A 71,617-nucleotide genomic window follows, 5' to 3' on the forward strand; every position below is an offset into this window, starting at 1 on the left:
AGTACCCCTTGTGCCCAATCTCAGCTCCAGGGAGGGAATGGCAGTGATCCTGGCAGACTGGCATCTTCAGGCAAAGCTAAGTCAGTGAGAACAGCCCTTTGGTGGGCACACTTACATTCTCCGGATACAGGAAGTGTACACCGTCCCTACTCAGCCAGAGGGCAGCTCCCGGCTCTGCTGTTGATCTGTCCACTGCCTCCTGGTGACGCCTGTCTGTGGTCTTTTGCTTTGCATTGGGACAGGGAACTGATACTCGGGTGTGAGCAGAACTTTGCATGATGAACACATTGTCCCCCTGTCCTCTTTGCCTTGGGTCAGGAGGCTCTCAGGCGCCAAACTGGGCTTAACCTCAGGAGGAATGTTATCCAATCATAAGGAACAAGACTTCCTCTCTCACGGAGTGGCCCCACAATGGGTGGCCAAGGAGGCCCCCTTTGTAGTGGCCCCACACTCCCCCTGCCTACGGGCTGTGAATACATTTGTCTCCTCCTGGGAAAGGGGGTGCGGGAAGGGGGTTGAAGCTGACTTTCCCAGCAGGCAGACAGCTCCCTATCTGGCTGAGATAGTCACTGTAGAGAGTGACAGTGACATGGTCCATGCCCACAGACGCAGGCGGCATGCCGGCTCTCTGGGTTCTGGGGCCAGGCTCTGCCCAAGGTCTACCGTGCTTAATGAAATCACATCCTGCCTGGCTTCAGATCCAAAACTCAAGGGTTCTGAGAACCCACGTTCTTGCTTATTAATTTAGATAATGGATTGGATTCATGAAAAATCTGGGTTGTCGCTTTCTTATTAACATCTTTGTAGCTTTTAGGAAGGCCATTAGATTCATATCAACACACACATACACTTGGCAATGGTCCCAATATACCAATAAAAGTCAATTTCTGATCTGTGATCTCCATGCCAAGTGGTGGAGTTGGACCTTCGCCTGAACTATGGTGTGGTAACTGGAGCCGTGAGACTCTTAGACTCTCTCTCTCTCTCTCTCTCTCTCTCTCTCTCTCTCTCTCTCTCTCTCTCTCTCTCTCTCTGACGTCTGCAATAAGGTACACTGTAGGATCTCAGTCAGGCGCCAGCATAAGTGAGGCACAGGGATGGGAGACATTGTAACAGTTCCCTTAGGACAGCACAGTACTGGTTCCCAGCGCAATAGGACAGAACACAGTGTTTCCCACGTGCTGCAAGTCTTCAGCTACGGCTTAGGGAGGGTGATGGGGATGCTGGCGTTTGAACCCAGGGCCTTGATGTGTGTGCTCAGAAAGCACTAAGTCAGTGAGCTGCCTTTTGGGCCCTCTTCCCACCGAAGTTAACATCAAAGCTCCAGGAAGGTTTCCAGCAATCCAGGGATGGAAATAGCTTCCTGAGGAAGAGTCCCCAGATTTCAAGCCACAAAGCCAGAAATGCATCATGCATCTGGAAGAGAGGGAGCAACCAAGGGCTGCTTTCCTTCTGGCTCAGCGGACCAGCAGAAGAGAGGCACGGGGAGGCCAGCGAACGCCCACAGAGAGATCTGCTCCTGGGAAACTCCTCAAAGTCAGGTGAAGTGTGGGCTCCTGAAGGAAAAGAAGGGCGGGGCGGTGGGCCACTGCGGGGAATCAAAGTCAGGGGCGGGGGAGGGGGACAGTGGCCACCGACAAAAGCTGGCTGTAGGCTCCAAAGGAGACCTGTTCTCAGCTTGCCACTTGGATGGCACCTTTCAAAGCCCCGCGGAGACACGGGGGACAAAGGGATGAGAGGCTCCTCAGTGGGGGTGCGGCTCCTCCCCGCCTTTGAGCTCCCTGCAGCCCCGGTGCTGCCCTTGACCGCTCCGCTCTCCCACACTGGTGTCCTTTGATCCATCAGCTGCTCCAGCGGCCCTTTCGAGGAAGCCAGATGAGCCCTGGTGCCCAGCTCCCCGCTAGCTGGGAGGTAGGATTTCTTTGAAAGGGAATGGCGGTCCTGTTGGTTTAGTAGGAAACTGTCTACCCCAGACAAAGTTGGGTTTTCTCTTCCACTCCCCCTCACCCCAACCCAAGAAGCAGGCCCTTTGCAGGAAAGCTCCCTCCTCCCGGGGAAGCACTCGCAGAGGGGATGGGTGGATAGACAACGTTCAGCCTCTGCTTCGGTTAGTGCGGTTATGTTAAGGGGTGAGACTGTAGCGCCTGTACCAGACGCAAGACTGATCGGCAGAGCGTGAGAAGCCAGTGCCTGCCGTGGATATGCTCCTTCCCAGTCTGTATGAGTCGTTTGCAGACCGACCCTGCTCTCCTGGCTGGTTCCACTGGATGTAACATGACATTAAAAAAGCTGCTTTCCCTCCATGTTTTCAGACTGCTTGATCACTCCCATCCTGCCCTCTTCCTGGAGAGGAGGCAGCTGCTCTGGAGTTCACGTGTTAAGAAAGCCCTTCCAGCTTAGCGCAGGCAGAGTCTTATCCTCCAAACAACAGGAAGTAAAACCCTTTGAAAGCTTCATCCAAATTCAACTCAAACAAGCATCCCAAATTTTGGAGTGCCCGCCACTCTGTTTAATACCGCAAAAGAATGATGTCTGAGATTAAGACACTGCAGACCGAGAGAGCAGCACAGTTGCATGCCAGGCTTGGCTTCGGAAGGTTGAGAAGCAGCTCTGTGGCTTTGGAACCACAGAGAAACCCTGTCTTGAAAAAACCAAAAACAAAAAAAGAGAAGCAGCTCTGGCTGGTGTGAGGTGGAAGATGATGTCACAGTGGTCCAGCAAAGCGCCTGCAAGCTTGTTTGTTGTCCTTTCTTCCAAATGTTCACCCCGCTCCCTCCCGAGAGTAGGAAATAAACTTCTCAGAGGGCGGGAAGCTCTAAGTGTTTTCTGGGTTAGGAGTTTGGTCAGTAGTGAAACCACATTCATTAGTTTGAGCTAGTGCCTGCAGCTGGGTGAGGGCTCCTCTAAGGCTGTCTGTCACCTGACTCTGAAAGGCCAGGAGCACAGTTTGCATTGCAGATATCTGAGGATCCCACAGAAGGGCTAGGTGATAAGACTGAAGATACTCCCAGTGCTGAGCTGTGACAATGGTTGGTTTGGTGACATTCCTCTGCCATCTAGTGGCACTCAGGGCCTACACTTCCCTCCCATAAACTGGAGCACCTAGATTTATCATTGTCTTATTTCTTTCCTTCAAACTGAACTTTTAAGCGGCCATATGAAGGGCCAGTGGGGATGGTCCAGCAAGGGAGGGTGCGTGCCACAGAGCCTGGCAGCCTGCGTTTGAGTCCTGGAACCGTACGGCAGGAGAGAGCATACACCCACAAATGATCTCATGATCTCCACATTTGCTCAGTGGCAACTGTGTGCACTCACAAACTAAAAGTCTCCTGGGCAGTGGTGATGCACGTTTTTAACCCCAGCACTCTGGAGGCAGAGGCAGGTGGATCTCTGTGAGGTCGAGGCCAGCCTGGTCTACAGAGAGAGTTCTAGGACATCCACCAGAGAAAGGGACACTCCAGAACCGAATTGGAGTCTGTGCTGTGATGCTCAATGACCATATGGAGTCACTTTACCGTGGACGTATGACTTGATAATCTGTGACAAGCTACAACTTGCTCCCTCTAAGTGTGTCACAACACAGAAACCATGCACACATGTAAGAACATCCTTGCTGGCTCCGTCCCTGGAGACAAGGCATTAATTCCACAGACTCGATGCTGCATCTCCTCTGTGCCTTGCCCTCTGGATTGTTTGGGGGGAAAGCACAGACTTCAGTGACATCATGCTATTTGCCTGACTGCGGCCTTCCATCCTGCCCGGAACGTTCCACACTGGTGCTCTGGACAGCTAACATTTATTCGGCACTATGTGACTGGGTCTGCGGTGCTTTATGCACTTTCTCATTCAGATGTGACAGTGATTCCTCAGAGGGTATCTCCTATAGTTATTCTCCAAGGTCAACCAGAGGATGGAGTCAGGACACGTTCAGGCAGATTCCAGAACACACATTCTTAGGAATCTGTCCACAGCTTCCTTCAAGTTCACATTGCCCCCGCCAGTGGAATTTTAATGAACTTATCTACTCTTTCAGGTGCTCAAATTGCTTAAAAGTTCAGCCTTGGTCTCACTGCTGCTCCGTGGTAGAGCATGGGTATGTTTACAGCCCCGGGTTTGATCCATAGCAATGAAAAAGGATAATGAGAAACAGGACTGGGATGCAGGTGAAGGTAGGTAAAATGCAAGTGTAAGGACGTGAGTTCGAATCCCCGGAACCACATACGTTGTGGGCACAGTACTAATGTTGGTAATCCTGAGCATTTCTACAGGGAAGTGGGAGGTGGGTATAGAATTCCTGAAGCTTGAGAGCTGGGTAGATTGGCATATGTGGTGAAAAAAACAACAGAGACCCTGTCCCAAATAAGATGGAAGGTTGTCCCCTGACCTCCATATGCTCTCTGTGGCACTTAGGTGCCAGCACTCACACGCGCACACACACACACACACACGCACACACACACACACACACGCACACACACACACACACACACACACACACACACACACACAAATTAATCCTTGCCACCACACATATTTACAAGTATGGTCTCCCACCATAAAACAAGGAATCCCTCATAAGGCTACTGCCATTTTTGTTGGCTGTGCACCATGACGGGATGGTAAGACCCAGTTCTCAAAGTGTGCTTTAGTTGCAAGATGCACTCAAAGAAACGAAGCTGGAACTGAGTTGGAAATGTCTTCCCCGCTGGCTAGCTTCCACAGAGCTAGAAGGTGCTATGTGGGCCACTAGGGCAGAAATGTCATCAATGCCTTATCTGGAGGCAGAACCTATATGCTGTCAAGTTTCTTCTCCTGCCAACCACGAACTGTGGAAAGTCTCAGTGCAGGTGTGTCCTCTGAGCCCCTCCTTCCATGACAGTGTCCGTGGGCCCAACCTTGTGTCTATCAAGGTAGTATCTTTATAACAGGTAATGGAATTTAAAAATGAGAAACTAATTCTTTTGCACTCAATGAACACTGAAGCTCAGTCTTTAAATCTTTTATATATCTTTGGAACGCTAGCTAAATTTCTAAGGGAACTTTTCATTACAAAAAACAGAATTTCTGAAAATACAAAAATATATTCATATGATTTTAAAAACTATATAAAAGAATCTTGAAGACATGTCAAAGTTCTGCATCCCTTCAGCTTGACTGTGGCCCTACCCACTGCCAGGACAGTTTTTGTCATTGCTGAGTGGTGTCCACTCCCATAGCCTGCTTGCTGAAAAACTGGCCAGCATCAGAAAGCATTCCTACCACACTGGCAAGAAATGTGTGTCACTTCTGTATTTTACAATAATGTGGGCACTGCATTTTATTTTGCAATGACCTGCAGAGTAAATTGTATATTGCATTATTCCAATTAATCTGAGCTACCCAGAAAAAATGTGGCCACACAGAGAACCACTGCGATACTGTTCCTATGCCCATATTAATTTTTTTTTGGCACTGTGTGATTTGGTCTTGGAATGACTTTGACAAGCAGTGCTTAAGAGAACATTGGATTTGGCACAGCCACTGTATGTAGAGAGAGCATGTTCTCTTCATGCCGGGTGCCACATTAGGGCTGAGCAGCCTGATGATGGATGTCACCATTTGTGACCACAAGTCTTCAAAGTCAGCTGGCCTGGTTCAAACTGACTCTTCAGCTAGTCACCTAGCTAACAATGGGGTGACCCCAAGAATTCTGCAGGACTTTATTTGGCTTGTTCATGCCTAAAATGGATGTATCTGTTTGTAAGCACCAAATAAGCAAGCCATCTAAAATAGCCAGTGTGTCCAGGCCCAGGGCATCTTCATTGGGATGGCCGTAGGTTACTGCAGCTGGAAACAGAGCCTCTGCCCTATGTTCATCTCCAAGAGAAAGATGAATGGGACTGTGGAATTGCTCCTAGACCATTGTCAGCTAGTGTTGCCACACTTTCTAATCTTTAAGGGGAAAAAATCAACCTGTTGTTGTGTGACTTCATCTCAGATAGGGTACTGAGGCTAGACCAAAGAAACAACCGCACCCAGGCTTAGCTTAGAGAGCCAATGAATTTACAGGAGTTACATCCAGGAGCAAGAGTGAGTCAAACAGCTGCTTCACCCCAAAGCCTACTTCGGTGGAATGGGAGGACTCAGGAAGCCACTTCCTTGGAGCCTTGACACACCTTGCTAGCAGCTGAGCCAACCCATGGGGTGTCTTCTCTCCCTGCAACTGTTACTGCGAACAGCCTTAGGAAAGGATCTTGCAACGCTGCATGCAGCCTTAGGAAAGGATCTTGCAACGCTGCATGCAGCCTTAGGAAAGGACCTTGCAGTCTGTGTGCAGCTTAGCAACAGACCTTGCAACGCTGTCAGCTTCAGTAGTTTATTGGGGCTTGTGAGATTTTTGTTTTGTTTTTCTTCCTGAGTCTGAGCACCCTCCCCAACCCTCCAGGAGGGGATGTTTCAATTGGGAGGAAAGAGCTACACACTTGCTGAAGGCCATGTGGTCAAAGGCGCAGAAATTCCAGTCTCACAGGCACGTGCCTCTAAGAGGAGTGCACCAGCTCTGTTGCCATGAAGTCAGGGAGCTGGTTGCACTGCTCAGACTAAAGCAGATGAGTCCCCCAAACTTCCAGACACACTCTTGTTCTGGTACTCCACTTCTGTGAGACACCCAGTGCCGTTCCTATCAACAGGTCTCCATCTAACTCACTTTATCTCTGGGATGTGCTCTTCCTCCCCCATGGTCTTTGAGAAAACGCTAGGGTTGAAGAACCCTGGCAAAAGCTCATTAGAAGTTTGGATTTGCTAGCTACACTCTCTCTCAAGTCTCTCCCCTCTAGGCCTGTCCTTGTAGACCCAAGTCATTTTGCTGTCTACACATCTGTTAACTTATTTATATTCCTTCCTCATCCCCACTGTCAGCTATATGTCACTCAAATCGTGGAAAGAACCAGACATTTCCAACCTACAATTTCTCGGTACATCTGCTAGCAACTGGAGGCAACTCCAGGAAGCCTTCCATTTGATACAGAATGACAATTAGCTTATCAACCAAATTTAGAAGAAATCAAATCTTCTATTGGGAGAAAACATATTTCAAAATAACTTCTTAAACTATTTTTTAAATGTGTTTATTTATTATGTATACAATATTCTGTCTGTGTGTATGCCTGCAAGCCAGAAGAGGTCATTAGACCTCATTACAGATGGTTGTGAGCCACCATGTGGTTGCTGGGAATTGAACTCAGGACCTCTGGAAGAGCAGTCAGTGCTCTTAACCTCTGAGCCATCTCTGAGAACTCAAGAACAATGGCAATGGGTTTCTGATCCTACTGCACGTACTGGCTTTGTGGGAGCCTAGACAGTTTGGATGTTCACCTTACTGGACCTGGATGGAGGTGGGGGTTCCTTGGACTTCCCACAGGGCAGGGAACCCTGATTGCTCTTTGGGCTGACGAGGGAGAGGGACTTGATTGGGGGAGGGGGAGGGAAATGGGAGGCGGTGGCGGGGAAGAGACAGAAATCTTTAACAAATAAATAAATTTATAAAAAAATAAAAAAACTATTTTAAAGTTGCCCTTCACCTGAAATTAAATATTAATATAATAACCGATAGATTGAGACTTTATGTGAGAGTTTGCAGTGAGGCGGTTTTTCCAGTGGGTGGTGTGATAGTCGAGGGTGTTCCCAGCCTCTAATTAGTTAATTCTTCAAGTCCCTCCCACTCATATGCGGCTCACCATTTCTCGCTGAACACGCTTGCTGCAGGAGGACCTTCCGCTCCTTCAGCCAATAGTAGCTGAAGTACGAGCCCATTGAGCTGCAGGAGCACCTTCTGCTCCTTCAGCCAATAGCTGTTGAAATACCAGCCCACTGGGGCGTGGTCTATTTATCTTTAAAAAAGAGCAGTAAGCCTCGGCCCGCTCTCTTGATTCTGGCGCTTGGTTCCTGCTCTGGCGACTAGGCTCCTTTCCTAACGGTTAGTATTTCGTGAGTTTTACCCCCCTAAATAAACATCCCCTTAAATCATAACTGGTGTGGGATTGATTTGCACATAATACGCTAAAGGTTAGCAACAGGAAGAAAAGATGCTATCAGTTCTACTGAACACCAGCCCTAACTCTCCCTACACATTCTATGTTATCATAACCTGCAATGCTGCACTGCCTGTGCAAGCTCGAGTCAGATCAAATACCAGTGTGGAGAGCGGAGGTGGAAGGAATCCCTGCCCCTAGTCAGGGAGCTCCTAGCAATCGCTAGCGGCTGGAGAGGGACAATCCATTTTAAGAATGCTGCCCCTAGTTAGCCGATCCAGACGGCCACACATCCAAGAATATACAGGCTGCACAGACTGGTCCTGATGGGTGGTGGTGGAGTTGGACACAACGGTTGGGTGGGTAGTGGAGAGGATATGGATCTGGGAGGAATGTGGAAGGGTGAACGCCATTAAAACACCACGTACAAAATTCTCAAAGAACTAATGAAAAGTATTCCAGCCACCTGGACACTTCTCTTTTTTTTTTTTTTTTTTTTTTTTGTTGTTTTTCAAGACAGGGTTTCTCTGTGGCTTTGGAGCCTGTCCTGGAACAAGCTCTTGTAGACCAGGCTGGTCTCGAACTCACAGAGATCCGCCTGCCTCTGCCTCCCGAGTGCTGGGATTAAAGGCGTGCGCCACCACCGCCCGCTGGACACTTCTCTTGCTGACACGTGGCTATGCCCAGGACTGGGATGGGAGTTTGTCCATCTTCCAGTGTGATTATTCTTGGGATCTTCCTGATTGTGGCCTCACTGATCTACCTACAGTCTAGGGAGACGCTGAAGTCAAGCAGGGTTGGAGAGTGGAATGGGACTGATTGCAGGTCTGGCAGGAGACTGCCCCCCCCCCCCCCCCCCCCCCGCAATATCTCACACTCCTTTCTAATCTTTTCTTTTGTTGTTGTCATTTTTTTTATGTTTGTTTGGTTTTTGTTCTATTATTACTATTTTTTGTTTTTGTTTGTTGTTTTGTTTTTTTGCTCTTCAAGACAGGGTTTCTCTGGGTAGCTTTGGAATCTGTCCTGGAATTCGCTCTGTAGACCAGACTGGCCTCGAACTCACAGCGATCCACCTGCCTCTACCTTGCAAGTGCTGGGATCAAAGGTGTGTGCCACCACCGCCTGGCTCCTTCCTAATCTTAGTGCCTTCCAAGGGAACAGAAGCCTGCACATGATCTTTTCAGCCAGGCAGCGCACTCTGCCCACAGCTGCCCTCTGCCATGTGCGTGGACTGTGCTGCACCATCTTAGAGAAAACTATAATGGAGAGTACAGTACCCTTTGGAACAGTCTGAAAACAGATCACTGAGTAAAATACAGGCCCCCACTCCTCAGGGGAACCACCATGGGCTTGGTAGGCCTCACCCACAACGTTTGGAGGCACTCCCACAGTGGTGTTTTGTTTTATAAAGGTGACATCATCAAAACAAGTTTTAGAGGACACATGCATATCACCCTTAAACATTTTTAATACTTAAAAATTCGTATCTTTGTTTTTGGATGTTCAGTTTTGACAGAACCCCACGACATTCCTACATATTCTATTTAGACTACAGAACTGCTCTGCCCGGTAGACTCTATCACCCCCATCTACAGAGAAAAAATTGAAACTCAAGAGATTAGGCTTGTCTAGGGGTCACAGTAGAGACAGGGCAGGGCCTTCCATGTCTAGGGTACTTCACACCTGTGTTCTCTGATGGCCCTGGCTGGAGATGGGAGCAGGAAGAGCAGCGTGTTCATCAGGATTGAAGCAAGACATCAGCGTATCCCCAGCAAAGCCAAAGTGGCGCCAGACTGCCAGGAACTCTCAGCCCCACTGGCTTCAATCCCTGCTCTCCTCCAGACCTCTGAGTTCAACCGGCTACAAAATGATTGGTTCCATCTTCCTTTTCCCCGGCTGAAGTTGTGGGGAGCAATCTGACTTACTGGAGTGTTAGACCTTTTAACTTGGGGAGATAGCAGATTCATTACAAGCACCCCTGGACTGAATTCCTGGGACAGAGGCTGAGTGTCCTTTTCATCTCACAGGGTGGTCCGAGTCGTTCAGAGCAGTTCATTAGGGTGTCCCTGTCCCTCTTGGTATGTTTGTCTTTTAAACTTAACTGTGTTCCTTATTACCACAAAGGAGAAACAAAACGTTCTGAAAATAAAAAAGCAGTACAGCCTGCTGTATTTAATCTTTGACCAGAATAGCCCTAAGTGCTATTTTGCTTTTTATGTAAACCTAGCATTGAATAAACTATAAAACACAAAATAGCAACTCTGATGACAAATCTGTGTACGTTGATAAGAAATACCCAGAATTACCCAGGGTGACTTGTGACTTCTGGGGACCCTGTTTCATACAGACAGCTGCACCTGGAACTAGTCTAGTCCTGCAGACTCACCTGCATTGAGCATGGCCTTTACTGCCCATGCACCTCCAACTAGCATAGTCTCTGCATCTCATATTCAGAAGCCAATATTAATATTCTAACCCTTTTTTCTGTTAATGAATCTCTAAAAAAATGGGGCTAACCTGGGGAATCAGACACAGTGCAACCTGGTTTCCTAAAGTGGCTTTAAAGAACTTTCCCAAAGGACAACCTTAGGTCAGGACCCCGGGGCTGCACAGTGAGTTCAACTCGTAAGTCTCAGCTCAGGATAGAGGGCCAGTGATAACACGGTTCAGCGGTGTGGCACCTCCCCCATGACAGCTAAGGCTCAAACACTAGTGCCCCTCGAGTCACCTTTAAGTTACGTAAAAGGAATCACAGCAGTCCGTCAACCATTCCACAAGTCTACTCCTTCCTACCCCATGCACCCAACACGCGACACACTGATGTAGGAAGGTCATCTGTCTAAGTGTTGATTTCATTGGTTAATAAAGAGACTGCCTTGGTCTTTTGATAGGCCAGCCCTTAGGTGGGTGGAGTAGACAGAACAGAATTCTGGGAGGAAGGCAGTGAAGCAGACCCCATAGCTCTCCTCTCAGAGATGGACACAGGTTAGAATCTTCCCGGTAAGCCACAACCTCGTGGTGCTACACACATTAATAAAAATGGGTTAATCAAGATGTGAGAGTTAGCCAGTAAGAGGCTGAAACTAATAGGCCAGGCAGTGTTTAAATGAATACAATTTGTGTGTTGTTATTTCGGGTGTAAAGCTAACCATGCGGGAGCTGGGGGTGATGAAAAGCAGGCCTTCTTGCCTCTTCACTACAACACACAGACACATCCACCTCTATGTCTTTGGAACGTATCTTCTACGATCTTTTTTTTTTTTTTATAAAAATAAACAGAAATGCTCAACTACTTTGCTGCTTATCACTACATACGATTCTCTAACTTGACTGGTAATCAGGGGATCACCAAATACCTTTCCTGAAAGTCCTATTAGTTAAGGGCTGCCAACTATGGGCGGCATCTGGTCTACATCCGGCCCACAGCATCAGGAACAAGTCACTTCCACCTAAACTGAAGTTCCATCCATGCTGCTTAGTTACTATTGCCCCAAATACCTGGAACAGTTCACAGGTTTATTTTTGCCATTTCCAAGGTAGGAGAAATGCAACAAAGATTACGGCAAGGGCAGCAGAGCTGTGGGCTAAGGGGGTGCTCACAATACAGGTCCAATAAAAGCCACTTGAAAGTGCTTGAGGCAAGAGACATTGGAGGGTGCTGAACACACAAACCCACCTCCCGCCCTTACCGTTTTCATTAGCACTAAAGACAAAAACTTCAAAAATGTGTGTATGCAGTCTCTCTTGAAACAAACGTAGTTCCTGGTCTATTTTATCTAGAAACTGCCATGTCAAAGGATGGGCAGTCCAGAAAAAAGCATGGCCCTAGGGAAATGAAAGATGACTGGAAATTCCCCATGTTCCTTCTACCCGAGGTGCTGTTTTACACAAACTGTTTCTTAGATGTTAGTCAATGACTAGCCAGTAGAAGCAGGATGTGTGAGCACATACGCACTGCTTCCTGAAAGGCAGCTACAGAGGACACTGTGGAAGCTGCCATCGCTGTCAGGTACCGCATTCTACAGATTTGAATTTCAGGGCAGGAAGCACCAGAACCCCAGAGAGATGCAAGGCAACACCAATGATGTGAAATACTCACTGCGTGTTAACACATTTTTGCACAGAAGAACTACAGTTTTGTGAAACATCAGATTGTACCACAAGGTTACCAGCCAGAAGGAAACTTTCTAGTCTGTGGAACTAACGTCTTCTATAAAATACCCAGTTTTGCTATCTATAGTTTAAATTTAAAATGAAATCTGGCATTCTACTTAACCTTACTTCAATCATATTTGATAGGATAAAGATACATATGAGAAGAATAATCAGTCTAGTTTAAAAGCCAAAATCAAGCAGTTTATAAGAGTCTTGCTGCTGGTGGAGAATGGTTTGCTTAGCCATGTGAAGTGTGTAAGTCACTACAGACGCCACGGAGACACAGCTTGGTAAACAGGCACTGCTTATTTAATAAGGTACAGAATATACAGACCCCTGAAGAGCATCGCTTTATACAGAGTATGTACAGAGTGCACAGTGTAATCCAGGGGTAGCTATACAACGTGGACGTCCATGCAGTCACGAAGGATAGCCGTGTGCAGTTCAGGAGTCCATTCGAGAAGAAACATATACATTTCAATATGCAACTAAGTTTTCATTTAGTTTGCTTTCTCAATGATTTCTCTTGTTCACCTCTGACAATCTTCCAGTCACAAGTGCCACCAACTAGATTAACAGTCATTGTGAACTCCTCGCTGGACAAAAAAAAAAAAAATCTCGAAAAGCAGATTAGTAGAGTCAACAGTCCCAAGGCGTGAATGACCTTATTTATAAAAAATATCCTTACCAGAGCAACATATATCACATTTACATTATTAATAGTTTCTGAGTTTTTTTTCTTTCAGATTTTAGCCTAAATTTTCTTGTAAAAATATTTAGAAAATAATCGACATCCTGTAGAGAGAATTTGGAAGGCTGAACGACAGACTCATCCGGGATGTCAAGCAGGTGATAAAGGTCTAACACCACGCTACAGTCTTCAGGTTTCCCCTTACCAAGTGAGATGTGCAGACGCGCCATGGAAACAGCACTGTGTTCGCAATGCTCCCCAGTGAGAGCTCCAGGTCAAACTGGGACTGTCGAGCTGTCTACCATGGAAATCGATCAACTTTCTTCTCAGCCCAGTAACGGGCTAACGGGAGCGAGGTCTGAAGACCTGTCCTGCTGCTGTCATGAGACCACTAGTTCCTAGAGACTGGAAAGTCATAACCACAGTTCCTCTAGGTGCCGGACAAGGTGTCTATTACCCAAATATATTTCTTAAATGAATAAATGACACGTGTAGTCTTGTTGAACCACTTTAAATAGTTACATACAACAAAACAAAATAACCAACAATTGTTCATTCTGTCCAAACTCACCATGTTCAACCCCTGAGACTGTTTTAACAACCAAAACAGGGTGGTTCAGGGAAAAATGAGTGATGAGCATTCACTTTCAAATGAGAACAAGGAAAATGTACACACACACAGACAGACACACACACACACAGATACACAGACAGACACAGATGTAGACACACACACAGAGATACAGACAGACAGACACAGATACACAGACACACACAGACACAAATACACATACACACAGACAGATACACACACAGATACACAGACAGACAGACACACACAATTTCTTGCCCAAGGATACCAAAGTATTATTAAATAACTAAAACAGTCCTTCACATTTGTAACTAACAATGATCAAATACAACAAGTCTCCCTGGGTTCTCAGGTTCTTTCCTCCACATACTCAATCAGTAGGAGGACCCGAGAAGTCTGGAGTGGAGCCATTTATAAATCAGTCAGAAGGTTCTCTCCTCAGCACACACGTTTTTATACATTACTTTGCTCAGTCCTGACTATGTATGGAAGGACACAGGAGATGGCAAGTGAAAAAAAAATTCCTTTTCCAGCTTTTAAGCCTCAGAGATAGGAAAAAGACAGTAGTATGATAAAAGTATGGCTTTTAGTAATATCTTTAATTATTCCATTATTAAGTTTTCCAAGTACATGTAGCATCAATATTAACACTATTTGTTCACGCTGTACTGAATGTATACATAATTTAAAGTATTCCATACACAGGTACAGAATACTGTGGACATGATCACTATTTGGTCACTGTTATGCATGTTTGTGTCTTGGAATTAGAAAATCCAATCACTTAACTTATGGATCAGTATCACCTGAGAAACCAGGGAAGCGTAGCTAAACTGACTATGCTGTGTAGACCTTCGGAGTGTTACAGCATGTCTAGGAATAAATGGGGGAAATCCAGAATTTATTGCACTTACCCTATTTTTTATTCTAATAAATTATTAATAATAAAAAGAGCAAGACATTATGACTAATACTTTTTACAACTATTTAAAAATAAAACAACTTTGAACACATTTTCACTCTGAAGCTAAGAGATACTTTTTGGATAACAAGAGATATCACAAAAAGACACTATATTGACATCTAATATTTAGTAAATTACATTTATAATCAATGTTGATTTAAGGAAATGTTAAAACACATTAAAAGGACATGATCCAAATTTTTAGAGCCCACACAATTCTATTTATAAAATGGGGCTTCACATAGCCCAGGCTGGCCTCCAATTCACTTTGTTCTTGAGGCTGCCCTTTAATTTTCCTGCACCTCCTGAGTGCTGGGGTTACAGACAAGTGTTACTATGCCCGCTAGAGCCCATACAATTCTTTAAAGGTCTACCCCCTAAGTTCAAGTTCCTTAAGAGGAAAAATGCCCAAACACAAAACAAATAGAGGCTTGCCAATATGATCCAAGGTCTCCCAGGATATAGATGGTTTGAACATAATGCAGTGTTTAGGTTCTGATAGGTGAGAAAAAAAATTCAATGACAAAAACATTGGTACTACAATTGGCAACATTTAAGTATACATCTTAAATACTGTAAATATCCAACAAGATACAACCATTTGGCTCTATGTTCCTTTGGCTATGAAGATATAACTGTGCTTTAAATAATATAGTGAAACATCACATTTGGGGAAACAGTGTTTCATTATGCTAATTAACTATCAAGAATGAAGAATGGGTGCACACATGAAAAGTTAACAGTGCTAAGTGTTGGCTTCTCTTGGGAATGTGGTCTTCATAAACCCCTTAACCCAGTGGTTGTTACTTTTACTAGTGCCGCGACCCACAGGTTGAGAACCACTGCCGTAAGTCTGTCATTTACCTCTACACAGTGTCAGTGAAACTAACGAATGTCAGTTTCAAAGTCCTCATTTATCTGTTCTAATGATTGGATTCACTACACATTTTAAAGTTTAACAAATCCACAGGACATTTTTAAGTATATACATTGTTTAAAATCATAGTATAAGTATAACTGAAGATTTAAAAAGTTCAACTAGTAACTCAAACAACCTAAATGTGAAAAAATGTAGCTATGCCAACTAAGGAAACCTGACAGACATAAATAGTGCCTGGTCACTGCTAGTTACCAACAGCCAGCTTCTCTGTCTCGTCATTAAAATCAGAATTAAGCACTCATATCCATCCTTATAGCACAACTCAGGGCTAATTGTGATGGGGTTTTGCGATGTTGCCCTGGCTGGCTTTGAACTCATGAGCTCCAGATCCTCCTTAGCCTTTGAAGTAGCTAGAACTACAGGGTGATCACTGTGTCCAGATCAAAACTGGAAAACTTCATGGTTTCTCTAGGTTTCTTTTTGTGCTGCAGAAACAATGAACTGATGGATGGAGAACACCTTTTTGCGAACACTTTCAAAGGAAGAAATCACTAAGGGAAGAAAGATGGCAAAGTTTGTTTTTTTTTTAAACCCTTGTACTAATGTTTAGTTAGCACTTTAGGGCAATAAGCGAATTAGATGTTGAAGTCGGTGACAAGGGGGCTGAACTACACTGCATAGAAATGAACTTCACTGAGCTGACAGTTATGGCACACACACCAACGCACTCATAAAAGGGCACTTCTACACAGGGAAGTAAAACGAATTTTTGATTAGTTGACACAAAGCAAGGACTGTTTCAGGACACTGGACAGTGGCACCTGCTGCTCTGTGGCTCTTGTCTGTCTACTGGGCAAGAACTTTTGTGTTAGGTTTTCTTCGTCCTCTGGTCCAGTTCATGCTGGTGTTTAATAAGGCGTTCTATTTCTGTTCCAAGTGTTTGCAGATTTTCCTTTAATAAGTGGGGAAGAGAAAACAGAAGTACTGAGTATAATACAAGTACCCTGTGAACTGCTTTTGCCTCAACTGTGAGACTGAGTGACTAGTTCTTGCTACTGATATAAACTAGACACATGTTTTAGTGAAATAGGTCTGTTCTTGTTTTTGAGACAAGGTTTCTCTTTGTAGTTCTAGCTGTCCTGGAACTCACTATGTAGACAGACCAGGCTAGTATCAAACTCACAAAACTCCTCCTGCCTCTGCCTCCCAGAAGTGCTAGGATTAAAGGCGTGCACCACCACACCTGACCCAGTTATAATCTTTCACTGCAGCTATGTCAAGTTTTAATGCATAATGCTTACTTAAGATTAAAAACTATTTTAAAAATCTATTAGTAGCTATTGAGGTCCATGCATAGCAAAGACAGAAAAGTTGAAAAAAAAAATCACAAAATACACTTAAAATACTATAATGTTAAAAAATTATAATTAATTACAGTCATATGGCAAAAGCCATCCACAGAGAAGTGAAAAATCCACCTCAGTGCCTGACACTGACTTTATCTCTGGGTACCATGGTATCCTGTAGTAGGTAAACAGCTGGTGCTAGCCAACTATGAAAAGGCATCATTGTGCCACACTTACGGAGTGGGAAATGAATAGGAAACACAAATACCTTCAAAGTAATATTTTTTAGCAATGTATCTTCCAAAACAGCCTGTAATTTCCGGTTGATTTCCAAAGAAAGCTCCAGAGTCAGCCCGCTGTCAGCGGGATGGGATGTGTATAGGGACGCCATGATGCCACCACGCCTACTCAAATGCACTTTGTTAAAATCAGACGCTTCTGAAGAAAGTGTGCCTGATTCTTCTCGTAAAATGTAACTCTGAATTATTCTGCAAAACAAAATGATACTCTGTGTGCTTGCAGAATAAAACCCTGGAAATTATAGGGATCAATGAATCATAAGCATAAAGATGATTAGCATAAAATATACATCTGTTAGACCAATAACTTAAGTTGGTGTAGAATTTTCCTTACTAAATGGTGTCCTAAACTGTCCCTTTTTCATTGTATTGGGGTATTTAAAGAAATATAAACACAGCTTTTTTGTTTTTTTTCTGTACTTGTATGTAAATATTTAGCCATTACTTTATTGGTTTGATTTCTGTTAATGGTTTCTATTAAACTCTATTTTGCCCTTTCTTTTAAAATCTACAAGCGAAATTTTCTATAGGTCTAAAATTATTTCAAAACAACTTTAAAAGGTTCAGGAGAAGACTTTCATATGAAGACAGCTCTTACTTAAGTGTGGTGTCTGTGAGAGGAATGTGATGCCACACAGTCTGTGGCTCAGCTAAGATGGGTTTGCAGTGTAGCTGGGGTCTGTCCCCTGCGGGTAAGGGCTGGTCTTATAAACTTAGTGCACTAACCTGAAGATTCAGAGAACCCACTCAGCAGAAGCATGAGTGGACCTACGGAACTGATTAACCAGTCCCAAGTTTTATACCAAAAGGAGCTCAATTATTATCCCATTAGGTTTTGACCACTAGGAAAAAAATTCTCAAAACTTCATATATATTTTAAAAGCTAAACGCATTTTTAAAAAAATGTCCCCAGTTATTTAGTATGTTAAAAAGCAAAACCACTACCCCTCCACTCCCTCTCTCATCTCTCTCTCTCTCTCTCTCTCTCTCTCTCTCTCTCTCTCTCTCTCTCTCTCTCTCTCTCTCTCTCTCATTCATTCTCTCTCCTGATGTTTTACCTTTAAGGAGAAACTTTGTTTTCTTTCTCTTTGTATCCCCTAAACCTAGAATACAACAGGTGATCAAAAAAGACGGTGTACGGAATGCCAAAGGAATCACTAAGCCAAGCACAGTCGCTTGCCTATAGTCCCAGCTACTCAAGGAGCTGATACCGAAGGATCACATGAGCCCAGGAATGCAACGCCAGCCTGGATAACATGGTGAACCCCATGGAAAAGACCAGCATTTCACCAGTTTCTGAGGGCATGCAAATGGCAGTCCTCTAACACAGGCTATCCTACCACAGTAATACATACTTGGTTTTCTTTCTTATCTCTTCTACTAGTTGTTTGATGTGGTCCTCCATAAATTCTATCTTCTCATTCTTCCGGGCATGCGCTTTCTGCAGCCTCACTATTCTCTCAATCAGCATGGCCTTGTCCACTTCTGGGAAGTTGTCCACAGCCACCGAGGAGCTGGTATTCTCTGGAGATCGGTCTTCAGCACTGCTGCGAGCATTAAGTGACCCTGAAGACAGAAAAGCAAGTTCAGTCAGTGTGTGTGACCTAGGCCTCCTCATTTCATTCACAGTAACTGCCCAGTGCTGGGCAAAGGACACATAATGGGCTTCTTGTGACCGCCATTATTTTGTGAAAGCACAGATAACAGCAGCGGTCAGCAATGCCTGTTATGTCACACAGGATCAAGACGAAAAACTGACAACAGACAAAATCTTAAAAAAAGTAAAAAAGAATAGCAAGCTTAAAGAATTCAAAGAGTAAACAATAAGAACATTAAGGTGAAAAAAGAAGGGTAGTGATGAGGGATTCCCCTCTGTATGCTATGAATATGTTATATTACCACTGGTTATTAAAGAAGCTGTTTCAGCCAGTGGCTTAATAGAGTAAAGCCAGGTGGGAAATCCGAACAGAGATACAGAGAGAAAGTAGGTGGAGTCAGGGAGACTCCATGTAGCTGCCAAAGGAGAAAGATGCTGGAACTTTACCAGGTAAGCCATAACATTGTGGCGATACACAGAATAGAAACGGGTTAATTTAAGATGTAAGAGTTAGGCAGGAATATGTCTAAGTCATTGGCCAACCAGTGTTGTAATGGATCATTTCGGGTCTGGATGGCAGGGAAACAAACAAGTAGTCTCTGTTTACAGGGTAGGAGAGGAAAAGAGACATGTGTGGGAGGGAAGGACATACCTGTCAGATATTCTGCAGGATACAGAAGAAAGTGACCGACACACTGACAATAGAGGCAAAATCACTGTTCAAATCCACTTACTAGTCACATTACTAGTGTGTTTTGTACATGTTACCTCAGTGCCTAAGCTATTTCTGCTAACAATAGTGATTTACCTCATAGGATTGCTACCCTCATTTAGATGCCAGTACAATAATGCATGTAGTATCTGTGCTCCCCATGCCTAGACTCTGTAAATGTCAGCATCCCAGCAGACCCCGGCAGATCAGTGTCTGAACCTCTTCACCTAACACGAATGGCCTCCTCAGTCTTGTCACAGACCTGAGGAAATGATACCCTAGCCCCATTACAGGACCAAGTAAGATGGGACCTAAGATACAGTGGCAATTTCGAACTAGGTACTTTCTGTTCACACATTCTGTTACTATGGTAACTACTGCTGAGGCTTTGACCCTAACACATAATTTTTATACTCTAACAGAAAGAAAACAAAGGATCAACAGAAAGGCAGAGACAGAGAAAAACAGAATAAATACAGACACACAATTGTCTCCTCCATATGTGTGAAATCCCCATCTATAGGTTAAACAAACAACAAACTGGAAATACTTTTTAAAAAGTGTCTATACTGAACATATACAAATTTTTATGACCTAAACAAACAGCTCAATAACTATACTTTAGCATTCACACTGTGTTAGACCTGAGATATTATCTATACACTCTAGATGAACTAAAGTCTGTGGGAGGATGGCACAGATACACACAGAGACCACACCATTTAAAAAAGATTTTAGTATCCACTGCATGCTCTGAAACCAATCCCCTGTTACTATCAAAGGAGAATAAGAGGCATAAAACCCGATGCTACAATAAGGATGGCCATTTCATCACTTCTTAGGTGTTAAAATTTGGAACAGAGTCCACATAATGGATATGGCTGGATATAAATCTAAATTTCAGAAATTAAAAGAGGAAAGGCTGCACAGATACAAAAGTTCAGGCAAAGAAAATGGGCCTCATATAGAGCCCAAGACAAACCTGGAAATTTGCCAAAGAGCAGAATGTAAATATTTAATAAGGTATATTTTCTACAATATAATTAATTATATGTAATGCCCATTTTAAGCCTCATAATAAAACAAAGCATATAAATACTTCTTAAATTTTTTTTTTTTTTAAAACAATTGCTACCAACTGAGCTCATTTTTACCTGATGAACTAGAACGGCTTCCCATGCTGCTGACTTCTTTATCATAGTTTCCATTCTCAGTCTGGTCTAATTTTCTCCGTGCTGAAAAAAAGAAAGAGATCACTTGTGACAGTTTTAATCAACATTTATTTGCTCATGTCATGTGATATTTATTAACTGCTAGGGTCATTTGGGAAAAATGGCATAGACCACAAGACAAAGGTTCTTGAGATGTATCTTAGAACACTGGAGGTGCCATTCATATAAACATGACGTTTGGAAATGCACAGGTTAGATAAAAACAAAGTAGCACTGTCTGCTTACACTGACTGTTAACTTTCAGATCCTTCTCAATATCAGAAATCACTCCCAAATCTGCCTTCAGTTACATGTGTGAAAAAACAGGGCAAGAGAGATAGACCTGAAATTAAGAGCTCTTCCAGAACACCCAGGTCAATTCCCAGCACCCACGTGATGGCTCACAACCATCCATAATTCCAGTCCCAGAGGATCATGATGCCCATGAACAGCAGGTGTGCAGGCCAAATACCACACACATAAAAGCAGAGAGAGCTCAAGAAAACTAAACAACAACAAAAGAACTGAATTTAGCTGGCCCTGAACTCACTATGTAGCTGAGGATGAACTTGATCCTGAAAGATTGCAGGCATGCTTTAGCATACATAAGTTTTAGGAGGGGGAAAATACATTTAAAATTTTTTTGTAGCTAGCTGGTGGTGGCGCACGCCTTTAATCCCAGCTCTCAGGAGGAAGAGGAAGGCGGATCTCTGTGAGTTTGAGGCCAGCTTGGCCTACAAGAGCTATTTCTAGGACAGACACCAAACCTACAGAGAAACCCTGTCTTAGAATGCAAAGTAAAAAGGTTTAGATTCTCCCTCCCAATTGGCCAAAGGAATTTTCCTGATTTGTATATTCTATGGCTTTGTGAATAAACAGCCTTTAGCATGAGAGCAAACTATGTTCAGAACTGCAACCCTAGCCATCTTAGCAGTTTTAATTTACTTTGTGGATTTAACAGTGGCACACTCCTTTATTCCCAACCCTGAGGAGCGTGAGGCAGAAGACTGGGTATGTGGAGTCAGGACGACAGGCACAAGGATGATGGCATGTGGGTGCACACAGAGACGGCATGCCTCCCACAGCAGTCTCTAACACAGACATATGCTGAAGTCAACATGAAGACATGAGTACCTTGCTGAAGCTGTTTGCTAAGGTCCTTGACGTTAGCAGCGTGTTTGCGTCTCTGCGTCACTAAGTCGTCTTTCAGTTCCTCCACCTGGGTGCTCAGGGATTTAACTTCCATCTGCGCAGTGGAGAGCTCGGCCTGCAGGCTCCGGACTTCCTCTTTCCGTAGCTCTTCCTCTCTGAGCAATCTGCTCTCCTGAACAGAAAGTACCATATGGTTAAAAAGCATTCCCCACCCCACCCCTTGCTCTCCTGAACAGAAAGTACCATATGGTTAAAAAGCATTCCCCACCCCACCCCCAATTATTGCTCATTTTAAAAACTTAAAAATATAAGGAAAAATAGACTCTCCTGTGACAGCTCCTGCCCATCTTCACCCAGCAGCCCAGCAAACATCAACATGGTGGGGGTGATGTTCAGTGTGGGACACATCTGCACTGTAAGTCTCTGGATTTTTTTAATTCAAAAGACTGAATCTATTTATTTGTTATTTATATAGTATTTATATATTGTTGAGACAAGGTCTTACTACATTCCTAATGACTCAATTTATTCATTCGTTTATTTATCTATTGAAACAAGATCTCACTGTATTCCTGGCTGGCCTGAGAACTGCTTATGTAAACAAGGTTGGCTTGAACTCACAGAGTTCTACCTACCTCTGCCTTCAGAGTGCTGGGATTAAAGTTGTATGCCACCACTAGCCCTACTGGCTAAAATTATTTTTATGAGTAATTAGACGACACTTTTATTACCCAGGAGTATTATACCACCCTAAACTACCAAAATAAATAAATAAATAAATAAATACCCTTAAAAAGATTGAGATTCTAGTTAAGAATGACAGAAATCATGGTTCCCTTATTTTAAAAAAATTCAATATTCTTTGTCATTTTAGAAAATTTTATTATATGAATTATATTCACTAAGCAGAAAAGCAAATCTATTTTTATAAAATTTAAAATTACCAGGTATTACTAAAAGAACCTAAACCTAATTACAGTATACTTTGATATTGTAAGAGAAATGCAACCTGTACTTCTTGCTATGTTGTTTTAAAAACTAACTCTGGGGGCTGGAGACAGATGACTCAGTAGTTAAGAGCACTGGCTGCTCTTCCAGTGGACAGAGGAACATCACTCTCTGCTGACCTCTGCACAGCACTATGTGGCGCACAGACATACACAGAGGAAAACAAAATGTGCACTATCCTCACCAAGTTAGCATTCGCTTGTGTCATTTGCTCGCACTGGCTTTGCAGCTGACTCTCACTGCAGGAGAGGCTATCCACTTGTGACTGCAGAGAGCAGGACTCAGACTGCAGCTGTGCATTCTTACTAGTGAGCTTCTCCGTGAACAGCAGGAGCTCAGACTCCCTTTTCCTGCTGCCTTCGATGTCTTTCTGTAGGTCATTAATCAAAGAATTAAGGCTTTCCATTTCTTCCTTCAAATGTTCGATTTCTTGTTTACCACTAAAAAACAAAGTTTATATATTAGAAAACTTAAGTAAGCTATTAAAAAATATTAAATTAATGGTGTGGAAATTTTCGCTTAATAGAAAGCTTTACACAGAGGCACTTGTAATCATGCATCCATTCAAACATTCATGACACACTCATATGCTGAGGAAGAGTTGTGAAGGTAAGTGAGCACGGCTAGCAGGGCCTGCTTTCAAAGAGCTTCTCTAGCAGCAGGCCAATGACAGGAGCGTGAGGACACACCGAGCAGGCTGCCTGAGCTCAGTATGTGCGACCACCATCCTGTGAACGAGCAGGCAGGTTTCTGAGCTATGCTGTTGCTGCGGCTGCTGTTTGCCTCAGATGTACTTTGTCACTGCACTGTGAAATCAGCCACAGGCAAAACTCAGTGGATCATTGTGGCTGTCTCTAAGCAGCCTTCTGTTTCCAGGGGCTGGAGAGATGGGGCAGCGCTTAAGATCACTGACTGCTCTTGCAGACATCCAGGTTTGGTTTCCAGCACCAACATGGTGGCCTATAACAATCTGTAACTCCAGTTCCAGAGACCTCACTCTCTCTTCTGGCCTCCAAAGGTAACAGGCATGCATGTAATGCCCACACATACAGGCAGGTAAACATTCAGACACATAAAAGTTCTAAAAGAATATAAATGTATAAAAAGAAAGTCACTAGATAGACAATAGATAAAGGAGTAATCATAGGACCCACAGCAGAAAGAATAATCCAACTCGGGGTAGGACCATTTCAGGTACAATGACAAGAGACAGTGGCTGTCAATGTTGGCAGCTCAAAGAACTGAGCACAAGAAAGTGAAAAAAGAGTCACCAACAGCTCCTCTGTTTCCTGTAACTGATCACAGGCTAGGAGGGAGAAAGCAGTACAACTCAGGAGAGAGGCGGCCTGAGAGGGGACAGGGCCAGCCACAGGCACACTGTAGCCTAGCTGAGGAAGGCGGCTGTGAGGGCAAGGAGCACTTCTTCATGGAGACAGGCAGCAGAGATAATACAAATTTAACCTGAACCCAGGCTCTGTTGGATGACATGGGAGTCAAGTTTAAATGCTTTTGAGATGTCAAGGAGTGATGCCAGCTCTGACCTGAAGCCACAGACATGCAAAGGTAAAGATGTGGGTACAGATCCAGGCCTCTCTTTCAGAAGAGGGACAGCTGTGAAGCTAGACAAAGTTCACCCCATCTATGAATGATTTCCGTCAGTGTCTATGAAATATAAACTTTAAACTTTAATTTGACTTTTAGAAGTTAAAGACAATGTAAAACGTCCAAAGACACAAACTGAAGAACTGTCAACTAGAATTATAAAAATTGTTCTTCTTTGATATGGTAGCTGTACTTAAAGATGCTATCTGGAGACAGCATTAACGGCTCGTCACTCAGTTCATACCTTTGAAGCTCCTCTTGTACCTGATCAGTCATTTTCAGTTTGTCTAGTAAATCCTGAATTTCAGCTTTCTGACGATTAATGATTTCCCTGTATTTTGATAATTCATCTTCAGTTCTCAAGCGTTCATCTTCTAGACATTTCGCCTGTAAAATGATCACAGTCAAGCTGCAGCACAGACCTTCACACTCAGACAGGCAGACCCACAGCACCCCGAGATAATGCTACAGTGCTGGTGAGATGATAGGAAGCTGCTCTACTGCCCCCATCTGCTGATCTGAGGAACAACCTGCCCTGCCATCCCACCTGGGAACAGCTGACAGAACGGGAAGACACTGCACAAACCCTATTTCTACATAAATGAGCCACATGTAGAGACAGCACATGAATACTGAAAGGACAGTTACTCTAACAACAAAGGCTATAAACATGGAATTCACTAACGTTAGAAACTACAATGATAGATATCTTACTGTTAAATACAGCCAGAAGTAGTCTGTCTTAAAGAATATTTTATGCACCATGAGGTCCACCCATCCTGCTTTACTGTCCTTAGCTCCACATGCAGACACCTCAAGTGTGCTCTGACAGGATTGCATGGCAAAGTACTTCCAGTGACTAACAGCACTTCAGCTCAACAACATTGCTGGGAAAATGTTATTTTTTCTCTCCTGAGTTCTTTTATTTTAAAGAACTTTAAGTGTTCCTTCCCTGACACTAAAAATCAGAGTAAATTCTAAGTGAAAGTTATTTACCCCAACTCTAAGCTAGGCCTGAAGATTTGATTACCTTTGTCCTCAGTGTCCGGAGCTCATCCATGCCTTCCTTAAATGTCCTCTTCAAATCTTCCAACTCCTTTATTTTGGCATGATGCATCTGGAAAAGACACAAACGTAATGCAACACATGAGCACTACCAGCTTTTTTTCTGGCTTCTTCTATAAAGGTCTTGGATGCAGACAGTAATGAATACTCCATTCCTTTTCTCATTATGCAATCTAACATATATTCATGATACAACACAGAAGAACTAAACTCCTCACCTCTAGTTGGTCAGATTTTTCTTGCATTTGTTTTTCAAGTTCTCCTTTTGTGACTCTGAGCTTTGCATCAAGCTCATTTGACTTAATTTCTTCTGATTCCTAATGTAAAAACAATAAAAAGTACACTTTAAAAATGAACAAAGCTTTGCAATCAAGTTTACTAATTGTGCAGTAGATTATACAGGTAAAATTGAAGAATGCATTGAACAATTTTAAATGTTAACTTTGCAGAAACAAGAACAGTGCACTTCGGAATCACAACATAATACAGAAGGGTGATTTAAGTTGTGCACTTCTTCGCTCTTATTTTCTCAAAACGACAAAAATCCAGCAGATTCCTAAGTGATTCCCAAATATATAACTTCTACATATAACATCAACGCCCATGTTCGACTGCATTCTTTATACCTGACATCTTCAATAATTTAGTGTTTCTTCCCTCAGTTACCTTACTTTGTTCTTAATTATTTTGACATTTTCTATGATTTTTTTGATGAAAAGGTCTCTAATAAGATTAGCCTGTGCTGCATATGTGGTGCAATTGTATGCCCATGTTCCCATGGGGGCCAGAGGTGACAGCAGGTCTTCCTCAATTGCTCCCCGCCACATACCTTATTTTTGAGACAGGATATCACACAACCTCAAATTGACTGATTTGGCCAATTGGCTGGCCAGCGAGCTCCACAGATCCGCCCGTCCCATCTTTCTTCACCCAGACAAAGCCAAGGTTACAGACGCATGCGGCCAAACCCAGCTTTTTATGTGGGTGCTCCAGTCCTCATGCTTGCTTGGGCAAGCATTTTCCCCACCAGGCCAACTACCTTAATTGCCTTAAGAAATCCATGTATACTTCAAATTTGGTGGATAAAGTTGTGAAAACAGAGTTCTGATAATTGGTCTGTTTCAAAAAGGAAATATACCTGATATGTTTTTATCATATCCTGACAGTTTTGCCGGATCTGTTCAGCTTCTTCCTTTGCCTGTGTTAATTTTGTAGTTGTTTCTTTGAGTTTATCTTTGGTGTCCTGTAGTGACAAAGTGATGAGACAAAATTAATCACAGTGATGTGAAGAACAGTAACAACAAAGTCCTGCTTGTGATGGTTTGCATGAGAATGGCCCCTATAGAGTTAGGGAGGGGCATTATTAGAGGTGTGGCCTTGCTGGAGGAAGTATTCCACCTGGGGTGGGCTTTGAGAGGCTGCTCACTCTTCCTTGCTGCTGCCTGAGGATCCAGATATAGATATAGAACCTCAGCCCCTCTCCAGCACCATGTCTGTCTGCAGGTCTCCACATTTCCTGCCATGATAATGGACTAACCCTCTGAAACTCTGAGCTGACCCCAATCACAGCAATAGAGCAGTGACTAAGACACTGCTGGAGCACTAGACTAGGGCTAAGCAAGGGTCTAGCAGTAAGTAGTGTGTGCATCTGACAAAGTGAAAATGGTCAGCACAGTTAACTGATGGACAATAAATAAGTTAAAACGGACAGTTTTCACCAAATTCCTCAAAATGGCTAAGGTGGTTAAGAAAAGCAGGGTGTTCAATGGTTTTTTTGCACATCCCAGAGAGTCTGACATCGATTTGAAGCTCCCTTTTGACTGAACAATGCTGGCTTTCTGCTCACCAGAAGGTGAGCTCTCCCGGCTTCCTGGCTGCAGATGTAATGTGACCAGGCCCTTCAAAGTGCTGGCCATGCCTTTCCTGCCACAGTGCAAACGTATGACCCCGAAAGACCTTCCTTAGGCTTTCTCCCATGTTCTGGCATGGTGGTGAGAAAAGAACCTACTGCATCTATGAAGAGACGCCAGGCAGCAACCTCTGCTCTAGGCAGGTCGGCATCCTGCCCCTTTACTGCTCTCCTTTTATTCTTACACTTGGAGCAACTGTGCCTTTCTCTCCTCAACATCCGCCCTGCATCTAGGCTCCACACACTACTTCATGTGTCATTTAACAACAAATACCATAATTAAGCATTTACTTATCTTCCTTGAGCTACTGGTCTTTTAAGTAAGTGGCCATATGTTAAAACCTAGCAACCTTTAAACTAGAAATAATTCAATAATCTGAAGATTAAAGAATCTTAGACTAGGCAACAATTGTGGTTCTGCATCTTCAATAGCAGAACTAAGACACAGCTGACATATAGTTCTGGACCATTTCAATACCTCAAAACCAGCAAGTGAAATTCCTGTGTACCAAATAAATGTTACTAATTAAATGAACATTTGAATAAAGTTTTAAAAAGTCATATTGGGTATAGGTTAAGGATACTTACTGTATCTGATCTACCTAGCAACTGAGCACTTCCAGGCACTGTTCCTTTTTGTTAAACCTTGTATGCCTGTGTGTGTATGTATGCAGAGGTCAGGACAACCTCAGCAGCTGTTAGCCCTTACTGTCCACCTGCTGCAGCTGCATGCACCAGGCTAGCTAGCCTACAAGTTTCTGGAAATGCTCCTGTCTCAGCCCCCATTTCACCACAGGAGTGCCCTTACTACATGGGTTTTTGGGAATCTGAACTCAGGTCTCATTTGCACAGCAAGCACTGTGTCCCACAGCCATCTCCCCAGCCTTTACAGTGTTCTATTCTCAAGGAAAATGGCTGTATACAAACATCTCTACCCCCATGAAACTGACAGTCTATGAATGAAGCTAAATAAAAAAATAAAATAAAATATATAAGTAAAGGGCATGTTCATTATATTAGACTCTAAGGAATAAAAATAAAACAACAAAGTTTAGAAGAGGGGTTCAGAGCCTACAGACTGTCTAAACAGTTCCAGTGAGGTGTTGGGTAAATGCAGACTTAAAAGGCGTAAGATGAGAGGCTGGATATGCTGAAAGAAATCAGGTTGAACACAGCCTTTTGACATGAGCAACTAAAAGACTGGGTCATCATTTATTCAGATAAGGAGGTGACAGAGGAGGGAGGTAATGGAGGGAAGAAACAATTTTTAGTTTAAGACACTAAATTATTGAAGATGTCAGGTATAAAGAATGCAGTCGAACATAGGTGTTGGTGTTATATGTAGATGTTATATATTTGGGAATCACTCAGGAAGCTGCTGGATTTTTGTTGTTTTGAGAAAAGTTTCATGCAGCCTAGGCTGGCCTCAAACTTGCTAGGTAGCTCAGGATAACCCTGAACACTGCCTAAGTGCTGGGATCACAGGCATCCACCACTAGGCTCAGTTTTATAGGGATTGAATCTAGGGCTTCATGCATAACTATCAACTGAGCTAAACCCCCAGCCTCTCTCCTGCTGTTTAATCCAATGATTTTGTCTTCTGCAGTATTTCATCTTCTGTTGATTCTACACAATGTTTTCATCATGAACACTGTATCAATATTAACTTTAAATAGCATTCATGTCTCCTCTTATCTGACTCAAGCCTTTGTTTATCTCCTTGGAGATACTTATAATTTCTACTTTAACATCCTTGTCTACCATTCTACACTAGGAGTCATTTTGGATCTGTTCCTATTGACTGATCCTCTTGTTCTATGGACCACAATTTTCTGTTTCTTTGCATGCTGGTAATTTTTCATTAGGTGTCAAACACAGTGAAAATCACTTGAAAATATTTTATAATTCGTTTTAGTGCATGTCTAAATTACATAGTTTTTAAGCAAGCTTATTTCAAGTAAGATGACCCTCACCACTAAAGTAGTACTTTGCTGAGAGCCACTTAATGCCTTTGTGCTGGGAGTCCATGCACTTTGGCTGGTGTCAACAGGAACATTTATTTCCTGGCCCTTGTGAGGACTTCAGAGGTTGTTGGCTCTACTAGTTTTGCATGTCTGAACCCCGTCCTCCTGTCCTCCATACTTTGCACTCTATATCCTCAATCCAGAAAGGTGCTGGGCCTGGTTTCAATTCCTCTCCTTGTGCTGCAGCCAGAGGCCTGGCAATAATCTCATCTATTTCAGATAGGGATTACTATCTTATACTGTCTTTTGTATCAAGTCTGAAAACCTTCACATATTTTTATTATTTTTCTCCTTTGTGTGTGTACATAAGGTTTTCTTTTCTTTTACCTTTCAGTTTCTGTATTTTGGGAACATTTGTAGTTTAAGGTGGAAGGATATGTCTGGGTCTTGCTATCCCACAGTGCAAGAGTGCAATCAAGCGTAAAGCTATGGAACAAACGGATGGCAGCTTAGGAAGTGGGACACCATCAGAAGTTCCTAACTCTCGCTAATGAGCCCGACAGCCTATCAGGATGAGGCAGCACGGTGACAGAGACAGCGGCCATGGAGCACAGGCAGCACGGGCCCTGGCTTTAGGCAGTGGAGCAGACAGAACACACACAACAGTGCCAGTCGCAAAGGCCTCCAGGGTAAGTTCTCTTGTATCCTGCCCATCTCTGTACATGCTGCTTGAAGACACCACTCCAGAATGCTAGCTTTTGGGGGCAGAACTGCCTGGCAAGCACCCAACACAGCTAACCATGCTGCCAAAGGACCATGATCATATCTATTGCCAGCCATACCTATGCTCCAGTGAGATCTTATTCTGAGGTCAGGCAAGTGAGACCATGTCAATCAGACAGATAAGCAAGTACATGAGGTACAGTGTGGAAAGTCTTTCTTCATTATTCACTACATTAAAAATTAAAAAAAAACCTTTTGTTTTAAAGGGCTAGATACTGGAGAAATAATTTTAGTTAAATCCACAAAGGAGCGTGGGGGAAGTAATAATTTCTGTAGTCTGATCTTGGCCTGGATATCAGATACACACACAGTTTAGACTTCAAGTCTGGTAACATGCTCTGGAGGGCTGAACAGGCTACTGCTCACAACAGATTCAGAACCCACAGTATCCCAATGTTTGTATCTAAGACTGAAGCGGGGACCAGGAAAGTTTACAAAGCCACTTCTGTCTCTTGCTAATCTGAGTGATTTCCCACACTGCCAGATTACCACTAAATCTTGACTCAGTTTCCATCTCCCAGCCAGTAGAAAGATGCACAGAACAAGTTGAACCAGAGCCCTGGTGCAGACACTGAAAGCAAAGGCTATCTCCTGACGCTTACATCTCCGCATTGCCTAACACAGTGCTGTACACAGGGCTAATGCTGGCTGGTTAAACCAAAGGCCTTACTTAAAAGAGAATGAGTAAACACAAAGTTTACAAGCGGCAGGTCAATATGCTTACTATTTTTATGTTCTAACTTGTTAATCTACATCACGTCAGCTCACAGGAATCAGCCTTCAGTCACTTCTCTAAACTACCTGGTTTTCCCTCTCAATGCTGCCGTTAGAAGTCTCTCACAACCTGTCTTAAACATTCAGGACTCACAGATATGCACGTTTAATGCCAATATTCCAAAAGACCTTAAGATTCTCTCTTAGGAATATAGACAAAGGAAAAGAAAGTGCCACAGACATTAGAAATGATTAAGCATTGTGCTCAGAACCTAAAACAACTCAGGCAGCTAGTAATTATGAATTTCAGATTTTAATTTCTTACCACATAACCCAGAGTACAAGGAAAATCTTGAGTAGTTGAGTGAGTCAGGTTGCCCCACTGGCTTCTGGGAGTTCTTGGTAGTTTCCCACATGCTCACTACTAACCTACCTTTGGCCACTCAGTACATACTACCTACAACTTTCTGACACTAACATACAAGCATCCAAAGGTAATTAAAAACTTTATTGACTTGGTAATCCTTAATAAGGCAATCTGGCCAGGCAGTAGTGGTACACGCCTTAATCCCAGCACTTGGGAGGCAGAGGCAGACAGATCTCTGAGTTCGAGACCAGCCTGATCTACAGCCAGGACTACACACAGAGAAACTGTCTCAAAAAAACAAAACCAAAACAAATAATAAATAACGACAACAAGAAGGCAACCTGAAATTATGTTTTAGACAGCATCATTAAGCCTATTTTTGAAATGGGAGGAAGAGAAAAGGTAGAAATTTTTAATAAATAAATAAGTTAAAAACAAAAAGAGCAGGCCTACCTGTCATGCTTACACACAGACACACATACACACATGCATGAACATACAAATAGATATACAGATAAATCAGTTTTTAAAATTAGGATTATTATGGTCCAGAATCATACAATTATCAAATGATACCAATCAAATATCAATTTATTACTTTCAAATAAAGGGGTATGAATTTTGAGACAATCTTTCTTAGTAAAATTGCAATAAAATACATACTTGCATTTAAAAAAATAAATAAAAACTTGGAAAATGACACACTATTTCCATAACACCACCCTTCTACTTACGCCACATTTAAGAGCTGATTTTTACCATTATTTTATCATCTGCAGATTTTTATTTCTCCAGAGACAACTCTATTTGTGTTTTAGCTACATTACCAGTTACTGGACTTTATTACTACATTTCATTATATTAATTTGTAAATAAAATGGTATTTGAAGCAAGCAGTCAATGACAAGGTAATTAGCCTAGCACTACATGTGCATTCATGCACATACATTGGTTTTTGCCAGCATAAAAGAAATAAAATATTTATGAAAACAGATAAGCTATTTACATATGAACATGTATTTTTAATTATGAGAATCTTAAGATATTTTAAATTTCCTCATTTTAATCCCAATAACATATATTGAAGTTTCCCTGCCCTCAGATTTGAGTATCAAAAAAATAAAATAAAAAGATTAAATAACATGACAAATTTAGGTGTTGTAAACTCTGAATTATAAAATTTAACATTCTAAGCCTGGGCAGAAAATCCTTTTCTTATGATGACCCAACATTCAGATCCAATCCACCCCGCAGGAGTCACTAAGGAAAGCTCTAGGACTCGTTAGCTGCCTCCAAATGTCTTCAGTGTTCATGGCTACCCAGCTGCATGGCCACACTCACCTTGTGTGAATCCATTTCAGCCTTTAACTTGTTTTGTGCCCACTTGACTTTAATGACGTAAGAGCTGATCTCTTCCTTTAACTTGTCTGTTTCTCTGATGAGTCTAGACGTCTCACCTTCCTAAAAGCACATTAGGTCATTCTTCATTTAAACAATCAACTGTGCGTCTTTATACCCTTGTGCATAACACAATAATTCAAGGGTGGGTACACTATGGCCCACAGGCCATAAAGCTGATTTAAGGTTCAATAAGAGAGTAATAAAACTCTAAATCAAATTAGTAGACACGAGGACAATTATTACCTAGTTTAGCCAGTGGATACAGAAGAAGACAAACACACTCTGATTTTTCTTAACTGCCTGGCAGTAAAGTAAAAAAATGATTGAGCTGGTTCTGCTAGAATCCCTGAGGACGATATAAACATTTCCAAACTAAAAGACAAATAGCAAGAGCTCTGATTAGCCATGGCTTCACCTATTCAACCTTCTAGGACAACTCTAGAATAAATTTTTCAATAAGAAAAATATAAGTTCTACTCTATGGTAAACTAAGCATTGCATTAAGATTCTGGCCAGGTCTGCAGATGCGCTCAGCAGTGGTGGTCTTGTCTGGCCTGTATGATGCCCTAAACTCAATCACTAGCACTGCATGAGGAAAATGTATTGAATTTAAAAAAAAAAAAAAACAGATTCTGGCCAAATTATAGTTTTGATTTTAAAGCTATTCACAGCTGACACTAATATGTACATATTTTAGCAAAACAATTTTTTGAGATACAAACTAATTTTTCCAATGGGTTATAGAAGAAAGCTTTAAAAATAATTAAGAAAAACCTTTCTATAAGCAGGGAATGAGGCACCTAAAACACGCATGTCAGTCAGCTAATAAAAAGCACTTTCTGTCCGAATGTTTCAGTCCTATACCACTGTGTGACTAGGGAAAGAGGCATGACCTTCAGATTAGGCACAAATTATACCTTTGATTCATAGAGTTGTTGCAGCCGCCCTTTCTCCTGAGAAAGCTGCTTAATTTTGTTAGTGTTTTTCTCCAATTCCTTATTTGCATCTCTAAGTTTTCTCTCAAGTGTTTCTTTCTCTTTTCGAAGGTCTAGAGATTCCTTCTCACCTCTCACATACTTCATTACCATCGCTTCCTTTTCCTGACGGGCCTCTTCATATTTCTTATTGGCCTTTGAAAGAAAACATTACCTAGCGTTAGTAAAAAGTATTTTCACATGAAAACATCTACAGATAAACACTATTCCCCACAGTGTGGGCACATACTTTTGTACTAAGTGCCCGGCCCTTTCTTACTCTTTTTACTTTGGTTGGTGTGGTTTTTATGTATATATATTTCCCTTCTTCTCCACATACACTTCCTTGCCAGTTTCTGTGCCACTCTGGGCCTCAGAAAGAGGACCATCCATCGGGGTCCACATTAACAAGTTCCTGTATCCTCACACTTGCAGTGGGGTTCGGCTGGCAGGATTGGTAGGCAGACACTTGGAAAGAGAGAATGAAGTCTGGCTTCTGGTCACCAGGAGTCATCTAACAACTCCTTCTCTGGGTTGTCCTGCCCTTGAACCTCCAGAACTGTAACATAAATATGCTTCTGTTTTTGTAACAGAATACCTTAGACTCAAGCACTTTGTTGTAGCAACACAAAAGGGGCTAGTGAAAGCATATACATGCAAGCAGGTGTCAGGTGTCATAGTACGGGTATATGTGATATAACAAAATGTCAATAATTACCTATGGAACAAAGAAAAGAAGTAAGAAGGGACTGGAGACAGGTAAAGAGGTGACTCATTTTGTCCCTTAATTTATTAAATTTTTTAAATTAGCATGTATTTATGATTGCCTTAGCACTGTTTATGATTTATTTTTGTATTTATATTTATGTGTATGTGTGTATCTCTGTCTCAGCACATGCATGTGAATGCCCCTGGAGGTTACAAGAGGGTATTGGAACCCTGGCACTGGAGTGACAGGTGGTTGGGAGCACCTGATTGGATGCTACAACGCAAACTCCTGACTTCTGCAAGACTGGCAAGCAGTCTTCCCAGCTAAGTACCTCCTCCAGTCCTTGGCTTCCTTTAAAAGCTGTGTATAAATACCACCAGAGTCACAACAGCCTAACTGCTGTACTCTAACAAACAAGTACCGAACTACCAGATTAACAGAGATATGAATACCTGGTCCATCCGCTGGCTCATCTCTTTGTGGATCTGCTGGATTGTGTTTTTAGCTGTGACATCCTGCGCTACTAGCTGATCTCGGGAAGCTTTAATTTCTTTATTCAGTTCCTCTATTCTTAATTCTAACTGTAAAAGGAATGATTTCCAGGTTATAGTTTATAGCTGTACCAAACAGACCAATGATACAATTAATACATACAATGGAAGAATACAAAATATCTATCCTGACTATTGTTCAGGTTCTCTCACCTTTTAGTTTGGCTACATGTGGGACCTGGAGCACATAAAAATCACAATTAACTACTGTACACAACAGCTTACAGTCTCCTTTCATTTTGTAAAGGTATAATAAATACGTATTGAAACACAAGTAACTGAAAACTTGGTTTAATTTTTATTATACAGCTGTTTGCTGTTTTCATCACACAGCTTTCTAGGAAATAACAGGAGACAGTCACGCTTGTGCAAATGACGGGCTGTAGGCATGCTCCAAGACTGCATCCCCTATGTCTCAGCACTTAGTTCAAGTGCACCTGGTGATGCCCACACAAGAACATGCCAGTGCTACATTCTGCCACCTCAGTACAGGACACTCACACCTTGTCCACAGGGGGGAAAAAAAGCTCAGAAAAACCAAGAGCGGTTTTTGCTGTTACCAACCTAAGCACTTGCCTGTCCATCCATACAGCAAACATACCCATTAAAAGAAAGAAAGAAGGAAAGTTCCGGCTATGGACTCCAGTTAGCATGGCCTGACCTTCACAGCAGAATTCACAGAACATTGAGAATGAAACCGTACTAGAGCATAAAGGAGAAAAAGATCCCAAGGCTAGACAGAAACGTCCAGAAATATTACTACAGTTACGTATATCTTCCCTTAATTGGTAAGAAATTAAACCAAATCAGACCTTTTTCATGGTTTGGGAAAAAAATGTGTCCTATTTGGAACAGTTATCAAGTCATTACTTATATAAGACAATTCGGTCATTCCAATGCTTTACATATGAAGTGGTGTCCCGCATTTGACGTGCTTTAACTTACTACACTGTTTTATTCAGAAGTTTACTTTATAAATTTAAGTATGGTCTTGAAAGACTTATTTTTTTACCTGTTTAATTATGTTCATATGTTGCTTCTCTGTTTCTGTTCTTTTTTTCAGTTCTTCTCTTAAATTGTCTTTTTCTGAGCAAATATTTAAGATGAGTTCCTGATGATCCTTATTTTCTTTAATTAACCTAAATATAAAATGGCAATATAAATATGGCAAAAAGGGAAATGAGATACGGAATAGTATCTATCTACAGATTAGATGTAGAGTCACTTTATAATAACTTTAAATCATCACACTGTACATCTTCAATACCTACAATTTTGCCAGAAAAAAAAAAACCAAGCAAACAAACAAAAACCTCAGCAAATTAGACATTTGGTAAATGATGCATTTTTGAAAGTCTCAATCAAAGGAACTGAAAGGTAATGTTCTTCACAGAATATTAAATGGAGGTAAGAGTTAAGAAAAACATCAAGTTGCTTATCTGAACCAACAAGTGTTTTATTTGGAGTTAAAAATATTATATGTGAAACAAAACAAAAAACTCAGTGAAGCTTATAATAATATTTGACACATATATGATGCCGTAATATCCACAAGAGTGACACCAAGTAAGCTCCGTCTCTCTCACAGGAATGAACAATCTGACTCAGACAATGGGACTCTTCCAATTTCAGGCTTCTGATTAATGCCCTCGCCCCACTCAACCACACTGCTCTGACAGGGTGGAACAAAGAGAAGAGAATTTTTTTTTAACTGTACTTCTAATACTTTTTATTTACAATTTGTAACCTGATGATTTCCACTAATAACTGATAAAACTTCTAAAGCCGAACTCATAAAGCTTGGCTCTTAAGCCTTTACACACTTCTGTTTTACCCTGAAGCAGGACAACAGCAGTACATAGTGTATCTGTGAAGAGTCTAGACTTAAGGGGCGTGCCAGTCACATAATTACTAGCACATAAGACTAGTAGATGTGCACATCTTTAAATTTATAAGTGCTATACAAACTGTTAAGATTCAACATCTAAGAAAAATAGGAAAGAGTATCAGAAATAATCTCTGGGGGTGGCGCTACCACAGTAGGTGCAGACTACTGGGGAATGAAGGCAGCAGCTACCCTAAGCCTACAAGGAAGAGAAGCACAGATGGTTCAAGTACAAAAGCAGAGTCTATCACAGGTCAGCAGTGTTCCAGGTTAGAATCTAAGTGAGCAGCGGGAAAAATGGCTCAATAAAGTCATCTTCTGACTTCCACATGTGCTCACCTCTCACATCATAACACACTCATTTTTTAATTAAAAAATTAGAAAATTTAAATTTAAAAGTAGAAAAATTAAGATGGGAGGTGGTGGTGCATGCCTTTAATCCCAACATTCAGGAGGCAGAGGCAGGCGGATCTCTGTTTTCCAGGCCAGTATGATCTACAGAGCAAGTTCCAGGACAGCCACGGTTGTTACACAGTGAAACCCTGTCTAGAGAAACCAAACAAAAAAGAAAAACAGGCTGAAGAAAATAAAAAACCACTACACAAACATTAAGTCTAAAAGCAAAATGTGCTCAATCAACTAATTCTTCTGTTCTTCCAAACTTAAATTTCATGACTTTGAATTTCCTTTCAAATTTATTCTGACATAACTTGAATTGCCTTTGTAAAAGGTTCTCACTCCCTGATGAGCTTACAGTAACTAGCTACCATATTTATTCTCTTAGACTTACAACAGTAGGAAGCAGCAAACATGAGTGGCTCAGTTATTAGGAAGTAGACACCCACCCACCGTGTGCATGGCTGCATTCTGAAATGAAAAGGAGAAAGAGGCTACTTTCCCTACAGAAAATGAAGCCTGCCGCTGTTTCTTCCCGCAGCACTAGACTTACTCTTTAATAGTGAGCTCCTGCTGCAGGTACTTGCTGTGCACACACTTCTCAAACATGGCTAAAGCGTGCTCCCCTTTATTCACTCCATTTGGGACTTGGTGTTCCTCTGTAAACTCTGCAGATAAGAGCTCAGATTCGATTTCTCCCAACAAATCATCTGATGATGAAACAGTCTTTATCTGAGAAATGAGTTTCCTGGTGCAGTCCGTATCATAGAGGCTTGCTGAGGAAGTCTCTGGATTACTAGCTTCTGTAAATTCAGGTGACCCTAACTCTGCTAGTATCTGTGTTACCGTCTGTTCTGGGCCACTTGTTTTTGACACTTGTTTTGCAAAGTCCCCAGCAGGAAAGTCATCTACTTGTTCAGAGTTTTCTGGGCATGCGTCTGTTTTTGCACAACAATTCTCACCAGCACCACAGTCTGGAATACAATTTTCTTGTTCAGTTTGACTACTGTGTTCATTAGGTTGATATAAAATTTTGTCAGAGTTCAATGGCAATAGTTCAGACTCGGTTTCTAGTTTGTTGCTCTCATCACCAGGGAACGGGCTGCACGAGTCTTCCTTTATCTCAGGTGTTGTCCCAGTATTTGCGTTGGAAGAAAGCGAGGCCATGGGCGCTGTCTCTGATGTGCTGACTGGCACCAATTCACTCTGCATTTCTTCAAATTTGCTCCTGATCTTCATTTACATATAAGAAACCAAATAAAATTTAAAAATTAAACCAAGAGCTTTTACATTTTTGCACAGACCTATGACATGACCATAAAGTATACCACTCACAATTCCTTTAATAAGGCCTTCCTTAGAGAACAAAGAGAATAGTCAACCCAAAGCCCAATGCCGTATCACCGTGTTCCCTTTTTTGGGTCAGCCAGCCTCATTAGTTAGTTCTGGTTTCTAGCTGCAGGGGTAAGGAACAATCCACATAACTGGAAGGACAGTAAGGAAGATAACACACAGTGCACAAGTGAAGATGACAAAAATTCACCAAGAAGAAAACTGAAAAATAATAAGCTGTTTCAGCTCAGAGACCTCGCTGGGAACCAACCCTTGACAGGAAGCAGCTTTTTACCTAGGTAGGGATCTGGGAATCCAGTTCTACTGTTGATTTCAAAGCACTCTTAGTGTAAATCAAGCAGAGCCTATATCTGTCTAGGTCAGCAAGAGCAACATTTTATTTGACTAGGTGAGAATACCTTTTTATATTATTTACAAAGGTTCCTCCTTTATCTTCTTTATGGAAAATTAGTCAACTTCAAAAATTATCCTGAAATATATATAGGATATAAGATCTTCTACCAGGGGCTAGAAAGATGGTACAGTAGTTAAGAGTATATACTGATCTTGCAAAGGACTCAAATTCAGTTCCCAGCACCCATGTTGGGCAGCACGCAATTGCCTGTACCTACAGCAGGGGATCCAACAGCCTAGCTTGACATCCTCTGGCACTGTACTCATAAGCACAACTCCTAACTCCAACAAATATATACACAACATTGAAAATATAAACTTTTAATTAGAAAAGAACTGTCAGTGTCTTTGGTCATGTTTCAACAGAGCACATACATACAGAGAAGCTACCAAAGACGAGATCAGACTGCTACTGGGAAGATAAGCAACTACAGCAAAGTAATTCCAATATGAAGTATGTGTGTGGAAAGAAAGACAAAGACCCACCTGTACAACAGAAGAATGTATGCCTACATCAAACTCTAGAAGGGTTATGATTAGAGGTCACTGAGACAAGGAAGACTGGCCTCAGAGACCTCACAGCACTAAGAAGGAAGGAATTTTGTTAAGGATGAATTATAATAAATTAGTAATAAATTATAATTATAATTTATTGTATCATAATATAATAATTATAATAAATATGTAAGACATTTATTACAACATTTGATTTTACTGTATGATCTCCAGCATCTGGTGAGCTCTCAAATACTCGCTGCCCTAAAACCTGCAAAACATAAAGTTAGTGCTTGAAGAATGTTATTTTAGAACATAGAAAGGAGTCACTGTCCAACACTCTGTTCCTTTGGACCACCTGTGGAGACAATTACTACAGTCATTAATCTCAGGCTCCCAATCACTTAACTATGTATCACCTACCTCCAAATGACACAAATGAACACTATTATGCTGTCTATGTTTCATAAAAGGCCCAAGCCCATATTGATATTAAAGACTTTAGGCCGGACAAATAATTGCAGTAAACACAAGAGAATCTCGGTAACTTACTCCAAAAATCTGAATCTCAGACAGGTGTACTAGCCTCAAAGCAACTTACAAACTAGCTCACTCAAAGTATCTTTCTTTAAAGAATAACACGTGAAATGATATACAATGAATGTAAGCTATAATTCACTGCTGTTGGATTTGAAATCTTACAAATGTAAAACTGCAATGGCTTTAAAGTTCATAACTAGTTAACGCTCTACCAACAGAAGCTGAATTCACAGCAGATAAAGAATCCCTTTAACAGAGAACAGATGATAAAGGCATTGTGACTCCCTAGCATTCCGTTAAGAAGAAATTTTATCAACAGCTTTGAGACTCTTCTTTGTGTATCATGATCTGTCAACAGTAAAACACATTCTTCCATTTGGCTTCGTCCCAAGAGTTCACTTAAATCTTTCTCCCTTCCTAGCATTTACCCAGTTAGCTAACTTGAAGCAATAACCTACAGCGGATGCCTAGACAAGAATTTTCAGCCCTGTACCAAGTCACAGACATGACGTTCTGTCCTCTTCTTCATGCTATGCCTGTACTATATTGAGGTCTACTTGAACAGGCATTCCCACTGGAGCTTCTCCAAAGTCTTAAACAAAATGGCCACAGCTAACCTCTAACTATGGTCCCGGTAAGGGAGTACCTCCCCGTCGATGGCATCCTATATTTAATCATCTCACTTCCCCCTTTTCTCCTGTGCTTTCATAACCTCTTAAACATTTTGTTCTCCTGCTTTTCTGACACTATCCCCTCTGTCAATCCAACCTGGGCCTCAACTCAGACCTGGAACATGTAGTTTCTCAGTCTCATTCAATTCTCTCTTTCTGTATCTTCAAGTCAAAGAGCAAAGAAGTTAATAGAAGGGCAGATTATTTGGAACAGTGACAGGAAGTGAGGACAGGGTTACTAAGGGAAGTGAACCATCAAATTCAAAGAAGTGAAGAAGTATGTAGTTTACTGACTGCCAAAAAGGACCAGGAAGTACTTGTGAAGTGAGCCTCCCATGATACGAAGGGCAAGCTTGGAGGCTAGGAACCTGCCAACACTTACTGTCCATTCTACCAGACAGTAATCACACACAGACAGCTGAAGTGATGCACTGGACCCTCTTCTTCCCTCTTTAAAGTTTCAGTTCTGTCTCCACCCTGAAAAGGCTAGTCAGAGAAAAGACAGAAAACCTGTCTCTTATGGAGTAGGATTAGATTGACATTGTTAAGTCAAGCAGTTAGAGACTTATAGCTTCAATTTTTCTTCTATTTTATTTCAGGGAGAATATGTTTGTGATTTTTTTTTTTGCTGTTGTTTTTGTTTTTTAAATGAAATCATTGAGATTCCTCAGAAAAGCTGTCATACCAGTTTCCAAACCTGACCTCTGCCCATATTCAGAAAGAGACTAATTATGTCTAAGGACTGATTCTAATGCCATATCTTTCCCCAATTATCCCTATGACAAGCATAAGAACAATCTCTGTCCTATAAATTGAAACACATTGCATCTACACCCATCGAGCAGACACAGCCTTTCGTGACCCTTCTGAAGACGTGGTCACCTTTTAGATGAGTGTAGTTCTTGCAACAAACAATAACAGCAATAAACAAGACAAACCTAACAAATACACTCTGTACAACATTTACTGCCATTTTTGCAAACACTGTTTAGTTCTTCTCAATGGTAGCAGGACCCAGTCACTAGCTCTGTGAAATGACCTGGGACAGAAAAGTCTCTAGTGGGCTTTAGTAAGGAGACCTCTAGTGTACAAGACAGTGCAGAACAATGAATGCATCTCCCATTCTACAGGAGCTTTATCTAGGTAACAGCAAAACAAAGTAACCTGCTTACACAAACTTTGAATTTGTTTTACATATTCTATCAGGGACTAAACTTAAAAGACAAGTAATTTACATACTCTTTAAATGTGTTATGACCTGTGAAAAAACTATATAAACTGGCACATGATATCCATTAAGACTGTGCAAATTTAGTTTGTTGATGCCCCAATGAATACTGACTTGTGACCAGAGGAAAAAAGGAGATGTTAAGGAGGATCTATGCTTGTACACATAACGTCAACACTGAGGAGGGCATTAACTGCTGCAGACAGAATCCAATGAATCCAATGATAACTGATCTATCTACCATTAACTAGGGGGCAGGGGGAGTCAGCTGAGCTCCCCTACAGGCGTCCCCAGTTAGCAATGCTGATGTAAAATTAACCATTTGATGCTGTCCAAGTTTTTTCTTTTAGAAGAAATGCTGTCATCAAAATTATTGAAGAGTGAATAGAGTATAAAAGGGGAGGATAGTAAAACTAGAGATTGATTACAAGACTGTTTAAGTGCTGGACAGACCCAAATCGGATTCACAGATACATACAGTAAGTATGGTTATCGATTACAATGTGCATCACTATTTTGACTTTGTAGTAAGTTATTCATGAAGAAAAATACTTTATTTATAACACAATCACAAAATCCCTCTTAATTCTCTTGCTGTCCTCACAGTTCTTCCTGTTTCTGACACAGTAGCATAGGACCAGCTCACACTTAAATCTGTTGCAGTGGGAACTGGGTTTCCTCTGAGTGGAGTGCATCAGCTGTAGGCAACCCATCAAAGGCTCCATGCCACATGCTCATCCAACTCCTCTTTTATTCTTTGGGGCACACTCATTTCTAAAATGTTATTCCACACAAAACTATGTAACTGAAAACACCAAGTTTTCAGTTCTTTTTCCAGTTTCCCACTAATTAGTGCTTTATGAACAAAAACCCATAGGCTAATTCACTAAACTATAAATAAAACTGAATTCCACCTACATATAATTGATAACAGGTTATCAAATAAGCCTTATGCAAAGGTACTAGATCAAAAATAATTTCCAAAGTGTTCATCTGCCAAATATACATGGGGCGGCTTTTTCAATGTAGACATTGTTCTAGGTGTTGGGAACGTAGTGTGGAATAAAATAGGGCACACTCAAGTGCAGACCTGAGGTACAAGACTAACACAGAGACTATTAAATCTCATTTGTCTTGCTGCTGTAAAATGCTGAAACACTACGGATCAGTATTTACTTTATCATTACAGTACTTCAAAGTCAGCTAGCATTTCACAAGATATGTATATGTATGTTATGTATGTGTGCATATATATGCATGTGTACATATGTTTTAAATCCAGTTGAAAATCTTAGTTCAGCATACTTTTTACATTTTTTAAATTATGCGCCACTCCACTCCCAAATACTAGTTGTGTGCTTCTCGAACTAATATGCATTAACACATACAAACTTGGCCTGTGAGCACACTTCTGTTCTTCAATAAAATGGTTTCCTGTCTTTTCTAAGAGTATAAATATTTCAAGAAATGTTCGCACATTTCCCAATACAGCTTGAAGAAAGCATAAATAAACTTACCTTTCTGATTAGTTCTAACAAGATTTTGGTATGGCAACTCAAGTCAAAAGTAAAAATCAAAATTTAGAAGCATCCAATCATTATCTCCTCATAATCCCTAAATTTATAAGTAAATTTAGTAAATTTGAAGCTGCATTAACTGTGACACTTTTAGAGTAACAAAGAAACAGAGCAGAAGAGAACCTGTGTAGGAAACATTGACTCATGCTGCCCTGACTACAACAGTTGGCACTGAGGTTTCCTAGAAGGCAAATTTACGCAGATCAATTTCTACTTTTAAGAGATGAGAGATGAGGCAGTGGTTTCTGAGAAGTCTAGGAATGTTCTGCGAGAAGGAAGACTTTTCAACGATAGCAATCAAATACGAATTAGAATTTTAGTGTACTGAGCATCCTTCAGGTCTTTATTCACTACACAAATGAAATAGTCCTGGTGGGTTTGCTTCTTTGTTTTTGATCTTTTCATATTTTATCTCTAATGAGATACTGAGGTAGTTTATACATCCTGAAGTATATATAATTAACACCTGCCTTTGGAAGAGGCAATCATAGTTTTGGTACTTTAGATCTATGCATTTTTATATGACCCTAAAATGGTTTTTAAACTATTAAGGCAGAAAATAGATATAGAAATCTTAATTTGAAGCTATTTTTACAAACTCAATCAACTGTAATAAAGTCTAAGAAAACAAGTGTTTTTATCTCATTGTTCTTAAAATCTGAAAACCACAATTAAACGGGATTTTTAAGTTTCCTTTAAAGAGTTGGACTGATGCCTAAATTTAGCTAATTGCCAAGATGTAGTTTACTCAAAACATCAACTATTTATTAGTACTTACTACATAATCCTACAGTGAAGGATCAGCTCACCCACCTCGACAGAAAAGCACTAAGAAATGTGCTCACACCAGTCACTATTGTGCTGGGTTTGCTTCAGCTCTTGGTGTCTAAGGCCCCTTCACCCCAATATCTTACTTCTTAGAGCAAACAAAATCTGTTAAGAAAGTTCAAGTAAGTTTGAAATGGTGTAAGATTATAGTATCATTTGTAGATCTAAATCATCTATCCTATCCTGCTTCTAAAATAATACTAAATAGAACAACTAAATATTGTATGCCAAGTGATGTTTGTGAACTTATGAGAAATTCAAAATTTGGCCTCAGTCATTTAAGACAAGAAGTAAAAGAAATATCTTAGTTTTTACTAAAAGGAAAACAGAGCAGAATTTGAGGTTAAATATTCTTTCCTTACCGTGAGTCAGATAAACTGGGGGAGAGTACTAGTCCCCTTCAAGTGGAGAGACAGCTTTCTAAATATGGCTGCTCTGTGCTTCCAACCATCACACCACGGCTTCCTCACGGGGCTGTGCTGAGCATGCTGTTTACTATGGTCACCACGCAGCTATGAAGGCGTTCAGAACTGACCGCCCTAAGCCAGAATCAGCTATGCTGCCTCAATGAGCAGCATCAAAGGACAATTCTTTAGTCTGTGGGTGAAGGAACAAAATGCTTATGAGTGGTCACTGCCCTAGCACACGGCCTTTTGGTCAAGAAAAATAGGACTCTGTCAATCACACTCCATAGAAGCTCTGCTAAAAAAAAAAAAGGGTCTATATTCTGAGTTAGAATAGGCCTTTAAAAAACCAAACAAGTCCACGCATCTTCTGGCAATCTTCCAAAGTTACACTTTACTTATCACATTGTACGAAGGAGGACACACTGGGGCAGCACCACAAGATTTTCGGCCTCCCCCAAATCCTCACTGCATTTAAGACATGAAAAGACCAAAAAGGAACAAAAAGAAATGGTCCAATCAACACTGCTGCTTTATTTGTGTGATCATTAATACACACCGGGCTGAAGAGTAGCAGAGACCCTTGGGTTTCAGTACCACTGTCTCTGGGTCCTCAGCCTCCTCCACAGGATCCACACACAAAGATACAGGTGAAGACGTTGTGAAGGCCGCTCCACACCTGAGCAGAAACACAGACTGTTCTCTGAGTGTCTACAAGTGTCCCCGGAAACACTGTCAGGCTGATTTGCCGCACTTTTCTCCGACAAGCATCCTGCCTACCACTTCAGAAGAAAGCAAACGGCAGGCCATCAAAGGCGCAGGACACAGGGCGGATAAACCTGGCTACGGAGCCGCAGGACCCGAACGCGGGTGCTCTGCATCCGAACCCGGGTCTCTGCACTAAACAAAAACCAAGACGCGGGTATTTAAAGAGTGACCCGTGGCTAGCAGCCACACTGTTCTACCTGTACTGTTTCCCAGGGGTGGCGACTTTGAGGATGTGTGGGAAGGGAGACCTACCCTGGAGACGACTCCCTACCAAGATTCACGAAAGGCACTGACATCTTTGGTCACAACCAGAAAGAACCATTCCTAAGGAACGTGAGAGCGCAGCCCGCGTGGGAAGAAGGCAAGGCGGCGGCCGGGCCTGCGTTCCCGGAGTCCCCGGCTCTGCGGACACAGTCCCGACGGCCCAGCCATCCCGCCGTCACCCCCACGCGCGGAGTCGCGGCCCGGCCGGAGCCGGAACCACGGCGCGCGGACAGCGCCCGCCGAGCCCCTCGCGAGTGCCCCGCGAATCCCCGCCGAGCCCCCCGCGAGTCCCCGCCGAGACCCCCGCGAATCCCCGCCGAGCCCCCCGCGCGTCCCCAGCCGAGCCCCCTGCGAGTCTCCGCCGAGCCCCCGCGAGTCCCCGCCGAGCCCCCTGCGAGTCCCCGCCGAGACCCCCGCGAATCCCCGCCAAGACCCCCGCGAGTCCCCGCCGAGACCCCCGCGAGTCCCCGCCGAGACCCCCGCGAATCCCCGCCAAGACCCCCGCGCGTCCCCAGCCGAGCCCCCCGCGCCCCCCGCGAGTCCCCGCCGAGCCCCCTGCGAGTCTCCGCCGAGCCCCCGCGAGTCCCCAGCCGAGCCCCCCGCGAGTCCCCCAGCGCCCCTCGCGAGTCCCCCGCCGAGCCCCGGACGCCCCTCGACCACTCACCGTCCGTCGCCCGGCCTGGGCCGCACCCTAACGAGGCCGATGAAGCTCCGGCTCCGGGGCCAGCGTCTCCATGGCGGGATCCCGCGGACACGGGGTGAGCGAGGAAATCACGCGTGGAGATCGCGGCCGACCGCTGCCTCTCAGCCCAGGGTTCCCCCCAAAACACCCCCGAGGAGCTGACACATCAACAAAGATGGCGGCGACGCCGAAGCCGGCGCGGCTACAGCTGAGGGGGCGGGACTCCCGGGAGGAGCCAATCGGCGTGGCGCGGGCAGCGTGACGCTAGGTACCTGGGGGTGGGCGTGGCTTTCCCTCCAGTCCCCGGGCTCCTAGAGACCTTTCCGCGTACCTCGTACCTACGCCTGCCCTTTCAAGAGCTTCCGTGCCCTTCCCTCTCCAAGCCCGTGGCTTTGTGTTGGTAGGAAGGACTCTTGCCATCTTCCCTCCTCACCCTTTGGCGGGTCACGTAGTGAGTCAGTGGCATAAAGTAATAAAAAGAGAACCGAGATGTGGCTTCCCGGTTCTGAAGGGGCAAACTTTGCACTGGACGTGAGTGGGCCAAGTCTTCAGGAGCAACCTATCTGTGAGTGAGAGATCTCGGCAGCGGTTGCATGACACCCTTGACTTGGAATCTTCACCCGATACCATCGTTTACTAATAACCTGTTAATGCATCTGTCTCCTTGGGAAGGACCTAGGGCTCCTGGCTGAGTGTCCCAGAAGGTTGCGTGGCTGCAAGAAGGGTGTTAATTATAGACCAAGCCCAGTTTGGGGAAGGAAGGAAAGCGAGCAGTTTCAGTCAGTAGGTTTTGCAAACCACCTCTGCCAATGAAAAGATGTTTTAAAGTATAGGACCGTGTAGACATAAATCGTGAGTGAAAATTAAGACTCGTCTTCAATGGCAAGTTTGAAAAACATAACTCCTGTTAAACTACTTTCATAATTGCTGGGGAGGAAAAAATGCAACGCCAGTGTCTTTTTGATAAGAAAATGACGCCTCCCTCCGTAAATGACGCTAATGTTACAGCACATTTTGCAATGAAGATGCCAATGACAGATTGTTGGGTTGAGTAGGGAGTCGTGGCTTACACCTGTTATCCAGACACTGGGAAGGTGGAGTGGAAGCCCTTTGAGCTTTACCTCCTGGAGTCCCTGTCTCTAAATACATACTTACATGCATACATACATGCATAGGAAAAGAATTGTTTGGCTTTAAAAACAAATTGGGCGAACATTACTAGTGAAGTGTGTTATTACAAAGCGAAAGAAGAGTGGATACCATTTCTGTGCTCACATTGTCAGGAGAAATGCTAGGGTAATTTTTGAAATGTACTTCTGATTTTATAACTAGTAACAAAACATCAAGTATGCTTGGGGAGCTAATTTGTCTTAACCATAAAAGAAAAGAAATGATGACGTAAAACCAGAGGAATGAGATAGAAATACTGCAGTCTTATATTTGTATTTAGAAATACCCCAAATGAAATTGGCTTTTTGTTTGTTTTTTGAAGAAGTCAGGGTTGCCACATTAGCCTAGCATGGACAAGGCCTGGAATTTAGTCCTTGGATGTGAAAGTGTCTACCTAAAAGAACAGCCTAAAGAACTGCCCTACTTTCCAGATCTCTGTTTCCCACCAAATGTGCCTTGTTTGAAAAGTTACAAGGCCTGACTCCAAGTTTGGGGCAAGAAATGTGTAACAGTAATGACTTCTCCCGCGGCACACCGTGTAGAAAGGGAAAACTTTACAGGGGAGAAATGTAATAAATACTACATCAGCTATATGATCAAACCTGCTCCATGATCATAAATCACATTCATAAAATGTGTATTTGATATCTGTCGGTTTTCGTCAACCTGTGCAGCTCTTGTCTGCTGGACCTGGGATCTGAGGCCTGAAAGAATGGGACAGACAGCAATCTAAAGTTGTAACAACTGTTGGGGAAGATTATTTTCAGGTGTGTGATTTTGGTTACACTGCATTTGTTCAACTCTGTGGAGCTGTGTTACTGTGCCTGTCTAAAACACCTGATGGTCCTAATAAAGAGATGAACGGCCAGTGGTGAGGCAGGAGCAAGGATAGGCAGGGCTGGCAGACAGAGAGGATAAATAGAAGGAGAAATCTGAGAAGGACAGCAAGGTGCAAAGGAGAGAGAACAAGGAGAGTGGGACACCAGGGACCAGCCACCTAGGTACACAACAAACCATGGAGAAAGAAGTAAACGATAGTGCACAGAAACAGATAAAAGTCCAGAGGCAAGAGGTAGCTGGGTCAATTTAGGTTAGAAAAACTGGCAAGAAACAAGTCAAGCTAAGGCTGGGCATTCATAACTAAGAATAAACCTCCATGTACGATTTATTTGGGAGCTGGTAGTGGGCCCCTCAAAAAGCCAACAGTAAAAAAAATCACACAACAGACAACCTTCCTTTTGGCTGCAGTGCACTTCTATACACAAACGTAACAGAGCAGTGGTCCGAGGAAGGCTGTTCGCATTCAGAGAAGGATGATCAGAAAAACCTGTAAATAAATGCCAGCACACACCTATTGACTGAACTCTCTCAGGACAGGCCATTTGAACGCAATGCCTGGCCCGTACTGTAGATTCTATCTGGGAAAGCATGAAAACAAGGCAGAGGCCATATCCAGAGCTGGGGTGCACTGACCAGACTGGGTTCCACAGCTATGTTATGGTGTCCAACAAGAACAAACACGCCTTATAAATTGAATGTGAATGTCTAACACAGGAGGCACAACATCACGTCCCAGAATAATCCAGGGAACAAAGTGCAGCTGAGGTAAAGCCCTCTGCCTTTGTTCCTGGAGCCTCCCTCACAGCTGCCCAAGGCACTGTTCACCATGCCTCAGTCTCTTGACCATGTCCGACAGATATCCAACAATAAAAATGTCACTTTGCCTCCATGGTCTTCCAAACAACTCATACTCTCTCCCGATCATGAGAACTTGTCGGAGCCCACTCCAGCATACATCAGATGGGGGTTCCCTGAGAGGGGACGCTGGGGCTGAGGAAATGTTAGATCAAGAGAAATGAAGACCGAAACATAGGATATACCGGGAGGACTGAGGCCAATTCCAAACAGCCCCAAGTATATTTCTCAGCCAGCATATATACTAAATACAGCCAAAAGGCAGGACAAAGAGGCGTACAGTCAGCTGACCACCTCCCTGCACTGTCCTTGGGAGGCAGCTCCAGCAGGTGCATTATCTTCTTCAGCTAAGCAGCCTCTAATCTGTTACTAGGAGTGCCTCTGGCTGGAGTACACCAGCCCAAATCTTAATAGAAAACATGTGCTCTTTCATCTGGGCAAAAAAATGCTCTTTCTGTGGCCTAACGCAGACATTACTCACAGCCCTCACGGTTACTGGAAGAAGCAGAGCAGGCAAGCTTGAACTCAAATGACTTCTTTAAGTCAGAATGACTCCAGATGGAAACTGAGTCACACGTGGGCTCCCACAAGACAAACTTGAGACCAGACAAACTTCATGATCATGGGGCATGCTTCCAAAAGCCTGCTCACTACTCCCAGAAGCTGCCAGTCTGGAGAGAGCTGATGGAAAGATAACTAACGGGAATGTTGGGTTCTGGCTCAGAGCATGGATAGAAGCAAGGCCGGGATTTGAATAGATTATGGGCCTCGGTTGATGTCAATGAGTCCTTAAAAGGGAAGACCTTATCCCACTAACAGGGTCCTAGCAGGAGAAACTGGATGTGACTTCATCATGAAAACCCTCTTTTTTTTCATTCTGTAAGGGTAAAACTATCCTAAAAATAATCTATTAAAGATGAAAAGGGCAATGTCAGATATGGCAGCTGAATAAAAAATAAATAAAAAAGGAAAGACGTGACTGCTCCTAGGTATGGTGGAGAGGGGTTTCTTGTTTTTGTTTGTTTTGTTGTTTGATTTGAGGGAGGGCACAGCCAGTGGCAGAGGCGTCTAGGAGCGTCCAGAGTGAACATGACCCTGAGTGGGGACCTTGCGAGAGAAGGGGAAGGGGGTGAGGGGGAGCCAGGAAATCAGGAGAGTAAAGGGTAGTCAAAAGACTGGGTGACCGAAATGATTGGATTACATAGGGAAGGGCAGCCCAGCCCCTAGGCTGTAGAAATTTAGGGTAGAGAATGGGGTATGCTAGGCATACCCGAAGGGAATCAGGGATATTGGGAGAACCTGGCGGTCAGGTCCAATTTGATATGTTAAATAGGTATCTCAGTCATTTGTTCAGGGTTTGGGACCTAACAATAGCCCATGCCTTTAAACTCGGCATTCCAGCGACAGTAGTGTGGATAGCTCTGAGTTCATGGCCAGCCTGGTCATCATAGTGCCAGAAGAAGGAGAATCATTGGTGACTTCAGGGACAGCGGGGTCAACATAGCAAACAACAGGCCAGTCAGGGCTTACATAGTGAGACACGGTCTCAAAAAACAAAACAAGGGAACTGACTCCCAAAAGTTGTCCCCTGACTTCCACATATGTGCCATGGCACAAAATAAATTTAAAAAAATGCAAAAAGAGTAAAGTAATAAATCTGGGAATTCCTTTTAAATATTTAAGAAGTGGCCAGGCTAAAAATGCAGACAAGATTGACAACGAATCCTCTTGAAAGTGGATGACAGGCACATCGAAATGCTGTTCTTCGGAATTTGTTAGTAAAGTTCCATTCCCTCCCCCGCAGAAAGCGAGCCTTCAGTTGGGCGCCTTGGGGCTGGTGTATTTAGTTTCCCAGTAGAGGCAGGCGCAAAGGAGTAGGCTGGAAAACGGAAAGACCCTCACAAAGCTAAAATGCCAACCCCGGTGACTCAGGGCAGCCTTTTCTCTCGAAATTCGCCCCGGGGACTCCGGGGACACCTTTCTAGAGAAAGCTAGAAGAGTCCCGGGTGCTTGAGCCTGCACCACCACGAGCACCTGCTTCCAATCAGAGCCCCAGGCGCGTGGGCGTGGGCGTGGACTGCGCAGGCGCGGGGCCAGGCACGTGGGCGGCCTTGGGTAGCCAAAGCGAGGTGAGTGCTTGCGTAGGTGCCTGCGGGTGGAGCTCCTAGCCCTCGCTCGGGCTGTGGCAAACGCCAGCACCACCATGCTTCAGAGACAGGTCGAGGTCAGAGGCCCTTTCGGCCCTTTCCAGGGCAGGAGGCCTGGGCACCAGGGTGCAGGACGCGGCGTCAAGATGGGCCTCGGGCTTGGGTCGTTGGGAGCCGGAAGTTGGCAGCTGGACGTTGAGGTCGGGCGTTAAGTCGGGCAGGCGTTGAGCGGGCACAGGACCTGCTCATGGGGAGAGGCTGGAAGGGCAGAGGCGACCCTCGGGCCTAGCTGAGAGGTTTGGGTGTGGGTGGATCCTGACTGGGTTAGAGGGAGCCAGGGCCCGGGAACTGGGGTGTGAGCAGAGCAGGCTTGGAAACAGCCCTGTGCCAAAAGCTGTTTGGGTCGCCTCCCCCCCCCCCCAAAGACTCATGGATTCAGTGCTTTGGTTGAAGCCGCAGCTGGAATGCTATTAGGACTGCTTAGATCCTTTGCCTAAACCCTCTTGCCTCCTGTAGCAGCTATAACGCACCCGCTGTGTACCAGTCAGACATCTTGGCACTAGACTTTTCTAGGGCCCCAGCTGTAAGTAAGTTTCTCCTACTGAGCCTCCAGAGTTAAAGCAACTCGGGTGTCTTTATTTCCCCGACATCGCGGGAACTGCTTAATTAGGTATCTGACCCAGATTCTCAATTGGATCCTGGGCTCTAGTCAGGTACGGTGGGTGGAGGGGTGACAGGTTGTTCAGCTTCCGGTCACTTATGTTTAGAAGTGAAAAAATATACCATTTTTCCGAGATTACTTGTGTTTTAAACGTGCGAACTCCCCTGGGCATGGTGGGTTACCAGCACTGGGGTGGAGGCAGAAGGATGGCAAGTTTAATGCTAGCAAGCAAAATGTTGCAAACGCCATCCTCATGGCACAGAGAAAGGTTGGAGGAGTGCGTATCTGTGCTGGAGTGGTTGCTCTCAGTGTGCGTGTGTGTCCTTATCCTAAATGAGTTGTTTGCTGTTCTCTGTAGGGAGGAGGGTGTTGGAAAACAGCCTTCTTTGACCTGGGTGATTGAGATCCCCTCTCGTGTCTAATACTCATGATTAGTGTTGAGAAAGTTATCAGAGTCATTGAAACCTAGAAAGATGAAGTGATTTGAGCAAACTAGTATTACTTAATGAGGAAGGCGGGGCTTGCATCTGATTTCAGAGCTCTTTGGAGCCATCGAATTTTGCAGCTCTAAAACAACCTTTCCTTTTGCAAAGGATGTCTCTCCTGAAATGCACAAGGCCACCAGGAAGGCAAGAGCAAGCTTGGGAGGAGAAAAAGTCTCAAGTCTGGGCTGGGGTGCCTGGGGCGATGGTTGAGGGCACTCACAGCATAGGTTACACTGGTGTATGCTAAGGTGAAGACCACTGAAGTACTGTGCTTGGAACTGTATCAGAAATACCACGGGCCATCTGCTTATTTGAATCTGGATTAGTGTTTTAGATGCCACATGTTCATAAAACTTTTTCTGTTGCTGGATTGTATTCATGGTCTCCAAGTCCATTATCTTTTATGTATTGTCAGGATTGTATTAAACTACATCTAATTTAAAACAAATGAAATAGGAGTTTGAGGACTCAAGCATTTTTCTGCCGTCTGTTTGTTCAAAGCCACTGTAAATGACAGTTTCTGGCTTCTCCCTTTGAAGGTTTTGGAGAAAAGGCAGTTTGTCCTGCACGGCACAGCCACTCCACTGTACTCCAGGGGCTTCCGTCCAGGCCATGAGTACAGGTGACAGGAAAACCAGCCGGCAGTGTCCTACAGCTGTGCCTCCCAGGCCCGTGGAGACACCGAAACATGAAACTTGCAGCAAGTCTCGCATTTTCAGAGGAATATACACACATAGGTCCTTGAAATTCATTTTTTCAGTTTATGAAGCTCAGCTGGAGTGCTTAAGAAAACCAGAGAGCTTAGAGGTCAGCTGAGAGGAGTTGAGAAAGATGGCTCAGATGATCAGGCAGGTGGGAGAGTCAGGGCTTTTGGGTAAAGTGGAACTTCGTGATGCTCGAGTTGGCAAGGCATTAGACAGAGTGACAACCCTACTGAAGCAGTAGACCATATCCCTCTCCACTGGGAAGGAGGTGGTGCTTTCCATTGTGAAAGGTCTTTCTTTGCCTGGTACTTCAGAGTAAGGAATGCTGTGGATGTAAGTGGATCTGCCAAGCCTGGACTTTATAGAGACATGTTTATGTACTATCGTAGGCAAGACTTTGATAGCAACGTAAACTCTGCTGGGTGTTGTTTATAGGAATTATCTGATATATAATGTTTGAAAGAAGTCACCTGGACTTACTCTGCTTTCATAATTCAATTCACCTCTTGAATGTATTTCTTTCCCCAGACTTCAGTGAATGTTAAATTGCCACCTAATATGATTCCACGAAGTAATTTGGAAGCCTCTACTTGTAAAATGGCAGAGCCATTTAATTTTGAGAAAAAGGAAAGCAAGCTTCCACCACAGGATTTACTAAGAAGCCCTGTAGCACAGCATAACCACCCCAACTTCAGACTGAAAAGCCCAGAGAGTGGAAATAAAAATAACAGTTTCTTGCTTTGTGAGCAAAGCAAACAGTATTTAGCTAGTCAGGAAGACAATTTGGTGGTCTCTTCAAACCCTGCTGGTATCAATGGAGAAGTAGGTGGGTCCAAAGGAGACAGGAAGACAGTACCCACAGGTGAGTACAATCTGTTCTTCTACTTGATTCTGATGGGTTTTCTGACTATTTAAGAGTGAATGTCAGTGGGATAACAGCAGCCAAATGACTACAGAAGAGTTCTTTCACCTAGTTATTATTTAGAAGGGAAAGCAAATCCCAAGTAGTGTCCTTGGCTTCGTTAATCACAGAAAAGATTTCACAGGAGGGAATGGCTACAGATGATCCTCAGGGATGTGGAGAGATTGACTCATGCTGGTTTGGAATGGGAATTGTGTAGTTGACTTAAAATTACCTTGCACAAAGTAGCCCTCAGATACGTAGTTAGGATGTTAATAGTTTCACATGATTTGCTTTGAGCTTGCTCTTTAAGGAGAGGAGGGCCTAGTAGGATTTAATTTCTTAGTTTATGAGGTATGATCTTTCAGTGCTGTGCTAATCCAGTCCAGTGTGACCCTTAAGTCTAAACTAAGGATGTGCAAACTGCATTCACCTCATAGCGCACTAGCCTGGGCTAATGGTCCTTGAATTTTTCATTGCCATAAACTAATAAAACCCAGAAATGCCAGCTCTGTGTAAAAAAAAAAAAAAAACAACAACAAAAAAAACAAAAACAAAAAACCCTTCTATGGAACAGTGAAAATTACCATGTTTGTGTAGAAGTGTCTTTTTTTTTTTTGTGTGTGTACAAGGAAGGCTTGTTCTCAGTTTCCAGTGAGGGATGGAAAGCCTAGGACTGCGACCTGAAAGGGATGTCAGACCTCCTTCAGACTTAGCTGTTTGCCAAACGTTTTCTCAAAATTAGAGATTAGAGTTTGTTACTGCGAGGGAACAGAAAATATTTTACACCAAGTTAAAAAAAATGTTTAGGTAAATTACAATCTCAGGAACATGTACTTGCACTGAAGCTTCATGCATGTTGATACTGACCTTGGGCATGAACATCTGACATGTTCACACGTCAGCTTCTGACAACTCTTGGAAAGTTAGTAAGCCAGTGTTCTCCAATGGCAACAGGCCACAGATGTGTGAGCTGGAACCACGGGTTCTAATGCAACTGTAGAAGTTACTGACGTGGTTTGCGGCTCCACGCTGTATTAACATAACACTTTAAATTATTTTTATCTAACATTCTGAATATGGTTTCCCCTCTTCTAACTCCTCCTAGATCCTCCCACCTACCCAACTCCACACTTCTTTGTCTTACCTCTTTAGAAAATAGGTAAACGAGATTTTTGAAAAAGAAAAAGCCCAAAAAAACACACAAAACTCAAACCCCCACAAAATCAGAAACCATAAAGTACAAGCAAAAGATTAGTAAGACACACACACACATGCAGCAGCAGCAGCAGCAGCAGCAGGAGAAAACATCTACACACACACACACACACACACCCCAGAGAACTCACTCTGTGTTGACATGGACTGATAGGCAACAGGCGTGGGGCTAGTTATCCAGTCAGATCCTTTGTAAATAGGCATCAGCTGCAGGTAGCTTCCTGGTTAGGGATGGAGGATCCAGTTCACTTCCCCGTCTGGGTGCTGAGACCCCCATCCACTTGGACCTGTGCAGACCTGGTAAATGTTGCCACAATCTCTGAGTTCATGTGTCAGCCTGCTATGACTTGGAAGACAATGCTTCCTTGGGGTCTCCCCTCTGACTCTTAGAATCTTTTCACTTCCTCTTCCTTATAGATCTGAGCCTTGAGGAGAGGAGTTTGGGTCCTAAATGGGATGTCTTTATCAGTGTTTAAAAGCCTCTGCACGTTGCCCGTTGTGGGGTGCTCTGTTAGTACACACCTACTGTACAGGGCTTCTTTGGTGGTGGCTGAGTGAGACACTGGTCTGTAGGTGTAGCAGAATGTTGAGTCATTTTATTGCTGTGCTCCTTCAGCATAACAATAAAACAGAACAATTTCTCCCCAGGTCCATGGGCTTTTGAGGTTCTTGGCTACCCCGGCAGTATCAAGCATGGGCTCCATTTCATGGGGTGGGCTTGCATCCAATCAGAGTAGTTAGTTGGTTATTCTCACAATATATCACATCAGGGTTTTCAGCTGACTGGTGGCTTGACTTCCCCTGTGGTAATGGGCAGAGGAACACTAGTGGGTAGGGTGAAGGCTGTAGTTTGGCACCAGCTTGACTTGTAAGTGCTCGGTGATGTGTAAGTGTTCAGTAGTAGGGTTTTACCATCTGTAGAGCATAACCAGTAACCTTGGCAGTACCCTGAAATGTCTGGAAATTTTCCGTGGAGTACCTTTGGCCAACCAGTCAACTAGATGGGATCCATACCTGGCATTAGAGGAAGAGGTTTCACTACTGGGGAACGTTGGGGCATTTCCTCCCTGTTATTTTTTCAGTTTCTTTCATACGTGTGTATATTTTAAGAGGCTTTGACAGTAGTAGGTTTCCATCCAACCCCTCAAATGGCCCTTAATGTTAGTCATTCACCTTTACTCCCTACTCAATCCTCCTGTGTATTAGTACTAGCTCTTAATTTGCCACTTGAGTGTTGATGCTGTTAGAGGAAAAGCATTAAGTTATGTGAGAAGATCACTTGATGCTCCTTTCCTGTCTGTAAGGTTGGATTTTTCTGAGATACATAGAAACAACATGTTACGGGTGACTGTATGTAGAGGAGTGAGCTTATAGGAATCCAGCTGACGTGTTAGGTCATTCCTTTAAAAACTGCAACATTGTGGAGTTGGAAAGGTGTAAGAATGTCTACTTTCTGACTGGAGAAAAGTTCACTGGGAGAAGCAGTAGTCAAGAAATGATGCGCACACCTGTGGTTCTAGCACATGCTTATTTTCTGCCCGAAAAAAAGATGTTGTTTCCATTTTTTGTAGCATAGCTGGGAGGTTGTTAGAGGGAGAGTTGCTGTTTGGGCCTCACTGAGTTATACTGTTTTACATTATCAGAAGTGAAAACTATTTGACATTTACTGGAAATTGTGTTCTCCCTCTCCTAGGGAACCCAGTGTCACCATTAAGTCTTGGAAACAATTCACCACCCAAGCAAGTAAAAACTGTAAGTTTCTTTTTTCCATCCTGACATTTTTGGACTGTACTACTAAAGAGGCATTTCTTTTTTTCTTAGGGTCCAAGGTCAAGTTTGCTTTTCTCTAACCTAGAACCTTTCTTAGGGAAAATTCGTTTTTCCTTTTCCAGGTAACTGTAGATTCACATGCAGACAGGAGTTAGAGTGAGGTTCTGTGTAACCTTTATCTGGTGACCCCAGGGTCACAGCCTGCACTGAGAGACACCATTGCTATCATCGCAGGGCCCCTTACATGCCTTTCTGTGGTGGCCTCCAGAGGCCCCACCTGTTGTAGAAGGCTGCTTGTTCATCCTGGCCACCCAGAACCAAAATAACCACATAGAAACTGTATTAATTAACCAATGGCATTTACAGCATATGGAGGGGAATCCCACATCACCTTCTCTTTTCTGTTTAAATAAAAAAGGAAGGTTTAAACTTTAACATAGTAAAATTACATAAAACAGTTATCAAGCAAAAATTAGTTAAATATATTTTTATATATTTTATCTTTCATCATAACTAAGGAAAACTATAATTATATATTCTTCAACTCCATCAAAGACTCCAGAAGGGTATACTATTACCTAAGTAAACATATAAGTACATATAAGTACATATAAGCAACTTCTAAAATTCTAGAAGTGAGAGCGACATCTCGCTGCCTGGACAGTCACCCAAAGGTCTTCTGTATCGTTGGGGCATCCAATATTTAGCCCACAGGCCCATACTATCCAGTAGACTTTTCCATGAAGCAGGAAATTTCAAAGATAGGTCCTCCTCTATTGGCAGTTTGCCAGTCACTTTCTTCTGTGTCCTGCAGAATCTCTGGCAGACTCATTCATGTAGCAGGAATCCCAAAGGATTATCTCACCTTTAGGCAGCTCAGCAGTCATTTCTGTGTGGGTCCTGCATGTCCAGTTCATACAGCATAGCATCAAGCAGTCCAGGCAAGAGCAGTTTCTTGCCCAAATGGATAGCAAACTCCTAAAGGAGTTTCTTCGATGCCCATCCTCCTCTTGAAGCAAACTGGTGCTGCTCAGAGCAGATGTGTCTTGCTGTCATGAAAAGTCCTAAATTCTTAAATCTTTAAATGCCATGTTCTGAAGGTGTCTGAAATATTTGAAGAATACCTATTTAACTGAAATATATCTATATATCTAGAAAACCTAACTAACATGACTACAAGCTTGACTATTATAGATAATTATCTATTATCCTATACTTCTTAATTATACATTACATTTTTAGATGAGCTACACAAAAGCAATGCCTTAATCAAGAGCAGAAATATACATATAACAGAATTGAGCTAAAATTTGCATCAATAAACCAAGATCCACACCAATGCAAATCTCTATAGCATATGCCCCCTTAAATGTAAACATTTATAGACAATATTTGGGAATATGGGTGTAGTTATCTCCAAACTGCTTCCTGCTTTTTGTTGGGTGAAGTATTTTGGGGGGTATACATGATGACCTTTCAGGGGTCTTGATTAGTCTAGAATTAATCCACAGGTTCTCATCTTCTGTGGAAACAAAAGAACCACCCCTTTTCCAAAGCAACAAATTCTTAGACCCAAATTTTGAACTCAAGAAACCTTTAAAATATATATATTGGTATATATGTTGGCTTAGCTTAGCAGTCCACACAATGAAGTGTCTCTCTATACTTGGCTCCTTCACAGTCAAAAAATTAAAAGAAGACACAATAATATACATAATCTGGACTCTGTGAATTCTCCATCTTTACATGGCTTATTTTTCTTACTCTATTACTTTTACTCCTTTAATCTATGGCTGTCTGTGCTCTTTTATATTAACATTTACTGTCTTCTCTCTCCCAAGCCTGTGTACATTTTTTAAACACACTGTGAATCATTTAGAGGTCTTTTATGTCTGAATCTGTCCTATTGTGTATCTGTAATTCTTATATGTCCAGGAGTGCTTCTTAAAAGGCTCAGCGCTTCTAAGAGTGCTTTGCCCTTGGTTCTGCCCAGTCTGACATGGTGGAGCTCCATTCTCTGCCTCTGAGACTGCTGGGTGCGAGTCGTCCTTACCACCTCAACTCTGGTAACCAGTTGGCCCATGCTGCCACCAGGTGACTTGCTGCATGCTGCTCTCAAACCCCATTCAAGTGCTCCGCCTCCTGAAAGAGCCAGAGTTCACACTGGCAGCACAGCCCAGAAAGCTGCCCTTTCTAAACTGTGTAGCTTTTTTTTTTTCTGTTACCGTTGAATCAGGAAAACCGCTCTTAAAGGAGCCCCAGGGTTAAGCCGTACCTAACTCGGGTGGTTTTGTTTTTGTTTTTTTTTTCTGCCTAGAATTTCTTCCCAAACACTCTGAGGTTTTAAGTGGATTTTAGTCGTAGTCAACCATGTTGGCATGCCAATTTGTTGTGGGAGGCTGCGTGTTCTTCCTGGCAGCCCAGAACAAAAATAACCATACAGAAACTGTATTAATTAAATCACTGCTTGGCCCATTAGCTCTAACTTCTTATTGGCTAACTCTTATTAATTTAACCCATTTCTAGTAATCTGTGTATCGCCATGTGGCTGTGGCTTACCGGGTAAAGTTCTGTCCGGCTCCCTTGGCTTCTCTCTTACACTGCCTTCTTTCTCCCCACATTGCATTTAGTCTGCCCCCACCTCCCCTCCCCTGCTGCCTAGCTCTTTTTGCCCTGCTCTGTTATAGGCTCCAAGCAGTTTCTTTACTAACCAATGGTATTCACAGCATACAGACGGGAATCCCACATCACCTGCCCCTCCTTCAACCCTGGCTATCCGAGTTCTATAGTCATTTTGAGAATGTTTTCTCCAAGGAATTCTACTACAGGTTTTTCTCTCTCTGGATAATTCCTTGGAGATTGGGCTGGATTTTAGTATTTTATCTGGTGAAAAGTCAGTGTACAATATCCATTGGAGAAATGTTTGTCTTTTTTCCATTTTCTATTTGGATAATTTATGTTTTTTAACTTAAGTTTTAAAAACTGTTTTTATGCTTCAGAATCCAAGTGTGTGTGTGTGTATGTGTGTGTGTGTGTGTGTGTATGTGTATGTATGTGTGTGTGTGTTGGGTGCAAACTCTTTGTCACTTTAGATAACTTAGGCATGTTCCTCTTGAAAACATTTCATGGTTTTATATTTTAATCCCTTCTGACTCAGTTTGCTTAATGAGCTTGGCTTGTGTCTCTCTGTCTTGTTTGGAGGTGTTCTGTTGTCCTGGTGCTCTTCGTGGGAAGGCTAGCTTTTCTTGGTTGTCGGCAAATTAGTCAAGTCAGTTGAGGATGTTCTTGAAGTTATAGATGCCACAGAGAATCTGTGTTCTTCATTGTTTTCCATTTGTTCTCAGTTCTCCTGCTGGGACCATGGTCACATAGACAGATAGATAAGCCCTGAATTGCATTGATACTTCAACTTTATTTTGCTTTTCAAGATTCTAAGTTTCTTTGCCTTTAAATAGACTGATTAGAATACTCTCATTCCCATATCTACAAAGTAATACTGCTCTGATTTGACGAGATAGCATCAAATGTATCATCTGATGGAGTTAGACACCTTTTCTGTACTGAATCCTCTGACCCACAGGTGTGTGTGTCCATTTGTAGTCTTTGATTTCTTTAGCTTTGCTGGTTTCAGCTTCTGTGTGTTAAATCTTGAGTTAGATTTATGCTGAGGAATGTTTGGGTCATTGTATTTATTTGTTCTTGAGCTCTAAGAAGCAGAAATGACAGAACTTTCTACTTCATTTTGTCTTTGCTGAAGTCATCTATTCTAGGAATCAAATGTATTTACTGTAGTGATTAATACAGTGACAGATATTTTAGTCTGTTATTTTTGTGGATTACATTAATCTCTTGATGTGGGATTTCCCTCTGTATGCTGTGATCACCATAGATAAATAAAGGCACTGCTTTGGGCCGATAGCAGAGCTATAGGGGAACAGAGCTAGGTGGGGAAAAATGCTGAATGCTGGGAGAAAGAAGGCGGAGTCAGAGAAAAGCCATGGAGCCACCAGAGGAGACAGATGTGCTGAAACTTTGCTGGTAGATAATGCACAGATTAATGGAGATGGGTTAAGATGTAAGAGTTAGCCAATAAGAAGCTAGAGCTAATGGGCCAAGCAGTGATTTTAAAAAATACAGTTTCTATGTGATTATTTGGAGGCTAAGTGGCCAGGAACTAACTAGTGACCTCCTTACTACAATTAAGATATCGTAACATGTGGTTATGGAATATTAACTTTTTACTCTTTGGTTGATACCAATGAAATATTGACCTTGATAAAAAGAAAGGTGTTTGCTTCTGTTTCCTCAAAATGAAGCTGTACATTATTTTTGTTACTGAAATATTTGGTAGAATTCCCTAGTGAAATTAGCCTGGATTTTGTCATTTCTTTTGGGGGTCTTAAAACGGTGATAGAATTTTATTAATATTTATAACTCTGTTCAAATTACTTCATGTTCTTGGTTTATAAATGTTTAAAATTGGCCCTGTTACTTGTATAACCAATGCTTATGTATGCTGAGTCTAGTCTTCCCAGGATTGGCTGTGCGATGCTTGCAGGGTGTGTAGTCCAGTTGTCTTTCACTTTATTGCCTTACTTGGAGACATCAGCTTGTTGACTTAGGGCTTTTGCTCTCGATTTTTCTCTCAGTGGAGCTTCAAAGTGTCCTATAACTTTTGATAACTTGTATTTCTTTTTCTGTCCAGTATGCCTTAACTTGTCCTCTGAGACCCACACATTATTAAGAGTGTTTTTGAGTGTCCAAGTGTTTGGCATGATAAACTTAGTGCCTTCTGAGTACTTATTCCCAGCTGGAGTGTATTGTGTGGCTTCTGTTCAGCCATCCTTTCTTAGCTGCGTGCCCCTTTTCTTGTGCTGGAGATAGAAGGAAGCTGGCTCTCATGAATGTGTGCGCAGAAGACACACACTATTGAGCTGTGTCCCTTCCCTTATTCTCAAGTTGTAGTTTGATTTAAAGCAGGTTTCAGGCTTGCTGCTAGTGTTTGCTTAGCACATGAAGAGAAAGGCATGTCTGCCCTTGTTGGTTCATCCGGGCAGGGCCTGCTGACTGATGTGACGCTGAGTTCTGATTCTTGCTCTTTCTCTGTCTAGTCCGTCAGTTGTTGAGAGAGAACATTTAAATCTCACTGACTTTCTCTTCTCAGTTTTGCTTCGTATTGAGGAGCTCTGCTGTTGACCCCATACAAACCTAGGGCTATGTCAGGTCGTCTTGTGGATTGACCATTTGATCATATCCGTCCTCTGTGGAAATTATCTCTTTTGTAATGTAATCTTTTATCTGAGAGTAATAGATTGTCCCCGGTCTCTTAATTTATAGTCATGAGGTAATATTCCATCTTTCTACTACTTGAATGTCTCATACAAGATATATTTCAGTGATGCCTCATTTATCCATTTATACATATTGACATCTTACCTTCTGCCATCCAGGTTTCCCTTACATTCTTGTGGGTTAATTGAATGCTTCATAACGTAGTTTTGATTGGTACATACCTCTGGTTAGTGTAAATTTTATATTATTTCTACACAACTTGTGGGGGGATTTTTTTACCAGTTGAGCATAATTAGTGTCGTCTATGCTCCCTGCCAGAGTTGACTTTGTGCTTGATTTGTATGCTAAGTTTAGGGTTTCAATTGTTTGTGAAACTCTTACCTACACTGTTAGCAGCAAGGCTGTCCCACTTGTAGTGCTGAGGAGACATTGTAACCTTGCTGTTCTTTGTTCTTCATAGAAGCCCAGCAATAATAATAATAATGTGTCTCCTGGAAAACCAAACAAACCCCGCAAGTCGTTTGAGAACGCTCTGTCTGTAAGTAACCCTGCGCTCTTCAGCTCTCTAGGACCCCCCCTTCGGTCGACCACTTGCCACCGCTGCGGCCTGTTTGGTAAGCACTGAACACACTGACTGTAATGGTGTGTGTAAAGTGTGCTCGTCCTCTCCAGCGCCTTTTGCTCTTCTCCTTCCTGTTCTTCCTGCTTTCTTACTCAGTTATTACATATCCTGAAGTGCAGACGGACATCTTAAGATAGATATCTCTAGTCTCAGAACCTGCTGTCTTGTCCCTTCCCACCATTCTAGCCCCACCCAGACAATTGTGCTGCACAGTGTCACATAATAGAATTGCATGGCCTAGGCCCATTTGTTTACGTGTTATTTCATTTAGAATGGCTATCAGATTAATCTATGTCCCAGTTATCTGTGTGTGTTGAGAAGCAGTGATTGTATGACTGTTTCATGGTGTTCATGGTGGTTTACGGTTTATTTGCTATGATGAACAGATGCCTGTACACCTTTGTTGTATAGAATGTGGAGTTTTGACAGGTTGTCTGTTCATGGGAAGAGATGTTGTACTCAGGTCAAGCTTTTGGTTCTGGTGAACAGAGCTCTTAGCCCCTTTGTCGCAGGCTGTGGAGGCCTCTGAGTCTCCACCTGGGAGTAGAAGATGTGAATCAAAGGTAGAGGAACCACAGAGCATTTCCCAGGTTGCTTCCATGGCCATGAGTTCTGCTCGCCCTGTGTCTTTGTCGGTGGTGGTGTTGGTCTAGCGAAAGCCTTCCTCATGGTGGGCAATGTGGCTCCTTGTTCTGGTCTGTAGTCTCCTCAGGACCTGACAAATTTTCTATAAGCTTACTGGCTACTTGGAAATTTAGATTTTTAATTTTTTTATTTTTAGAGTTGAAGCATTTAAGATCTTTTTGTTTTTTAATTTTAGGTTGTTTTCTTCCACCTGGGGGCTGGTAGGATTTTATTTCAGAAGTGTCCCTGTGTCTCCTGTGTGATGCTTCCCCATTTTGTCTTTGATGTCACATGAGAAATCCTTTCCTGTACCTGCCATGTCCTCCTGCAACCCTGCGCCTCCAGCTCTCATTTCAATGTGTGTTCCAGGCTCTCCTGGGATGTCTGTGTCTCCAGCTTGAGCCTGCACTCACTTTCACCTTTGTTCTTTCTGCATTCGAGAGTCTGAAAAGGCCTCCCAAGGCCTGACCTGAGCAGCCCAGGGTCTGCATGGTTTTTCTTGGTGATTATCATTGTGATATCTGATCAACCTCAGATTATCAGTGTTTTGTGTGTATTTCTTTCATTTTAAAAAAGGATTGGTTTTTGTGGGGGAGGAGGGGCATTTTGCCTTTTAAGTGTCTGTTTTCCATGTACACACGTTTCCTGAGGACACCAGAAGAGGGCAGTATATCCCTTGGAACTGGAGTTATGTAGAGGGCTGTAAGCCACCACCACGTGGATGAAGGGAATCAAACCTGGGTCCTCAGAAGAGCAGTCATTGCTCATCATCACACTGAGGTGTCTCTGCAGCCACGCTCTTTAACTGAGACGGACTGTGCTCTTTAGGGTCGCTGAGGTGTTCCCAGTGCAAGCAGACATACTACTGCTCCACAGCCTGCCAGAGGAGGGACTGGTCTTCCCACAGCACCATCTGCAGACCGGTGCAGCAGAGGTGAGCACTGCTGCTTCTGTTCTCTGGGTCAGTGAGTACGTGTTCTGATGGACGAGGATTTAATGAATTAGGCAAGCCCAAGCTATGTGCCTGGTATGATTTCACCACCCCCTGCCAGCCCCGCTTGTAAGTCTGAAGCACTAGCTAGTGCTTAGCAAGGTTTAGAACCTCAATGGATTTTCTATTTTGGATTCATTTTATTACTTTGTGTGTTTGTACACCACATGTGTATCTGATGTGCGAGGAAGTAGTGAACTTCCATTTGGGTGCTGTAAATTGAACCTGGGTCCTTTGCAAGAACAAGTGCTCTTAACCACTCAGCCGACTCCAGCCCCTCGAGTGGATTTCTCATGGCTAGAATTTCACAGCACCCACTTGTTGTATGTGTTCTGGATGGTAGTGTTGCAGCCTCACAGGGCCTCAGGAGGTGTGGCCGAGTTTACACAGCAGTCTCTGTGGGATGCAAGGACTATGTGCATGCTACAGACAAGGACCTGGAAGCCTGGGCTGCTCTAGGCCTTCTCTTTTGGGGTCTTTAGAGGAGATGTGGTGCACACACCCACGGTGGAGCTTTTCCTGGGCATCTCAGGTCTGCTGCTTTCTGCTATCAACATCACTCTCTGCAAGCTTTTGACCTCCTAAATTTTGTTGACTGAGAATTTTAATGAAATTTAGATTTTATGACCCCTTTCTTTGAACTGTATATATTAATCAGCTGTCTTATTTCAGTTTGCACAAGCTGGAAGATAATAAATCACCATTTGAAACAAAGACCACTGAAGTGAAAAATGAGGTAGGATATTTTTTGGCATTAAATTTTAAATAACCCTCCTTTATGAAGAAGACTTAGCAAGCTAAGATACTTTGAACATCTACATCATGCTTGTAGTTATTTCTAAACAAAACAAAACCCCAATAATTCCATACCCAGTAGTGGTGGGATAGAGTGGGATGATGTGGCTGCTTGAGGATTGTTTATTTCTGGTCTTTCCCCAAAATATTCTCCAGACAGTCCTGTGCCTGTACAGAGTGAGGACGACTGCAGAGCCCGTGCTTTATGGCCCTGCCAGCTCGGGTTCTCCGTCCGTGGGTCTCTCCTCCATTTAGGGAACTATCTGGACCACAGCATTTTTACTACCATTGTGTCCTATTCGTATTCATAGAGAATTCTCATCTCTCTGTAGCTGCTGCTACCTTCTACTGAAAAATTTTTTACAGCAATTTCAAAATATAACAGGTAAACATTTTAACTTTTAAATATTACCAGATATATTGGCTCATCCCTGCAAACCCAGCACTTGAGAGACTGAGGCAGGAAGACAGCTTTGAGTTCTAGGTTAGCTAAGGCTACATAGTTTCAGGCCAGCCTGTCTTGTGAAGTGAGCCTATTTCAAACACTGGAACAAATATTCTTAAATGTTGCATGGATTGATCTGTGTAACTACCTGAAGGCTATTTTGCTGTCACTCATGTTCCTGTGTTGGCGCCCTGTGCTGTGCCCGCCTGTGGAAGGCGGCTCTGTGGAGCTGTGTGCCCGCCTGTGGAAGGCGGCTCTGTGGAGCTGTGTGCCCGCCTGTGGAAGGCGGCTCTGTGGAGCTGTGTGCTGTGCCCGCCTGTGGAAGGCGGCTCTGTGGAGCTGTGTGCTGTGCCTGTGGAAGGCGGCTCTGTGGAGCCGTGTGCTGTGCCTGTGGAAGGCGGCTCTGTGGAGCTGTGTGCCCCGCATGTGGAAGGCGGCTCTGTGGAGCCGTGTGCCCGCCTGTGGAAGGCGGCTCTGTGGAGCTGTGTGCCCGCCTGTGGAAGGCGGCTCTGTGGAGCTGCTGGCGGCCCTGCCTGTGGAAGGCGGCTCTGTGGAGCTGCTGGCGGCCTGGCCAGCGCCTGCACTGCATATTGACCCCCCATGAAGAAGGGCTGGTGGCCACCATGCCATCGGCGGTTGTCTGTGGGCACAGCTTTGTGTGCTTTCTCCAAGCAGGGTGATCGCCCCCTGGGAATTACTAAAGAAATGACTGCTGGTGCTGAGAGAGTGATGCTTTCTGATTTGAGAAGTCTGCAACTCAAGAAAGCCATGGAAATAAAGGTATTTTTGTTGTTTTTTGTTTTGTTTTGTTTACATGGAGATCTAAAGAGCTTCTGGGTTCCATGCCTTGTTTGCTGCTGACTTCTAGTTTGCAGCATAACTAAGCACATTATGCGCTACTTTTCTCTCTTAGGTATAAAATTGAAGAAACTTGTTTTGGTGTTTTTTTTTTTCTGTCTTTGAAAGGGCACAGTTACTGAATTCAAGCACCCAAGTAACTTTTATGTCCAGTTGTATTCTTCGGAGGTTTTAGAATACATGAGCCAACTGTCTGCAAGTTTGAAGGAGACATATGCAGATATGGTGCCTGAAGATGGTTATCTTCCTGTTGAGGGGGAAGTTTGTGTTGCCAAGTACACGGTTGATCAGGTAACCACTGACGGATTGAATTTTTAACAGGATGCTTCAGCTTCAACAAGGTAACCTTGTTGAGGCCACTTCATGAAGACTAAAGCTATTAAAGCTACAAGAGCTAGCTAGGGGCAAACTTGGGTCACCCTAGTCTCACTCCTCCCTGGACTGGCCCAGCAGCTGCTGCTTCCTTCCCAAGTGACTGCACTGCTTGCTGGCCTTTTCAGCTGCACCTCTGTGTGGAGCTGAGGTGTGCGTGATAGTCCTTTGGGCTAGAACAACTCTGAGTTGTCCTAATTAGACTGCTTTAGGGATATCTTCTCGAAGGATGTTGAGTTTTTGAATGCCTACAGAGTTTGAAACAGGAACCTTTTGCTTACCTGCTCTCTAGGTTGATGGCTTCTTAGATCAGGATTGTAAAGCTGGGTTGTTTTTTTTTTTTATTGAGAAAAGGAAAAAAAAAGTATCTGCTTCCTCCCAGCCTCCCATTTCCCTCCCCCTCCTCCCACCCTTCTCCCCCTCCCCCAAACTCCTCTTCTCCTCCCTCTCCAGTCCATAGAGCAGTCAGGGTTCCCTGCCCTGTGGAAAGTCCAAGGTCCGCCCCCCTCCGTCCATGTCTAGGAAGGTGAACAACCAAATTGGCTAGGCTCCCACAAAGCCAGAACATGAAGTAGGGTCAAAACCCCGTGCCAATGTCCTTGGCTTCTCATCAGCCCTCATTGTTTGCCATGTTCAGAGAGTCCAGTTTTATCCCATGCTTTTTCAGTCACAGTCCAGCTGGCCTTGGTGATCTCCCAATAGATCAGCCCCCTTGTCTCAGTGGGTGGGTGTACCCCTCGTGGTCCTGACTTCCTTGCTCATCTTCTCCTTCCTTCCGCTCCTCATTGGGACCTTGGGAGCTCAGACCAGTGCTCCAGTGTGGGTCTCTGTCTCTATCTCCATCCAACACCAGATGAAGGTTCTATGGTGATATGCAAGATATTCGTCAGTATTGCTATATGCTGGGTTTTAAAGCCAAATGTTGCCTCTTTCCCTTGCAGACCTGGAACAGAGCAGTAATACGAGGTGTTGATGAGTTCCAGAAGAAGGCACACGTCCTGTACATTGATTATGGAAATGAAGAAGTAATTCCCGTGGACAGGATTCACCAGCTAAGCAAGAACATTGACTTGTTCCCTCCTTCTGTGAGTTTCTTCTCTGTAAATTCCTGTCCTCATCTCCAGGGAGCAGTCACTGGATTGCCATGGATGCAGCATTTGCTGCTGACTCCCTGCGTCACTGTGCCCACTGTCCTGTCTCTGACACTGGTTGAGTATCCTAGAGCTGGATTCTCCTGGTACCCTTCTCTAAGTAGCGTCTCTTGTGAGTAACTTTTACAGGAACATCTTATCAGCTCTATAAAATCCATCATTTTTGTTCTATATATTATTGGAAAGAAGGCAGAATTGATATATAATAAAGGTAATTTTTTTGTTATATCTATTTCTGAAGCATCAGTTACCAGCAGTTAGCATTGTCAGTAGAGGCATTAAAGGGGTCAAATTAACCACAGTTCAGATGGTTTACCTGGTTACTGTTGAAAGCTTTTGATGATTCTTTTTGGCATGAAATAAATTCTTTTAAAAACTCTATAAATAATTAATTAGAAAATTTCATTTTAAAATACTGATCCTTTGAGTAATTTGCACAAAATCTTTCAGGCCATAAAGTGCTTTGTGGCAGGCGTCCTCCCGGCCCAGGGTGAGTGGAGTGAGGACTGTGTCACAGCTGTCAAGGCCCTGCTGCTGGAGCAGTATTGCTCAGTCCGGATCATGGATGTGCTGGAAGAGGGGGAGCTCACCTATGCCGTTGATGTCATTCTAGAAGGTTCAGGTAGGAGATAAGTCTGTCTTTCATGCTATTTAGTTCCCATCTGTCAGAGGAGCAGCAGAACCATGGACATGAGGCCCAGTAACGTCTCTCAAGTTATCCCCAGTGTGATAAAAAAAAGGGGGGGGCTGTTTTAGCAGTCTGTCAAAACTCTGTGGAATTAGATGGTTTAGCAAGCCAGGTTTCGGCTAACATGGGGTAACTATGCTATTAGCCTTTTAATACAGTCATTATAATGTCTGCTAATGACTTTACCCCGTCACGGGAGAAATTAATGAGTGGCTTTGAGTCTTCTCATCCCCCATGCATTTTCTTGGCGTGCCCTCATAGACATGTATGAAGTTAGGACTTCGTGTTTGAGTTGCAGAGTGGATGTGTTCTGTAGTCCTGCCCTTCCTTTGTGGTTTATCTGTTTGACCAGTGACTCCTCCTACTTTAATTCTCTCTGCCTCGGTTTCCAAGGTGTTGTCTCTGTGCTCTCAGAGAAGGGATTGCACATGTGACTAGGTAGAGCAGGAGCTTGTCTGTTGAAATCTAGTCTATAATCTTTGTTCCTTAGACATGTGTGTGTCGTGTTGTGAGTCCATGTCAGCGTTGGCTGATACGCTTTGGGCATAAAATCTCGTTCCTTTCATGTTTTGTCATGGACAGTGGTAAATTTAAATGTGCTTCTGAGCTAGTAACTAGCTTTCTTATCATTCAGACTTTTGAAGATAAATTTTGTCATGAAATTTTTGCTCAAGTGATTGGGAATTTTTGTTTCAGTTTATGAACTGCTTTTCTGAGTGTTTTTTGCCTGTAATAATTGGCCTGGTGAAGCAAAGCCTGTGTGAGGGTTAGGAGATCTGAGATCCATGGCTGACCTCTCTCATACTTTCCTCTGCCTGTGACGCTTTGGACAGTGTCTCAGTGGAGGTGTCTCTTCTTCATCTATAGGAAAACAGCTGGACCACGTGCTTGTGGAAATGGGATATGGTGTAAAACCAGATGTGCACAACTCCGAGAAGCAAAGTGTGGACCAAAGTGAGTATAAAGGTGACTCCAGCAGTGTCCTCCTCGTCCCCCCCCCCCGGCAGTGTCCTCCCCATCCCCCCGCAGTGTCCTCCCTGTCCATCCATCGTCCCCCCGAGCAGTGTCCTCTGTATCCTCCTCGTTCCCCCCTGTCGTCCCCCCCTCGGCAGTGTTCTCCCCGCCCCCCCCCTGCAGTGTCCTCTTCATCCCCTGGCAGGCTTGGTGGTAGCATCATTAGGACCATTCCATAAATGTCACGTTAGGGTAGTTCTCTTAGAAACACATCGCCTGATCTCAGTCTTTCCTCCTGTCTTGAGTCTGTCCTAGATGAGTCCTAATGTGATCATCACTAAGGGCTCTAAGCGGCACTGTAGGTTGATGTTTTAGCTCATACTGCCTTAGTTTTGATTTGATTCCTGGCCTGAGTTTTTACAAATAATCAAGAGATCTCTGAAATTCTGTTGTAGTAGGATACTATTTCCTAAGACTTTAGTTTTAACTTATTGGCTATATATGTGCATGTTTACATCAAATTTGACAGGAGAATTAAGTTCCCGTGAGCATTTTTCATGACTTGCTCATAAGCATAGCGTTTCTGGTCTACTTCTCTTTGCTCATTGGCACTTGGTTTGGATGCAGACATAACTCAGACTGAACCACTCTGAGCTCTGCCACCCTCATCTCACTTCCTGTCCTGTACCTTTGTCTACTTAGTTGCCAGTTCTTAGTGGTTTTTCTCCCTACACACCTTTGTGTGTCCCTTTATCCATGTTTCTTCCCTTACGGCCATCTCTTGAGGAACGCTTTACAACAATGGACCTTGTTCCAGGGAATAAAGAGCACATTTGTAAAAGGCATCAATTTAAATGGACATGGTTGGGTCTGAAAAACTGAAAGTGAGGTGTGACTGAACTTGACCATCAAGAAAAGGTGCAGGGGAGGGAGCTTACCTTAGAATGTGAACAAGTGGATCAGTCTCCGCAGTGCTTGCCTGGGAAAGTCACTGCAGTGTGGAACAATGCCCCTGCTGAAGGGGAAAGAGGAAGGGGTAGAAGATTGCTAAACATCCTGTAGACCTCAAGCTGTGCTGGGCAGGCCGACACACCTTTTACCGCGTGGTTGACTGAATAAGAATGGTCCCCATAGGCTCATATATTTGAATGCTTACTCACAGGGAGTGGCACCATCTGAAAAGAGTAGAAGGAAAAGGTGTGGCCTTGTTGGAGGAAGTGTGACTGGAGATGGACTTTGAAGCTCCAAAAGCCCATGCCAGCCTAGGCTCTCTCTCTGCCCATGGATCAGGACGTAGCTCTCTGCTGCTTCTCTAGTGCTGTGAGGATAATGGACTAACCCTCTGAGACTGTAAGCAAGCTCCAGTTAAATCCTTTGTAAGCATTGCCTTGGCCATGGTGTCTCCTCCCAGAAGTAGAGACTCTAACTAAAACAGTCTCTCATCCGTCACTGCGGGAGCTGCAGTGTCTCTGCGCTTCCTGTTGAAGACTCACCTGCCTGCAGGACATGAGACTTGGAAGAGATTCCCTAATCAGCTCCTTTCATGTCAGATGCCACACAGTAGGCTTTCAGCCGTGACAGATAGCTGAAGGGGAGCATTATAGTCATTGTGATCACTCACCCCGCCTGGTCACATATGGGGCAGCAGATGCCGAAGGTCATGGAGCTCCCCCAAACTGGCAAATCTTCATCTCTTCCGTGCAACAACAGTTCATTTTTTTCCTATTGAGTTTGTTTTTTTGTTCAAGTCTTCATTTATATTTTGACTTTTCTGAAACATAAAATATTTTTAATGTTTACTTTGTTACATTTTGCAATCACTGGCGTTTACCTTGGTTTGGGGAAACTATCCATTTCAGAGGAATTTTGACCTCATTTCAAGAATCTCTTGCACTGCATTTGGGAAGTTAGTCTGAGATGGCAGGCTCCTCTGCT

The 71,617-nt window shown here is 43.2% G+C and overlaps 2 protein-coding genes across 5 annotated transcripts in view; one reads left to right on the forward strand and one right to left on the reverse strand.

Moving 5' to 3' along the window:
* Positions 1 to 12,451: 12,451 nt before the first annotated feature.
* Positions 12,452 to 46,349, reverse strand: Ccdc186 (coiled-coil domain containing 186). 4 transcript variants are annotated; one of them, XM_075974507.1, is made up of 18 exons: positions 46,122 to 46,349; positions 44,985 to 45,104; positions 44,384 to 44,618; positions 37,490 to 38,169; positions 35,668 to 35,794; positions 34,557 to 34,685; positions 33,339 to 33,551; positions 32,362 to 32,481; positions 26,422 to 26,526; positions 25,502 to 25,600; positions 25,249 to 25,335; positions 24,463 to 24,605; positions 22,801 to 23,056; positions 21,591 to 21,780; positions 20,400 to 20,480; positions 18,292 to 18,502; positions 16,906 to 17,125; positions 12,452 to 16,243 (listed from the first exon to the last, which is right to left on the reverse strand). In XM_075974507.1, exons 4-18 carry the CDS (start codon positions 38,146 to 38,148, stop codon positions 16,160 to 16,162), a joined length of 2,724 nt encoding a protein of 907 aa, XP_075830622.1. In that variant the 5' UTR covers positions 38,149 to 38,169; positions 44,384 to 44,618; positions 44,985 to 45,104; positions 46,122 to 46,349; the 3' UTR covers positions 12,452 to 16,159. The 4 variants fall into 4 exon arrangements, with proteins under 4 accessions (XP_075830622.1, XP_075830623.1, XP_075830621.1 ...); XM_075974508.1 differs by lacking the exon at positions 44,985 to 45,104 and having other exon boundaries at positions 46,122 to 46,310; XM_075974506.1 differs by lacking the exons at positions 44,384 to 44,618; positions 44,985 to 45,104 and having other exon boundaries at positions 46,122 to 46,345.
* Positions 46,350 to 53,541: 7,192 nt separating this feature from the next.
* Positions 53,542 to 71,617, forward strand: part of Tdrd1 (tudor domain containing 1) — a 37,971-nt gene continuing 19,895 nt past the window's right edge. The window contains exons 1-10 of the mRNA XM_075975126.1: positions 53,542 to 53,863; positions 56,814 to 56,872; positions 62,643 to 62,796; positions 64,257 to 64,362; positions 65,092 to 65,155; positions 66,332 to 66,439; positions 66,626 to 66,808; positions 67,831 to 67,974; positions 68,491 to 68,662; positions 69,596 to 69,682. Coding sequence (XP_075831241.1) covers positions 53,560 to 53,863; positions 56,814 to 56,872; positions 62,643 to 62,796; positions 64,257 to 64,362; positions 65,092 to 65,155; positions 66,332 to 66,439; positions 66,626 to 66,808; positions 67,831 to 67,974; positions 68,491 to 68,662; positions 69,596 to 69,682 — 1,381 coding nt within the window. The 5' untranslated portion in view covers positions 53,542 to 53,559. The remainder of the gene's footprint in view (positions 53,864 to 56,813; positions 56,873 to 62,642; positions 62,797 to 64,256; positions 64,363 to 65,091; positions 65,156 to 66,331; positions 66,440 to 66,625; positions 66,809 to 67,830; positions 67,975 to 68,490; positions 68,663 to 69,595; positions 69,683 to 71,617) is intronic.

The sequence above is a fragment of the Microtus pennsylvanicus genome, chromosome 5 (assembly GCF_037038515.1).
Source record: "Microtus pennsylvanicus isolate mMicPen1 chromosome 5, mMicPen1.hap1, whole genome shotgun sequence".
Classification (NCBI taxonomy): Eukaryota; Metazoa; Chordata; class Mammalia; order Rodentia; family Cricetidae; genus Microtus; species Microtus pennsylvanicus.

Excerpts from the sequence above, each read along its gene's own strand:
- Ccdc186 (XM_075974504.1), bottom strand. The coding sequence starts at position 38,175 with ATGAAGATCAGGAGCAAATTTGAAGAAATGCAGAGTGAATTGGTGCCA. Across the intron at positions 26,527-32,361 it reads CTGAAATGGATTCACACAAG|GACACCAAAGATAAACTCAA; the intron begins GTGAGTGTGGCC and ends TTGTCACTACAG. Across the intron at positions 25,601-26,421 it reads ATATGATAAAAACATATCAG|GAATCAGAAGAAATTAAGTC; the intron begins GTATATTTCCTT and ends TTTTTACATTAG.